Source organism: Phoenix dactylifera, chromosome 9 (assembly GCF_051530095.1).
Source record: "Phoenix dactylifera cultivar Ajwa chromosome 9, Ajwa_hap1_PhDact_Kaust_v1.1, whole genome shotgun sequence".
NCBI classification, from domain to species: domain Eukaryota; kingdom Viridiplantae; phylum Streptophyta; class Magnoliopsida; order Arecales; family Arecaceae; genus Phoenix; species Phoenix dactylifera.
In genome coordinates, this window is record NC_143198.1 from 26,049,258 (window position 1) to 26,106,602 (window position 57,345).

Here is a 57,345-nt window from a genome sequence, read left to right on the forward strand (position 1 = left end):
TCATTGTACATCAACAACTACAACACAATTACAATGCGACTTGACCTGCAACACATCGTCAACTATAGAACTTCATATATTTTTTTAGTTCCTAGTGGGGCAGCAAACATGAACTGACACTCAAAACATTGGCGAAAGAACAGAATGAGAGTACATTTTTCTCAGTATCTTGATCTTGCAAGAACAGAATGCAAGTGACAATCATTACACAATTGAGATGCAGGAAGTAATAGATAGCAATTAGTGACATTGCAAGAATGTTAAGTTCAGCCTGGAGAAATATTATTCATGTCCGTCAAATATCCCTGGCTCAAGCACTACAACAAATACCATATTAGGCTAGAAGAGCTCCAAGGGAATAACAATTGCCTGGTGTGCTTTCTACCACTCAATGAGATCTTACATAATAACCACACATCAACGCCAAATTGGTTGAGTACCAACAGAATACCTTAGTCCCATTGTATTTTCCGGTAAAATGTCCACTCAGAAGGGTTGATGGTGGATGTTCCATCAGCAGTTACAGGATTGTAAGGTGAATCCTCCCCAAACTCAGTTGGCAAGGATGTCCAGTGTAGTGAAGGCTCCCACTCAGCTTCTTTGAGGACCTTCAGTATCTCTGCGGCTACTATCTTGCTTCCTTCAGGGGAAAAGTGAATGCCATCACTGGAACGGAGTTTCCGTCAGTACCAAATCTTGAAATACTTCATCCATTTTACAAGTAATTAATCATTAATATAAGCCGGATGGAAGAATTTAGAAATGAGAGAAAACAGCCAAAGTATTTGGATTTGACGATTCTAAACAATCATTGCATACACATATGGATTATCAGATAAGCAAAGCAATATTGGTCTCTTCTGATGAAGAAATGCCAGAAATGAATATTATCAATATTTAAAAGAAAAAAAATTGTAGTGAATGAGACAGGAAAACAGATAAAAAAGCCATTTCTTGTGGACAACAAATAAATGCATAAAAAGAATAACTTAAGGGGTCTAGACTTTCAATAAATTGAGCAAAGTCTGATAACAAGGCATGAGGATGCAGACTCACGTAAAGCAGACAGTAGCCCAGTCATCCCGCTTCTGCATGGCAGTCCAAAGATCAATAACCTTCAGGTCCATATCTTTACACACTTGTATACAAGCTTCAGAATATTCTCGGCAGGTCTCATTTTTCCGCGCTAGTTCTCTTAGAATGGGACTGGATTCGAAAACAGACTTGAGTTAAAATGTTAAAACAAGAACAACAAACAACAAATATTTTGGCATTTTAGCACCTTGTTGACTGGCGAAGCATTTCCTCACTCATAGGAGGGCAACTGAGGAAAATAATGCGTGTTTTTTCAGATAGACTCTGAATATAAAGTGATATGTCATGTCAGCAAATTCTCTAAAAAGCCCGTTTCAATAATTGTAGTCTCAGAGTTACCTTGAGGTGTTTCGCAATCCTACTCATGTTTTCGATATATTCTGGAAGTGGTACATGAGGACCTAGGCCAGATGGATGAGGTCCCATTGAGTCATTGCCGCCAAAGTAAACTATTACCAATGAAGGGTGCACGGCTGCATCCTTAAAGACAAAATAAACGGATGCAAAGTAACTTTAGTCAACCTGATGTATGAAGGGTAACACTTGAAACAAGTAACATACTATAATCATAAGAAATCCATCAAACTCTTAAAATAAGCAAACTGGTGTAGGATGAGTAAGAGAGTTGTCTTGATCTAAGCAACGAAGTGAATGCAAGAAAGATTCGGAATAACTTGCAATAGCACTAAAGACCAGTGCTTTAAGACGCATGCTGACCAGGCTGACTGACCCAGCCTGTCACCTGGAACCTTTGGCAGGTGGTTGGGTTGGCTTGAAGCCTTTCTTGCCAAAATGTAACAGCTAGAGTTTTCGTCTCCCTAAGGATTAAACAATTTTTTGCCAATGCTGGGTAGAAAGGGAAAGGGTGGTATTTGGCACTCCTCTCCTTAAATCTTTAAGATAGTTTGAGTTGGTATGCATCATTTGTCCTTCTCCTCCATCCTCTTATTTGAGCTGGCTGCCGGCATCAAGGAGGTCATTGGTCACCGTGTTCTGTCCACCAGTATTTCATCATTGATAGGGGGTGATCTCTATTTTGAACGTGTATGTTACTTTCCCCATTTTGTGAAGGTTTAAATCTAAATCATGCAGACCAGAAAATTGAGATTATTACATGTTCTATTCTCTAAGTAGTTGACTGAACAGTGCACAAAGTTTATGCTCTTAATTCATAACAGGGATTTCTGGATTTCATACTCTAGCTATGCTCTTTATAACAAATGTCTCCTGTATCATAGTTTAATTTTTATTAAGCGGGACTTCATTCTAAGTCAGAAGTCATTCTTGATTTCCCATATACTCTGTCATGAAATATACTCTTTGATATATGGAAAGGCCAAGGGATCCATCAGTCTCCTGGGAGATATACTCCACTCATACATGGGAAGGCTATCGGCCCAGTGGTGGGATATGAATTAAGTTCTTCTTGTTATGAAACTAGTGGTAAATATTCGAGTAAAGAATTTTCAACTTTATTTTATTGGTTTTTAGACTGTGATCATATTTTCCATTAAATACTAGTTGCCATACTACAAGATCCATTTAGTGCATAGACGGTTTGTCAAATGAATTAGATCGTCCAATTCATATTTCAAACTTCTTACTCCATGTTTTTTTAAAAAACATGATTCTAAGAGAATTTAAGAGGAAATCCATGAAACAATAATATAAGAATCACTTCTATAATATGTATCTTAATGTGGAAAGTCATCATTTTACTGTACAAATAGTATTTTTTATACAATTTCTTTTTTTCATAATTTTTTTCAATTTTTATACTATTTTGGATATTTATTTTATTTTTATTTATGATATAATGTGCAATCATATTGTCTATTGTCTAACAGCAGTTGAAAAGTTGACCATGACCTGGCCATATGTCAACAAAAGTAAAAATCAACAAAAGCATGACTGCATAACCATATGTCAACAAGAAGTAAATAGGACTCAATCTACACTAGATCTCAGTACATGCAAATGGACGTGGTTTCTTGAAGGGGCACTGGATGGCTGTCCATCAATCAAGAATTTTCACAATAAATTTAGTAGATATACTCCCTTTTGTTTATATGTCTTCGAAGGAGTTAGCATGGCCTAGGACTCTTGAATGGAAGGATGGGCGTGGAGCACTCGGATGAGAGAATTCAAACAATTGAAGAAATATTCTAATATAAGAGTGCATGATGCCACAAAACCTTTTCTTTCTCTATACAACACGCAGGATTTATCTTTTAATATAATGCATAGGACAGGTGGCCAAAAGGAAGTACACATCTCAAAGGTTTGCCTTATAAACTGAAAATATGGTTAGAATGCTTTCCTATATAGAGAGGCAGCAGTCTTTAGCACTGGTTAAATTGCAGTTGAGCTTCGAGTTATCAAGACCAGAATGTGGCCTCGGCATTTTTTTATTTGTATGCATATGAGTTATCCAATCATGTTACTGTACTTTTTTATATTACCATACTTTTTTCTATTGCACCACTAGAGATAGCTGATGGTTGACCAAAGTGCACAACTCTGAACTGAACCAATTCTCTGACAGAAGGACTCGTGCATTTATAACAAATTTTCCACACAAATAACTCGCCAACTGGACATGCATATAGGCATTCCAAATTCACCTAGAATTCTTTCAACCAATTGCACAATAACCTAAAAGAGCAATCCTTTCAGGCAAATTAGATAAATCGCCTAGCAAAGTTATTCAACAATTTGATGTTTGAAAAGGCAAAGTTTATACCTTGGGAAAGATTTTGTCAATCACTTGGAGAGCACGTCTAGAGTTCCAACCAGCATATCCTCGCAGCAAAATATCAGCCTATTCCAAATCATAGAGAAATATAGAAGTAGCCAACTGATTATAGAAGTTGTACTGAAATTCAAATGCCAAATAAATATGTTAAACTAAATACTGTATCGACTATAGGTTTCCAGTGCTAGATACGTGGACTTATGGTTGTGCTAGGAAAACTTTTGAGACATTATTGACTTTCTAGTGTTGCTGTTCAGTCTAACTATATGAAGCATCTTTTAGTTTTGCTTCAACAATGTGGTTTAAATGACATGTTCCCTTAGTCTTCCAAGGTTCCAAGATTCTAACAGCAACCCCTCTGTTGGACAAGTGAAATATTCTTATATTGCTTGAGGAAGAAATAGTCCATGCCTTTGGATATTTTCACCCTTTAGAGTCTCAACCAAGCATTCAGCTAATTGGAGTATTGGACTAAACACCACAAGTCAGGAAACTTGTGATGCAGCAGAGAGTGGTGACATTCTCCTAGGAATCTCAAATGCAAGTGAGAGGTTGAAGCTAAAAGACCACAAGCGCTCCATTTCAAGAAGAAACATGAGGCAAGGATAGAAAAGTTAAACAAACTGTCACAATATGAACATAAGATTTGACCATCAGTTGATTTGTTACTATTTATATAAAAACTGTTCTTTTTATATCAATATATTTATTTGTATACAGAGGTTATATAAAAACCAATGGAAAAACAAAATCTGTTAAGAAAACCTTGAAAGGAAAGAGGTTTGTTGCATTTGGTTATCTTATTAAACTGAAATGGAGTTGGATGAGGAGTTTATATACCTCAATTATGCTGGTTGATTTTATTCACATCTCAAAAGAGGAGAAGACATCTCAAGAATCCTAAATTCAAGAGGACACCATCTGCAAGTGCCTAGATGATAAGTGTTGCTAAGCTAGAGAATTACTAATGTAGTTTGAATCTTTCTTTTATAATTCAAACTGACAGAATCAAGTCAAGCTTGAGTTTTTCTTTCTTTTTGATGCTTGAACTTAAACTACGCAAAGTCTGATTGTCAACCACTGACTCTCTTCTAGATACTAGCATAACGAATTCATCTTTTCGTATTCTTTTGTTCCTTTATCAATAAATGCACTGGAGGTTTTTGTTAGAGCATTTATATATTGTTGCCCCTTGATTCATTTATTTTGGTGGCACTGCTAAATTATTGTTGCAGAATTTTTTTTGAGGACAAGGGAATGGAGTTGTGAAGGTTGGTGGTGAGAGAAGGCAATTGGTGGATACAATAGCATCTGAATCAAATATTGGGTTGAACCTTGCAATTTAAATGCATCAGATGAAGCCTTTAATTTTTTTTGTCAAGTTTTGATCAAGACTTTTTTACATTTTTGTTAGTCTCCTAAATTAATTGAAGCTACTAAGCCCATGGAAGCTTTCAGCAAACGCTCTCTGAAAAGCCAAAGATAAATATGCATCTAGTTCTTGCTTGTGTAGAGAAGAAGGGTCCTAAGAATCAGAAAAAAATGTCACAGAAAGGAGTAGAGTTTTGTCTACTTCTCCTTAAAAGATGACAGACAGTTGCACTGTTTATGTTGGTCTGCAGTGGGAAGAGGTTGATTGGTGATGGTGTTTGATGGATTAGTGTTATATGTGATGAATGGAGAGGGATGAAGAGATAGGTTATGGAGGCAAGTTTCAGATTGGCTGCTCCTACCATGATTGTGTAGTTGTCAGAGATTGTGAAGTGACCATGAGTGTCTGATAAAGAGAACCAGACAGTGAAGAAACAAAACTTTGTTGACAAGATTACTGCAAAAGAAATGACTCATACTGTATTAGCTAGATTACGATCTTTTTAACACTCTTAATAGGACTTCTTAGAATCCAGGTTGACAACCTCTTGTGGTTTTGTAAATGGTAGAGTTAACAACACATGCTAAACCCACGCTCATCTAAGAGGCAACCCTTGGTATCTAACACTACATTTTTCAATCGACGTGATATATTGGCAGGGGCTCTTAATAACCCAAAGGAACATGCCCATTCTGTCAGAGCATTTTCTTAAGAAATTCCTTTGAGTTGATTTACATCATCATAGAAAATATAGTCTGAACTTTAAGCTTTTGACCATCTTCTCTCAATGTTCTAATAGCTAAATGCATTTTTTTGGTTAAAAGCACTCTCAGCAGAACTATCTTCCGGTCACCAGTTATAATTAAGGCACTATCTAAGACCTCATTTTATAGCCAAGTTTGTTATGATATCTGGTACAAATATGCGCCAAGCATATGCTAATGCTGTGCTTGATGAAGTAAGATAGTTAGCTATACCATGGTGACAAGGTCTAATTATACATCAACCTCACATATTTGCTGATACTGATATTATATATATTACATGTTAATGCATCTGGAGTGCAGCAATGAATAGATCCTTAGAACTCTTAACATTTCGTCCAGTATCCCTATTTCCAAGACTGCAGCTAGCTTTAACTCGATTTAGCCTCGTCTGGCAAATCTCCTCTGCTAATCAATTCTACTGCTTGTAACTACAATCACTTGTAATTCCAATGTAAAGTGTACTCTCGATTACTCTTAATAAAGTCTGGATGGGTCACCCTTTCGTTCTCCAACTTATAGAAATTTCAAGTATCTTCTCGTCGTTTCAACAAGAACATCCTTCTCTTTTCCAAATTATAGAAATTTCAAATATCTCGCTCAGAAATTCTTTCTGAGTTACATCTTCTTCAACGATCTTTTGATTCATGGCATGTAGCTTAAAGTAAATGCTTTAGCGTTAGCATATAATTAAGTCAGGTAACATGTCATATCTTGAGCCACCATTACAGAGCCATATGTCCGCTGGTAAGGCTTGTAATTAAGGTTCTTTAATATAATGAGTATTTTCTTCTTATTCAGTAGAGTGGAACTGGAGATTTAGGCATTTTGTTCCAAAGATCATCTCGAGTTGACATCACGACCTCAGATTTTATGGCAAAGAAATAGAAGAAAAATAAACCCCATGACATCATATCAGGAGAATGTTTCTGTTCTTAAAAAACTACTATCCTTTTTCCATGGTCTGATTTGTTGCAGGTTTCATGCCATTAAGATGCCTTTTTGAACATAAATCATCACCATATCTCTTCCGATGTAGAAATTTGTCGGAGCCGACACGTAAACTAACGAATTTTGATCCAGCATCAGTTTATCCCGGATGCGGATCCATAATTCGAATTAGAATTATATGAAGTGGATGACAAATAAGGGGAAGAAGAGGGGTTTGGAGGTTGCGAATCAGGTACCTTGCGGGCGTAGATGTCGGCGAGGATACCTCCCCATCCCTCGTTGCTGAAGCTGTACTGGACGATCGAGGAACCGAAGAGAACGAACGACGGCCGCTCCGGCCCCACCATCCCTCCCCTTTCTCTTCCAGATGGGGAGTCGCCACTTTTTGGGATGCACTGAAAAATTACCTTTTGATAAGCAAGATCAACTATTTTTTTATTATTTTTATTTTGAAGGATAATAAAAATAATATAAGATATTATCAAAATAATATCCAAGTTCATTGTCACTCACCCAAAAAATGGAATCTAGACAATCATCAACTCCATACAATCAATCTTTCTCCATAACTGTTACATCCTTGGTAACTATGTCTCTACACCGAAAATTGTTATCAACTTCAAAACAAAGGATATTGGTAGGCTTCCTCTCAAATTAGATTTTGACAAGGTCATTGATAAAGTTAAAATAAAACTTCCTTCTCTCACCTATAATAACGGGACTTAGATATTGCTAATGTTTACAGCTCTATGTTATCTCCGATTGAACTCATCTGGATGGGGCCCATGCTCGAAATTTGTTTTACTTATTTTGATTTAATTTATACTATGATTCAAGATAAGCTTTTAATACAATGATAGTATATATATTGTAATGGTTGCAATGAACTTAAATTCTATATAACCGTGGAGATAACGTCTCTCTTAATCTCCATAACTGACTCAACTTGCTTATGAGGTCCTCCTCATCAGTGCTACTTTTAGGCGGTGAAGAGTGCATCTGGATCTTCTTCTTATGATTGTAGTTAGGCTGATTTAATAGATCAAGTTGTCAATGGCTTCATTTTTATGTAAGTTTTATTGTCCTCTATCGTTTAATAATCTTTTCTAGTTGCAGATCTACAGTACTACTCAATAATACCACAGACCTTGGTTCTATCACAAATAAATATTGACGAAAAGGACTCTCTGTCATTGCTGATGTTCTCACCATAATCTTTTAGCTAGGACGAACTACGAGGGCTATCAAGGGCCTTGGCCCTAGTACAGTCTTAATAATACTCTAATTTTTTGCAAAGTATCGACCCAGCAACTGACAATGATCAAATTCTTTCTATACATTTTTGAACTCATCCATGGGCTCAACATCAACTCCTAAGAATCTGCATCGGTGATCCTAAGTGGTAGACAGCACTTGGACAATGGTTGTATCTTTCATACGAAAAAGAAGAATTTATTTTTCATTGCACAAGTCGACCATTGGATCATTCACTATTTGCTTTGAGATATGTAAATATGGATAATGATGGAGTTACCTAGATAAAGCTTTTCTTCAAGAATCAATCTTCGCAGAAATTCTCGTGTTAAGTGGCTAAAAGAGGGCTTTCAAATAAACCATTTTTCCATGCTTCCACTAAAGAACGAAAGAGGAAAAATACTGTTTACTGCTTAGGAGTAGGGGGTGTTAGGAAGCTGCCCACAATAGGACGGAATCAATCGCGATAGAGATTTGGTCCTTTTTTTTGCTGTAACTACTTGAGCCGGATGAGAGGAAACCTTCACGTCCGATTTTAAAGAGGGAAATCCAATCCTATAGGAACCTATCTCGATTTTGCTGGGCATCTTCTTTTTGCATAGGAACCCGAATTAGCCGTGAGGTAGCTTACGCTGAGATGGCGGGAACCGTTGGATCTCGCTAATACAGCCTCCTAGGATATTTAAGGGGTTGGGTTGGTCAATCCATTTTAGCCATTGGAGAGGTACTTAGCAGCCAAAGATGAGGATTACGAATAGCTTTTTCTTTTCCTTTTGAAATCTCCATAGCTTCAGAGCGTTGGGTGATTCTACGGTCGATTCGTGCCAAAAATTGGAGAATTCTCCTTTCACGTGGAAGGTACAACCCTAGTTTGTTCTTATTTTTTTGAGTACCTCCACTCCTTGGCTGTCTCAAAGTAAACAAGTTAGTGGATGATATGACTGGAGGGATTGGTTTTGTGATCAGGGACCATCTTGGTAGGATGATAGCAGCAGGATGACGGCGCACGCCAAAGCTTACAATAGTCGGAGCTGAGCTGCGGGCAGCCTATAAGGGTAATCCTATGCGAGGCTGGTATTTGGTGCCGAGTGGGTGTACCTCGAGGGAGACTCATCTATGGTGATCGATTGGATCCGAGGGGCAAATAGGTATGGTGATGGTCATCCCCTTATCTGGAAGACTTGTAGGATGGCTCAGATGATGGACAACTTTTAGGCAGCATATGTGTTTAGGGAGGCGAACATAGCAGCAGACTGGGTCGCCTCCTTTATCGCCCGGCACTCCGAGAATTTTTTCTAAACATTTGCTTTAAATGTTTTTCTTCTTTGTATTTCTTACTTTTACATAATTTGGAAAAAAAAAAAAGTACAGCCCTTTTCGCAAGGGGAACTCTTTTGCGAACCGTCTAGGGCCCATTACGTAAAGGTGCCTCACTTTGCTCCAAAGGATCGTGCTACTTGTCACCCTTTGCACTTGGGCTCGTTTGGTTCGCGGAAAGTATTTTCCCTCCTAGGAATATGATTCCTGGGAATCAGATTCCTAGGAAGAGGATACCTAGGAAAGTACTTTTGACATGTTTGGTTAACCATGGGAAAGTGACTAATTTCCAAAGTGCTTATGTTTGGTTGACCATCCACTTTCCTAGGAAAGTTATGTATAATTCCTATTATGCCCTTAATAAAAATTAGGTCTTTAATGCCTCTTTAATGCTTCTTTAATGCTGAAGGGTCTTTTTGGGAAAAAATAAAAAAGGAGTGATTCCCACCTCATGGAAAAGTAACTTTCTCATGTTTCTCATGGGAAAGACTTTCCCATGAAATGTGGGAATCATATTTCCATGGGAATACCACTTTCCCATCTCTCTCCTTTGAAAACTCCAACCAAACAAGAGGCATTTCATTACTTTCCCGTTGACCACACTTTTCCCCCTCGTTTTTCTGCGAACCAAACGAGCCCTAAAGGTAAGAGACTCGATAGCATTCGATGCTCCTTCTGAAAAGGATTACAAAATGTACCGGGCGACTTCCATCTCTTATATTAGAAAGCGGAGAGGATCTCCAGTCACCCCTATCAACAACTTATCTTGGAGGAGTTACAGCGGAAGGTGTCCTCCTTTGGAAATCGGTCCCCAGTGTCCCTACGCCATTGGACAGAAACTGGCCACTCCACTGCACCTTTGCAGACTTATATGAAGCCATACTACAACGGTACGAAATCAAAATTAGAATTAGAATTAGAATCAGAATCAGGATAGATTGGAACATGAATAAGAATGATTATATTTTTCAACGTATTTGGTCCGTAACGAGAAAAAGATAGGATTGAGTTTTGGATGATTTAGACATTTCTATTCTTTCGTAGATCTGGAATGGATAGGAATGAAATTTCTTTCAACTAAATAGTTGGAATTAAAGTCACCTATTTTTATTCTCATTTTAGAGCCTAACTTGGGATTTTCTACGATCCAAAGGTAAACTCATTCTACAACCAAGTACCTACAAACTACACAGGACTTCAGGTAAACTATTCGCATCAAATCCTGCTACAGTTTTCTCAATAGTAGCGGTAGATGCTATGACTTCGCAAAAGATGCTTGGCAACTTCCAACGCCTAGTCAACTAAATTAATCGTTTTTATGTGGCTAGCTATTTAAGACGGATTATTTAATATTTGATAACCTAATCAAGCGGCAATGGCCTGCATCTCCTACTTGTGTCTCACGCATGTAATATACTTATATATTCTTAAATTGTCCTTTTGAAATGGATTTGTTATCCGCCTTTCTGAAACGACTACAGAGGGAGATGTATATACAAAATATATAGCTGGATGTGTATATTATTAGATATAGAAAATATAAAAAATGCTTCTTTTTTAGAATATAACATAGGATATAATGAATTCTTATTTTTAGCTTTATCGAATCACGCCAAAAATTGTAGGATTCCATTGCTACTTGCTGACATTGAGTCTTCATGGATATCCAATATGAAGTTCCTTCACAACAGCGGTATGGATGGAGGGTGCTTGCTACTACCATATTATGGGTACTCTAGAAAGAATGTAACGAGAGTATCTTTAATAACTTAAGAAAGACCCCACACAACTTACCCATCTATTAGGGCAGCAAGCTTCCCAAGTATCCTACGCACGTTCCTTATTACTATTGTAAATTATTATTTCTGTAAATTACTTTACCTTTCACAGTTTCACTACTTAATGAAATCAGGATGGCATGCCCTTCTTACCAAATTTAATTGTAAAATTAGTATTCAAATGCTGATTAAAAGAGAAACCTGAATTCCGCAAAAGATGGAATCTAGCATTGCAATTTACCATAATTAATTACAATATCTTGAGCATGTATTTTATTATAACTCGTGTTTCTAGCAAAAACTAGTGTATCTCTCACCCTTGATTTGATCTTATGAGAAAACATTGAACCTTAAAAAATTAAGCTCATTTTCAAAAAAAGAAAAGAAAATAATTTCGTGCATGAAACTGCAATCGTTTGTTAAATTATTTCTCTTGAGTCTTCTGACGATCAAGAATAACCTATCCTGAAAACCTAACTTGACCCGACCCGACTCAAACTATTGCCACCCCTGCTTTAGGCAACTGCTAAAATGATCTGAGGTATCTTGAAACCTTGGCTTGATTTTCCATCTCACAGCTATAAATAACTTGTGGATTCCACAGCATGTTGCATACAACGGAGCTTGACCTGGCGTGAACCAGTCCAGAGCGATTCATTTTACAGCCAAACATTAGTTAGATCCTTTGATACATATTTTAAGTTCAATTAAGGAATTGCCTCTATTAAACTGGAACTTTTAGTTCGCCTCACATGATAATCGTCTCATGATGCTGACGAACACTGTGAGAGATGCAACAATTCCCATGAATTGCACTTCGTTGCTCAGAGATCCGAGGATTCCTGTGAAACTCGCTGACTCTGAAGCAATTCACGGGCTTGTAAATCTGATTTCATTCCAATTTGCATCAGCATTCACCCATGATGACATCTAAGCCTTTTTCCTTTTCACCAACCCTACTCATTTGTAGCCGTAAGTTGGGAGGCCAATCCAAGTGAGCTTCCGAAAGCACTGTCCTGCACGTTTGGTTAGAAAGTGCAGGTACTGAACTTATAAGGAGAAATCATTGCATGTATGGTGCTCCCCATCAATCAGAGAGATGCATCAACTTAGATTACATTCACCATCTAAGTGACTGGGCTACAGTAATACATCGTAATTGGTGGTGTGCACCAGCATCGCCGTGCATATAGTGCATTCAATAATTTTCAATTCACGAGAAAAATTCGCCATGCATCACTTTACATCTGTGAAACCGTGTGGTACTCACATTGGCTACTTGGATTCAAATATGAGACCATATGATATCTCACGCTAGAATAAGTTTTATCTCTATGCTGTTCCTCAAGGTCCTTTCCGACTTAAGTATCAGAGGGTTCAATCATGGCCAATTCAACATGCCTCTCTTTCTTCGGTGCACCACTATTCGACCGAAGTGTCGGCAAATTAAAAATTTCCTGACTACTAGATCGGATTTTAGCGGCAACAGTTCCGGCGAGCTTTAGCTTTGAGCCCCTTGCAGTAAACCCTGCGCCAGATAATTCCGGAGGCTACTTAAATGATGTCGCAATTCGTTTAGATTTTCATGTCCCAGCTGTAAACTACAGTCACTGAAATCTCTCTCTCTCCGTATATATGTAGATTTTCATGTCCGAGCTGTAAACTGCAGTCACTGAAATCTCTCTCTCTCTCTCTCTCTCTCTCTCTCTCTCTATATATATATATATATATATATATATATATATATATCTGTCTGCTTTGTATTTTGTATGCCTTGGGATGGCAAATCTGAACAACAGTCCAAATTTCAAAAAGACCAGATTTCAACGCATCTTTCCCTCGCTACAATGAGCCTGTTCCTGTCAAAATGACGAGTGTCCCCACAAATGCTGGGCTTAGCAAACCCAGCACTGTTCCACAAGTGACAGGAAATTCCACTAAAGGAAGGGTTTGCATTGTCCCGTTTACAATTGATTGGTATATGGTGGGGCTCAAAACGAAGGGAAACTTAATAGTCGTGGTATTGTGAAAATTGCAATTACTTAATGCATCAACAGATAGAAATGCCGGTTAGCCGATTCCTAGATGGTTTGATCTAAAATAATCCTGACAGGTTAATATAATTTAGCAGAATGGAGGAAAAACTGCTCTCGTTCGCTAAACTGGTAACAAGTACATGAGGGATTTGCAATAGTGCGAAGCTTTTATTAAAATAAGGAGGGTAGCATGTTGCATAAATATCCATACCACACACCTACGTCAGGTGTCAGCTACCATGAAGGCTAATTAATTACTTAGCACTGGGTAGGGCGCACTACCCAAGTCCTCGTGCAGAAGTAGGCCAGGGTCTTCAGATATAATTCCCAAGGCTAAATTACTTAAAAAAAGTTCCATGCTATGCCCCAACATAAAGGTAAATCTACTTCTACATTTCGTCCTCTTTGAATGATGAAGAAACTCTGTTTACCGAGCTTGGATGAGAACCAAGATATATAAATATTAGTATATTGGTTCTACGTATTTGGCAACTGCCTTTATATCATACAAACTGTCTATATTATTAATCAAACAAGATAGCCAGGTTGAAGAGAACCTAGTTGCATCTCTCTCTCTCTCTGGCTCTCTTTCTTATGGAGAAGTTTAAAAGCTATACAAGACTTAAAACAATATCCTTATATGGTGGCCAACAAACTAGGACGTTGTCCAAGGCAGAAGGCACAAACGCTGGGGCATGCGTCCTCAAAAATGAAAAAAAATGATGCACGAGTTGTTCTTATAACACCAGTTTAAGTCTCTGTACAGGTTATACATTATTGAGCTACCCTTGGCCTAGTTGCCTGATGTTTGCCACCAAGGTGGTAGCCTAGTGGTACTGGGCAGCAATTCTAACCACAAGGTCTCAAGTTCGAATCGCTGCGGCGACGATTAAATTGTGGACCGGAGCTCACTACTTTGGCCACTGCTTGGACTTGTGGTGTAGGACCGCTCTTGAACCGCTAGTAGCCGGGGTGGTGCCGGGTGTGACGTACTCACACGTGGGACTCGAGCCAGAGCTCAGAGGAGTAGCTGAGCCGGGCCCACGGGTGGGGAGGGTATGAGTAAAACCGGTCGGGGTGCCCAACACACGGCCATTTCTGCCCGCATCGAACATTCTCCTGGCGGGGCGGAGGCCCAGTGGGGGCTGCTACGCGGGGGTGGGCTTGTCCCTTCCCCCCCTACCCCTTTTCCTTAGCAAAAAAAAAAAAAAAAAAAAAATTTTTTTTTTTTTTTTTTTTTTGCTAGACCGAGTGATCTATACAATATGTGTATAAATGCATCCAAAATAATTAGAAAACAAAATATCACGGAGCTTTCGAGGCAGCTCCCCATCCCCTGCTCATAGGATACTACTAGCATAGTTAGCCACATACGTGGCACCCAATCCGCAGTCCCGTTGGCTTCTCTAAATACATGTTTCGTCTGGACCATCCCTTCATCCCTCATCATCATCTAGATATTACGAATCAAGGGATGATCAGCAGCACCAACCTTCGGACCCTCTGGATCCAGCTGATGACCGTAGCCGAGTTATCCTCCAAAATGACTAAAATAAGAGCACACATGGAACGTATTGGAGATCTACCCAGACAGCTTCCAGTTCTGCTCTAAAAATTATGCGGTTAAATAACCGATATCCTTTCACCGCCACGATTCTAAAGTTCGAATTTTTAATGACGAAACTCACTTTCATCCCTACGGCCATTATCCAGCACCGACCCATCATAGTTGGCCTGGCTGCCTATTGTTCGTAAGCCAAACATGTCCTCTTTTTGGCCTGGACCATACTAAAATAAAGCAGATGCACCAAAACCCATCTTTTCCATGCCTCGTCCTGTATAAATATAATAATATACACATCACTTCCAAGTTCCATCCATATACCATCGAATTAAATATTCAGTACCTCCGCCTCCTGTGTCATCTCACTCACTGCAGGGACCTTGACCACTGGAAATGACAATTCATCTCCATGTCGCGGCTTGTTTATGTCTAGGCTTTTATCTGTCCACCTCTATTTTAAATCTGGAACGTTGGACGAAGGAGGACGGGTAATCTAATATACAGCAAAAATTAAGACTAAAGTTGACAACAAAATGGTCCGCGTCCGATTTTTTTTTAAAAAAATCGGAGCCTGATTAAAGTCGTTTAATCTGAAAAAAATATCATTTAGGAAAAGTTATCCATCCAAATAACACAAAGAAATTACGACTGAGGCATCCATTTAGGAATACGTATCCATCAAACTACATGCAGGAGGATTCATTACGTGGGATCCTCCTATTCTTAAAAGAAAGCTATACATGCATACGCAGCCAACTATAATATACATACATACTCCGAACGTACGCAATGCTGTCACCAAACCTCGAAGCCAACCGCAAATTTTAAGCGTTACCAGTAGTACGCCGCTATACTGCTACAAAACATCCTCTCCACTAAATCTAACAAAACAAGCTCCAAATCAAAACAAGTTTATTATTACCAGCAGAATGGAAATACGATGCTTACCGGAACAAACCTAAATCCTTTTCCATGGCCAGGGAATGATAGGATCGGAATCCTTGGAATCAAACTCGGAGCAAGTAGATACTGAGCTCAGGGCCACCATTGCTATCAGGGTTCATCATGTAGAAAGCCTCGGAGTCTTTAGATCCCACCACCCGCTCGAACCTCGCCCTCATGTACATCATCTCCCCGTTGGGGCCGCCGTCCCCCGGCAGCACCCCGGCGCCCATCGACACCGGCTCGACCGCCCGCAGCACCCTCCAGTCCGCCGGCCCGCACTGGCGCCGCACCGCATACCCGCACTTCTTTCCGTTGCAGTAAGCACGCCACAGAGGCTCCTCCACCAGCTTCTCCCCCGCCCTCCGGCCGCCGCCGGACCCCCTCCGCTCGCACTCGAGGGCAATTCTCACCAGCCCCGATGCCATCTCCCTCACCAGCGCGCTCGTCGGCGTTGCGAGCTCGATGAGCAGCGCCGGGCACGACCGGGGGTCCACCTGGAATGCGAAGTGGACATGCCCCCTGCGGTGCCCGAAGAGGGTGCCCGTGACGCGAGGGCCGAGCCCTGCCGGCCGACGCCTCCCGGCAATCGCCGCTGTCAGCACCGACCGGAGCCTCGAGACGGCCACGGCAGCGGAGAAAGCTCCCCTCTTCCTTGCAGCCGGCGGAGCGGCCGCCGCCACGGCCTTAACATCACAAACACCTGACGAGGAGTTGGAGAAAGCTAGAAACTCTTCCTCTCCTTCCCCATCCGCGTGCTTCTTCTCCTCACAAGCGCTTCCCTTTCCAATAATCCATTGGAACTGCCTCTTAGAGAAGGAGAAGGATGCCTCGTGGGCGCTTCTTGCCATGATGGTCCTCATCTGGAGTCTGGAGGGAGAGTAAAAGAAACAAAAGGAAGATTTTGTTTTAAAAAAACAAACAAACAGAAGAAACGTCGCGGAGAGCTAGCGCTGCGTGATCAAAGAGTAAAGACAATGGGGAGAATTAGATTTAGAGATAGATTCCCTTGTTGTGTCTCCTTTTGCGCTTGGGGCTCATTTATTCCAAGCTTCTAGTCCCTTTTTGTCAGCCGCTGGGGCGGTCCTTCAGGCACCGGGGGATGGCTGGAGGACACCAACAGCGAGAGGGCGGTGACCAGACCCACCAAACTCCCTACAACCAGTAAAAGAAAATAAAAACAAGCACACGCAGCACTGATTGCCCGACACAGAGAGAGAGAGTGGTGATCGAACGTGAGATGAGATCGTTGGTGTGCGAACCTTGGGATGGGGAGAAAGTAAAAGGGCCACCTTTGACTGGTGGGGTGCATGGGCAACAGTTAAGTTGCAGGTATGGGCACAACAATCGTACCAACCTATGGGAGACAAACACCGCAGCTACTGGTCTTCCTTCCGAACTGCTATCTGATTTGATAGGGGTCGGCTGATGGTCCCGGGGTTCCAATGGAGTTTTTCTTAAGCCCAACACACGCCTATAATATGTCAGTCGTATCCACGCATTGAATCCTACCTCACCTACGAAGCTCTAAATTCTTCAGGGGCTTCTGGTTCAAGGTTTGGTTTTGAATTTGGGAACGCTTCTGAGGTTTAACTATCTCTGTGCATGCTAAATGTCATGCAAGACATGATTAGTTTCTCGTAGTGGACTGTAACGTAAGGAGATTTAGGTGACCTAACTAGATTCTCCAGTTGACAATGACCTCGGCCTAAAACAAATGAGCAGTAAGGCGATCTGCAACAACTGGAAAAGAAAAATATAGGATCGATCGTTTCATGACGAACACAGGTACAGCTAAATGTTGTTCTGTTAATTGATCAACGAAAACTTGCGCTAAGATTGAAATTAGCAGACATGAGTGAAAGCAGATAAAATTCCAACTGGTGGCATGTAGAGAAATCAGCAGGGTACGCAAAGGGGTTCTACATGCATCCTGGTACCTGCGAGGCTATTTTATGTGTTTTTTTACATCCTCGACCGTATACTTTCTGTGATTTTACCTGGACTCCTGTGTTACATGGGACAGGAATCCTTTGCGTCTAATGCTTGCTATATATCAGTCTGTGATATCAGGGTGCTACATGGAGAGCCAGGCTAAAAAAGTATGAAAGGGGCTCTGTGAGGGAAACCATTTGAAATTTCAAGAGACAAGGATTCCTCCTTTTAATGAAGTCTGGCCTCACCAAACTTGGATTTTTTTGTGGAATCTGCTTGTAATTAGCTAGGAAGCCATCTGTATTGCTGAAGCCGTGAACCACCGGCAATCTTGGCAGCACCACCTCAGGGATTTTGATGGTTGTTTTAATTTAGGATTGGAATGGTTCAAGCAGGCAAAGGTACATTGGTTCATGAAAACTCGTTTGTCCTCTTCGCTGGTCGTTCCAGCACACCATGTTCATTTATTTTGGCCTACTAGTTGGCATATCCAGCCTCATCTTAAGCTTAGCCCTGCACATGACATCAAAGATTTAAAAATAAATAAATACACATTGAGATTATGTAAGAAATAAGAGTTCTATTTTGATTTGTGTTAAAATATTTGTAGAAGAAGAAAAACACGAGAAAAAGAGAAAGAGAAAAATAATTTTATTTTTTTGTTCCATCATATTTGGTATATCTCAGGAGTTATATATTATATCAAATAAAATAATATAAGCCGATATAGGATTATGTTAATAAAAAAAATAATTATGAGCTGATACATGTTGTTACGTGATACCTAAATTATGCTAACATCCTTCTTCAAATGAAAGATGGTACTATAGGTGTCAATTGTTTGAAAACCAGATCAAGAATGTACTCAGAAACTAATGTACTGGATCAGAAGCTTATAAAGTAGCAGCTCATAAGCTAACGTTATAGAGTAGGAGCTAATGTAGCAGCTCAGAGGCTGACGTGGTCGTAGATTAAAAGCTGACATGGTATTACAGAGCCCGATGTAGCAGAACACGAGCTGTTATAGCAGCTCAAAAGTTGATATAGCAGATTAGGAGTCGACATAATAACTCAGAAGCTGATATGAAAAACTCATGTGTCAAGGTGATGTGATAATGCAGAATTTGATATGGTAGAACAGAAGCTGACATAGCAGCTTATAAACTGATACGACATATCAGAAAGCTAATGCAGCAAACTGATATATTTGGTAATACTGACGTAGCTAACCGATGAGGTAGACTAATGTATCTATTGATATGACTGACTAACAAAGCAAACCAGCGTGTTTATCAATGTGTCCGACTAATGCGACAGACTGACGTGCACGTGTTTTGCCGATTTGGTTGATTGACTTGTTTGATGATGTAGTAGCAAGAAGACACATAGAAGATGATAGTTGTAGTGAGAACAAAGCTTAAAAAGAAGACAACTGAAGGTCGACGATCCTCGTAGACGGAGTTATCATGAAAGAGGAGCAATTGGCTGATTGACTTGTCTGATAATATGGCAGCAAGAAGGCATATAGAAGATAACAGTTGCAGTAAGGATAAAGCTTTGAGAGAAGGCAACTAAAGGTCGACTACCCTTGTAGATGGAGGCACCATAAAAGAGGAACAAGAGGACCTTGAGCTAGATAGTGAAGGAGCTAGAGGTAACAAATAAAATCGAAGATAGAGAGAAAGAAACTAAGCGACGGTGAGGAGAGAAAATGAAAAATCTGAAGCAGGAAAGAAAAACAGTAGAGAGGAGCTACGAATCCATTAGAAAACAAAGAATCTTCGAGTATTAATCCACCGATCTACTAAGGAATATTAAATTTTTGAATGTTGATTCACAAGAAAATAAAGGATCAGTGGAAAAACAAAGGATCTGTAGATCTATCGAAAAATAGAAAATCTTCGTGTGTTAATTCACCTAGGAATAGAGATCGATAGATTGATAATAAGGGTCATCAAAGCTTCTAGACATGGCAAGTACGGCTACAACAAAGGCATAAGACATGGTGGCAACAGATCAGGTGATCGGTGGCTTTGATACAATGTTAAAATATTTGCAGAAGAAGAGAAAACGAGAAAGGAAAAAATTATTTTATTTCTTTATTCCATCACATTCGGTACATCTCGGAGGTTATATTTACTCACGTACAGATTCATATAGAAAAATAATATAGACTTATATAAGATCATGCTAATAAAAAAAAAATACTGACCGATAAAGATCGTGCTAATAAAAAAACTATCATCGACTTATACAGGTTATTGTGTGATTTTTAAAATTATGCTAGCAATTTGAGTTAGACTCTTCATTTCTAATGTTGAGAGACCCTGTCATACATCGTAAACAATACATAAGTCGAAGTCTCAGAGATTGAAATCAAAAGACATGGCCTTTTAGTGATCTTGCAGTGCTGCTGTACTTAAAGGTTTTTTTTTAAAAAAATATGCCAAAAGAAGATAAAGCAGTGTTTCCAGCTCTCTATGATCAAGAAACAGTGCATAAAGCAGTTCGATGCAGCAAGGTTCAGAAGTTGTTCAACCAGGCGTGAACAATGACCGGAGCATGATGCAAGAAACATACATATAAAAGTTAAACAGTAGAGAAAATAAGAATTTGGAAGCAAATGACAGGTTGCTGAAACTGGACTGCAGCCAAAAGCAGGAGAGATCATAACTTGTCTGAGCCCTCCAAACATATCCTCAGCATGTTGTCCTTAAAGTTCTTATCAAAACAGAGAAATTTGATAATGCGAGAGACATAGTAAGACAGTGGTACTAAATGGACGAGATACTGACTGTACATATCTCAGCCGTAGTCAGAACAAATTGCTGAGAAAATTATACATATTCATCAGCTTACAGGTGAAGATATATTTTTGGTCGTGTTCGGTTCGCCACTGAAATCGAAATCAAAATCAAAATAACATTGGAATGAAAATTCAAATGGTCTTATCCTCCGCTATATTCAGTTCATTATCAAAATTGGAGCCGGAATTAAATTTAAATACTAAAAAATAATAAGAATTGAATTAATATAGCGGAGGATACGACCGCTTGGTTGCAAAACTTTCTCTGGCAGTTTTGTTTTGCTGTGGTTTAGGCAACCATTGATATGGATAACATTTCAAGCCAATTCTAGACTATTATCGCGAGGTTTACTGACATTTTACAATACAATTGCTGCTATATTTAAATAAAATACTGTTAAATAATATTAATACTATACAGTGCAGCCAGCAACCGTGACTCGTTGAACTTTGGTGCTGCTGCCATTGAGTACTAGCTTGACCTAGATGTCGAGTGAGAGAGATACCGGAGGGCTCGGCGATGAGCTGTTTGGATCGTACAAAGCTGCAGTTTGAAATGGATGGTTATGTTCGGGATCTTGGTGCGCAACCGAGATCTGATCTTAAACAGCAAAGATGAAAATTTTTTTTTACTGAAACGTATTTTTCGATGCCTAAGTTAAGACGATACTTAGAGAACTAAAGAGGTTCTCAGTGAATGACGGGTGCAATGATTTTAACTACGAGTATAAATATCTATTTTATAGAGGAGTTGAAATAAGTATTACCTTTAACATTCTATTACCGATAATGTTGACGGCTAGCATAGGTTGTGCTAGCTTTTGAATTGCATGCATTATATACTTATATTTCATCATGAATAACCAAAATAAAATTAACCTGCAAATCTCAAATGCAAGGTCAATTATTATTTATATACTCAATCTATGCACCAATACAAAAACACATCATAAATTGATCAATATCCAAAAGTCATGACAACTTGGAATGCAGTTGAATTCAGCACCAAGTTACACAGGTAAAAAGAAAGAAAGATGTTGAACCCAAGTCTGACATGGAACAATCCACGTAACAATTCATATACAGTACGAGACGCTGCTCAATTGCCCTGAGAAAACAAAAATTACATCACAGCTGGCCTCACAAGTCACATCCAATGCTAATAAAGAGAGAGGAAATCATCACAATTAAACTTACATATTCAGCCACCTGCAGAACAAAAATAAAGTAACGAGTGAACAATGATATAATAATTTTTTTAACCGATATATTATTAGTTATCAATCTCTTTACCACGCTGAGGGCCATGAATTGATGATGAGGAGCGTCCATGCTCATGTAGCAAAGCATCAGGAGCATTAGGGGGAGGCATCTGATACCTGTTAATCCAAAAACCAACAAATTGCATATTTAAGATGAGTATGCATCAATATAGTCCATCATTTCATGCTACTAATTAAATTTATGAAATACCAAAAATCAATCCAAGGACTTTATATTGCCTCTCTATTGCGACCTGCTACTTGTTCTTGATAATGTTTGTTTGGTAAAGAATCTCTGATTTGTTCCAGGTAGGTGCTCAGACAAAAATATTAACTGTCGTTCTTACTATTAAAGTTTTTGATTATCAGACTACATTAATTGTTAGATTTTCTTGAAATAATTTATATCTCTATGAACTCTTGATTGCAACCCAAAAAACAGGCTGATCACTTGGGACAACATACTGCAAATTATCAGTAATACTTTAATGACTAAATCTTGGTGACCACATTGCTGAAAGAACGCAGAAAATGTTAACACATCTGTTCAGAACAATGTCAAGATGGCTTCACTAGAATGAATCTATAAGTAATAAGTAAATAAGAAGAGTTGGAAAAGGGAAAACTACCATGAACCACATGCGTTAGATTCGTTTTTGCTTTCCCAAAACGGTCCTATTTCAACATGAAATCAATGTATGACCAGGGGTGGAGCTTTAGGCGGACCCCACCTGAGCCATGGCCCCACCCCACCTATGGTTTATCAGTTTTCCCGTAATTCCTGATGTTGCTGCAGTCCATCTGTTTTCTCGATTTTAGCATTCCTCTTCGCTCAGTTCCTCACCCTCTCCAAAGTTGCCCTCCACTTTTGGGGCTCTTCGCTTCCCAAAGAAACCGTGAATAAAGCCCTCTTTTTCATCTCTATCCAGGTTTACTCAGTCAAAGAACTCAAGAAACTTTTGGCACCTGAACCCATCCTCGGGATACGTCGGAATTTAAAAAAGATGAAAAGCACTTTTTAGCACTTCTTTTCTTTTCTTTTTCCTTTTTTTGGGGTAGAAAGCGGCATTTCATATATATTTGTTTTTATTCAGGTTAAAATTATGCAGGGGGGAGGGATCACATAGTTTTTAGATACTGTGCTGTTAAATTTTTGGATGTCATCTTAATGTACGAGTCCATTTGAAGGGTAAAAACATCATGATACTTTCATGGACGAAAACTTGATAGTGCAATCATTTGCTCTAATTCCGGAAGGTGCTCGAGGGAGAGAGTGTTTCTCTCTATGATAAGGCATATCTGCTGCCAAATAGTGATGTAGATTGGATTGCCTCATTTATAGTGGAGCACTTTGAAGTATTTTGGATAGTACAAATTTTTTTTAAAAAAAAAGCACTATCTATTTGTTTCTTTGGAGTTTTTTTATTGAAAGATATTTAGTAAATTTGAAAAATACTAGAGGTTTAAATTAGAGTGGACAGCAAAAGCACGGTGAATTGGATTATTTTGAAACTGGTAAGATATGATCTTCTCAGTGAGGATTGTAAGTTGGTATTTTAATATCCTGCCAATAAAAAAATGTACATTGGTATTTTAGAATTGACTCATTTATTTTGATCATGCTTCACGTTTTTTTTGTTTCTTCCTGACTTCAACATCTGCTTCTATTTATTAGAGAGTGTAACTCAATATTAAAACTAGAAAGTATACTAAGATTTATTAAAACAACCTCTCATATTTTTTTTTTAATGTACTTTATCCAATGAATAAAACAAGTATGTGAGATAAAGGGAAAAGGAAGGCTGCATAAGTGACTATAACTGGCAATCTAAGAAGTGGATAAAAGAGGAAGGTGGAAAAGAAACCAACAAAGAGATGCTAATATTCTTTTTCTTATTCTTCTCCAGAATGCACACGCAAGAAGAGAATTAGACCAGGTATTTTGAGGCCACTGAAACTTTGCCAATTCGTGTAGATACTACAATTAGGTATGGTCCATTCTTTAATCTATACCAAGGCATGCAGCCTCCCTCCCTTTTTTCTTGAATAATGGTAGCTAGGCAAAGCATCGATAAAGAAAATATTAGCCATCCTGACCTCAGATTATTCCGATCTTTCCGACCTCAGCCTTGATCAGAGTGAATGACTTAAGCATCAGAGTCCCCACCAAATTTTTTTCGGCAAGCACACTTTCTTACAAGTTGTACTCACCTTCCAAAGCTGCGGAGTTGATTCATCGGCGTCCTAACACTGCTCCTCAATTCTTGGTTGATTCGCCGTCACCTTTGTTCCGGCCGACCTTAGCATTTCCGGATCAAACATGGAACCTTCCCTAGCTTAAAAGCTGAGTGATCTGTGCCATTGGCGGACCAAAGTCTCGTTGCTCAAATACAAGAGCCACTTCTCCTCTCTCTCTCTCTCTCTCTCTCTCTCTGTGCGCGCTTCGCTGTGTGCGTGTGTGAAGACATGGCATGTGTCTAATTGAATTGGGGGGTGGGCTTTGGTTTTCTTCATTGGGTTTCTGGGTCCGGCCCCGTAATTGAAAATATTAAAAACGTCAACTGAGAGAGGTTGGACAGGCAATGCCGAGGCTGACCTTCACCAAGTCAATGGTCGAAGATTTGGTTTAACCTAATGCAGTTTCGTTGAGTTGTCCGGTGACCCAACAAGCAGACTCTACCACCAAAATGTATACTCGAAGATGTGATGTTTAAATTAACTAAGAAAATAAAATATATCTAAATACATGCATTGCATGTCATGAACCAAATAATTACATAGAAAATTTACGATTATCCAGAGCCACAAATAATATATTTGATTAATTAAGTTAATTTACATCAAATCAGGGATCTAATCTTGATTTATTCTTTTCTAGTTTAAATGAGTTCTGATCTGAACACCCTTGAAAAATTATTTAAAAACCATGGAGAGAAATAATAAAATGAAATTACATTGGTTACATATGCATAATTTTGGTGGTTTTGCATGGAAACAAGCAAAAAAAGTATTTTCAAAGTGTCAAATATAGTAATCCAAATGTCTGTAAAAATTTGAGTCAAAAAAACTTATATAAAAAATTATCTATACATATATACATATACATACACACAAAGAGCTCTTTTTTGAAAGAAATATACATAAAATTCATTAGAATTTAATCTTGTTAACATTTCCATCTCTTCTAAAAACTTGTAAAATCTTAAGGCCTACTACAATATACACCATAGAGCTGAAACCTGCAAGATTCGTGGATCGAGCCACCCATTCAAGCATGGCTAGCTTATCGACCAAACACCTTCCAACCCAATTCCTGTGGAAAGAAAAAGAAAACCTTCATGGTTCTTTTTTTCCTTCCTACAGCACAAGGGCTTGGATTTGAGTAAGCCTTTTTGAAGATGCTAGCTAGATGAGCCAATAGGCCAAATTTTTGCAATAATTTCAGTCCAATTTTGTGGGAATATCCAAATAAACCCTTAGTTTGACATGGAGAGAAAAATAATTGACAAAAGTCAGCACAAATAACTCACATCTCAGTGAGACTATTTGCGGGCTCACACCCAAACCTACAAAGTTAGCCTTGGTTTCAATCCATTCCAGCTTTCAGCATTGGAGTTTGCGACATTGCACAATTTCCCTTGATGAATGAAAAAAGATAAGCTCAATAGACAGAGGGCTGAGGTAAATCCAGACATTGACGATTTCTGTAACAGGTGGAGCATAGGATGATAGGATAAGAGAAGTTTCACTAACAGGGTGTTGATAAGAACTATTCATGACTACAAAACCAGAGAATGGAGATCTGGGAAGCTATTAAATTCTTGCTGGACCATGAAAAAGCTAAAACAGATTTTGGTAGTTTAAAGATCTCAAGATACCTCCGTTGTCAGCATGTTTAAGAACATGACATTTATAAATTCATGCAAAATGACAGATGGCGAAAAATTCCAAGCTCAAGGACATGACATGAATCATTTAGGACTGTATAACAAGGCAACCTGTCAACGACTCCAGAATACAAGAAATTTCTGATCCATATCATGTCTCTGAAGTCTATAGCTAGTCTCAATTTTTTCACATTGTGATCATTGATCTTTAGCAAAAAACAGATAGTAACCAGACTGAACAGAATGAAAAATTCCAGAGTTTGTACATGTGTGACTTGATATTTAGAGGACAGCACCAGTCCCAGTGGAAAATCATGGACCTAATTGAAATTTCTCTGGTCGGTCACTCCATTTTCCTGCTATTTACTTCCGCTTAAGAGACAGTCTTGATCTTGAATGTCTGCCACCCTCATCATCACTCTCTTCACTATCTGCAACAATAATTGTCTCCACGATCTTTGGGCCTTCCTTCATCTGCTGGTGATTTACATTCAAAGCCTTCTCAGCATTGTGACAAGTATGAATTGTTGTAGCATGTGGGGACACTGAAGCATTAGATGAGCCCACAAGAGAATTTTGAGAGCTTGATATTGATAGTCGTCGAGGAGGTGCCACATTCCCCTTATCATTTTGGTTCTCTTTAACTGATGTTCTTGATTTTAGTGAGAACTTTTCACCAGTCAACCGAAGTCTCTTCTGGCCCCCCTCATTCTCATTGGCTACATCTTCTGTAAAGACCTCTGTCCTCTCAACTTCCATCTTTGGCTGCAAAAGAAAACTTTAAAGAGTCAATCTTGCAAAAATAAAGCCAGAACTTACTCTCCTGTTTTCCACAACAATATTCAATAATTTTAGATGATGTCTGTCAAGGATGACTGGAAGACATTGGCCCCTAATAAGGACTTTCGAAGTCCCAGATTGATGTAGTCTCTTGAAAAGCCTACATAGGGATATCCAATTTAGCTGGAGCTTTTCAGACTCCAAATTATAATTTGCTTGGAACACGAGAGCAGAAATCAATATGAAAGCCAATTATGGTTTCTTACTACCATGGACATGCCACAAGTATTGATCCTTCCACTAGTTCCTTGATTTGCATACTTCTCAGCCCAGAATCGGGCTTTTTGGTCAAAAGCTTGTCTGTTGTATTTGTACTCCCTGCTCTGCACACCAACAAGAAGGCAAATTGTAGAGTGTCACTATATTGGTTTTGTTGCATTCCTCTCTAGCATGTAAATATACTTACAGTTTCAGCCATGAGGCCATCATCTGGGTTGGGCTCACTCAATAACAAGCCAATACTTGTTAAAACTGTTGAAATGTTCAGGGATGGTTGCCATGCTCCCTAGAATGACATATGCATGGACATGTTTCATATATGGTGGATGTCATGCATGGACGAGTAACATGACAGAAGTCAATACGCCAAATCATTAAAATAAAGAGATATTTGCAACTTCAAAACATGTAAGTGATATAGAGTATTCCGCAATGTACCTTTGGTGGCAAATTGAGGATATCAAGGCAGATCCGGCCTCCATTATCTATATTGGGATGGTAAATGGGTGTAACAAAAGTCACATTTGGTGGTTGGAAAGGATATCTGCATTTTGAAATGTTAAAAATGGTGGCTAATTCGTATGCTTAAATTAAAACAAAAACAAAATAGAGGGAGGATAGGTAAAGGAAAACTTCATAAAAAAAATAAAATCCATTATTTAATAAAGACAAATTAGACTAAAAACCTTTCAGGAATTTGTATCTTGAGAGTAAAAACCCCTTTAGAGTAGACAGTTCCTTCAGGTCCTTCAATCCCTGTAAGCATCAATTGATAAAGTCAGCTATGTGGCAATGGATGCATTTGCAAACACGTTTTGAGAAAGAAATTCATTCAAAAATGTTTCAAGGGAACTGGGGAAAACCATGGATTTGGAGGAGAAAGATAGAAGAAACTTACGGGCCTCGAAGCTTGACAAAGAGGAAGATGAAAGGTTCTCATTAGCTGAAATTTGAGGAAGGGAGACCCCAGGAGGTGGGTCAGTTGTTAAGAGCTTGAGCTCCTTCTGCATTCTGAGATTCAGCCTTGCAGCTTGAGCCATTCGTCCAGAATCAGGTACAGCACTACTGCATCTCCAATTATTAATCCATTGCCCAAAAGCGCACAACGAAGTTTTTAAAAAATATGAAATATCTTCTCTGCATAATATGGAATAAGTTGCAGAATTCCAATCCTTAGACTGTAATGCATTTTCTACAAAAAGGTATATCCTTGCAGAAAACTTTCGTCAGATATATTACGAGCCAAACATAAAGTTACAGGTGTTTTATGGACACTAGCAGTGATCATCACAGAGGAATCCTGCATTATTTGACAAATGTGGGACAAAGTACAAGCTATGTGAAATTTTCAGTTGTGTAAAGAGGGGAATATAACATTTTCAATGAGTCCTGCATTGACTTAAAGGACATAAAACTGCAATTTAGAGATTGGTGGCAATTTAAGATGACGACATGAACACTAACTCTGGCTTGCAATGCAATTAGTGAAAACAACATTTTCATTAACAATCTGATGCAACAAATTTTGGTGGTATACTGCAATTATTTTCCTTTTTGGAAGTCACTGAAACTTACATTCTTCAAGTTATAGAAGCATCATTGCACAGTTCAAGTGGATGGGAAATTATCCATTAATCTTAGTCTGCACCTAAAGGGAATGTTTCATAACTACTTTAAATAGAATATACCGAAAATTTAATCCCCACAAACTCGGACATGATCATTTTTTTTTATTGAAGAGGATGTGATCCAAACAGTCCATCGTTTTTGGAACAACTTACTTGCCATTGGCTATCTTTTTCTCTGTTTTTTTTATTCGAATAAATACCATTTGGTATCTTAACTGGAACCTTTTGGTACTGGAATCTTTCAATATGTATTTTTGACCAAATTATGCCTTGAAATTTCCTCTAAAATGTAATATTCTTTTGTCCAGAACACTTAAATTTTTCTGTGTATGAAACTAACGCAAAGTGGGAATTTGTCAAATACTAGTTAAAGCCATGCTTAAGCCTGTTCTCAACCAAATAAAATTAGCTTCATCCAAAAACATTGCTTCGAAAGAAGGAATAAAAGCGAAAATAAAGGGTAGTTCAATCGGTGACACTACTTTCAATCTACAATTTCATATATTTATACTTCCAAAAAAACACAATTTCAGATATTTATGTTATTGATACGTGGTTTTGCCTTGATGAATTATCCATTCCATTCAACTTCAGCATATTTATCTTCATTATTTCGCGAAATCAATGTAGTAGCCATTTAGACTGCACTGATGGCTATCAAATCCGAAGATAATACCGATTTGGGTGAATGATGCGCTATTAATCCCACATCATTTTTTCTATATCTTCTTTTTTTTCACTATTTTTTGTCAAATTCTTTTCATTCTTTACAAATCCGGAGTTTTCGATAATATAGAAGAAAAAAAATCCGAGGGAATGCAGACACAGAACTCAGAACCAAAACCCTTTTCAGATCATTGTATGATCGGAAAACCCTAGAAATAAAATTCACGGAGCAGCTCAGCACCGGATCAAGATTTCGAAACCAAAATCTTGCTAGGAAAATAGGAAAGGAAAAGATTTTTTAAGGGGGAAAAGGAAAAGAGAAGCTCATCAAGAACAGATCACCGAGAAGGAAATCGGTTGCCTTCGCAAATAGCAAATAAAGAGAGAAGGCCTACCTCTTCTGTCGCTTTTTCGAGGAGCCCCTCAGGAGCTGGAGAAGTTTATGGGAAGAACTCACTCCCTCTTTTCCTCTTATCTCGACCCCATGCTCGTTCGCTCGCCCGCCTGCGCTAGGTTTCGGATTTTGGGGTTCGGAAGCGGGAAAGCCGCGGACTCGAGATGGGCCGGGCCGATGTGGATACACAAATGAGCCCACTCCCAATTGCCGTTTTGTGATCCCTCGCTTGCTCGCTCTCCTCTTGACAATATATATATATATATAAACCGTTATTAACCATTATAATGACCATAGGTCCATAACGACACTTGTATATCTCAAAAAGCAAGTTTTCAAATTTTAATGTTAAAATAATTGATGAACCAAAAATAATGGGAAATAATGTTACGGTGGTACGATGCATTTTTTAATCTCAAAGGGAAAAAAAATAATCCACAATATGGTTTATCGACATTCCATAACTGTTTCAAGGTCAATTGAAAAACTAAAATATTAACAGGTACATGGTTATGAAAAGTGTATCAGCAAACAATCTTGTAGTTTGGTCACTTGGAAAGTACTTTCTCCTATCATCTTACTGATTAGAATTTGAGTCCTAAATTTTGGAACATGATGACTAGTGATTGTTAGGATCGAATTACTCATGCAACTCTTACTTAGAATCGAACAAGAATATCACTAAATCTAAAATACAAAAGCATGCCAAGAAAGCAGAGATACAAAAATTTACAAAGAATGCTCTCGACAGCTGAAACATAGAAGAGACAACCGAAGTTTCTATCATTCTCTTTGTTGGGCCAAGCTTTTGGGGCGGTCGAACAAAGTGCCAAGAGCAACCATTAAGCATGGTTTTATTAAGCATTATCAAATTGATGCCCTCGCATAATATGGCTTTTGGAATCTGCATCCATGAGTAACTTTTTTTGTATTCCTCTCTGGCTTCCCGAGTGGATTCAATGCGAAAGCATCCTTCAATGTCTCTGTGTCATGAAATCGTGTCCAAACCATATACAACATCAAATCAAGATACGCTTCTAGTGCTGAAATGCATCTAATTCCATGGAAAAGCATCCAATGGCAAGTCGACATTCCATTCCATCATGCTCCAATTTGAAAGCCAGCTTTGTTCTTGGATTTTGCATCTAATTCCATGGTTTGTAGTACCAAGCCTCTGCTATAAATACCATCCCCCTGGCAACTTCGAAGTACCCAAGCCAAGCACCACCTACTTCTAAGCTTCTTAGCCTTCGCTCGTGTCCGAGGAAATGGCTTCCTTGAAGGCTGCAAAGCCTTCTGGGCCCATGACGCAGCTCAAGGTAGGGGACAGCGCACCCAAGGCTCCGGCCTCCAAGCAGGCCCCCAAAAAGGCCGAGCAGAAGCCCCGCGAGCCCAAGAAGAAGGTAAACACGGCCTTGTTGCATGCTTCCCTTCTTCCAAATTAAATTACGGTTTGAAACGGTCTCATAGGACTGTTCAAACCGATTCAGAGAAGGCAACCTCATGAAGTATTGAAATTTTTTCTCCTCCTTCTCAGCAAAGTTTTTAAAGGAATCAATTTGACGTAATATTTATAGCTGATATTAGAATTAAATAGAGGCTTATGGGTGGATGTAGGGATTCGCTTCTATATTGGAGTTCTGATCTTTTTTGGTTTTATGTTCAAGCAGGCTAAGAGTAGCAAACCAGCAGCTAAAAATTAGGGGAAGCAGCTATGTAGTTGGGACATCCCACATGGACTCTAGTTATATCGAAGACTTTTCTTTCTTCCTTTTAGATGCTTTCTTTCTCTCTTTTTTTTTGGTTTTCTTACTACTATGGTGATGCTTATGTCCTGAACTGTTTCAGTTTGGATGTATGTTGGATGTTTGGCTTGGCCTAGTGAAATGAAGGCAGTGATGAGTACCACTGTTAGATAAATAGTAGTAATTGTATAACCATGCTATGATCAAATAAACAGGTAACTTATTATGTGTGTTGGCTGGGCTGGTTCTTGGTTGCTTTGAAGGGGAAGCAGAAATTCTTGTCCCTAGCCATTGGCAACTTTGATTAGGATGAAATAACTATATTGTCATTGTGTCAAAAAAAAAAGAATAACTATATTATTGGTTGCGATCATATCACTACTAGTGTATTGGATCCCATCAGAAATAACTATATCGCCATGAACCCTCCCCAGCTGCCAGCAAGTGAGAGCAAGTACTCAGAAACAGCACACTACACCTGTCTCTCATGGTCTCTAATCAAGAATCCAATCCTTGCCCAAGTTCTCTGGCATGTGTGTGTGTATGTATGTACGTACGTACGTATGTACGTACGTATGTATACATATGTGTGTGTCTATATATGTATGTTGGTATGTATGTATGTATGCATGTATATGTATATATATGTGTATATATATATGTATTTATATATATATATATATATATGTGTATATGTGTGTATACGCGCGCGTATACACACATATATACATACATGTACATGTATGTGTGTGTATATGTATGTATGTATGTGTTGCGCGCAAGAGCGCGCACATGTGTGCGTGTGTGTATCTTTGTATAAGCAACCAAGCGTTTGGTGGTAATTTTACTATGTTACATAAAACAGATGGAGGAACAAAAATATTTGAACTTCTGAGCTGAGACACTCCCGGAGAATATAGGGTTATAAGCTACTATGGTAGTTGTGAAAGCATAACTTTTTCAGAACAGGGAATAAGCTCAGAAAACATTGAGAGAAACAGAAGCAGAAACACCCAAGCAAAGGTCGAAATGAACACACAAGCATACACTGCAATTTGTCATCCAGAAATTAAAATGAAAATATTTAAGTAAACTGGATTGCAATCCACCTACATTAGCAACAAATGATTTTTATAAGAGATTTTTTCTACATTAGAAATTGTAGAAGAAAATATCTGCAATAGTCAAATCAAACATCCTCAGGTTTCGGCACTACAATTGTTCATGCTGGCCCAAAATTTTGGGCAAATAATTGGTACTTAACACCAACTGATGATCTTTTACTTTCAGGCTTACGCGAAGTTTCACCCACAGCACTTAAAGCGTCACTAACAGTGCTGAGAGATGATTGCGTTTCAGTTCAGGTTCTTACACAGTTGCTTGCAAATTCCCAGTATGGATGTGCTGAAACTGCTCAAGAGGCAACCTCTTTGGCATAATAACCTACAGAAACAAATACAAAGAATCCATAGTTAGTGTCCAATGTCATCATGGTCTTTCTAAAATTACAAAAGGCTCCCTCAGTTTTGTCACATCAAGAAGAGTGATAAGTAACTAGTTTTGAGGCCAGTTACTTTTTGAATTTTCAGCTAAAAATAATAAAAAGTAAAATGAATGCCCATATTGCCATGCTTATATTAAGTTTAGAAACTGTTCTGCAAACGCCTTTCTTACATAACCAGATAGCATCCAAGCAGGAAACAAAATTTTTTTTACTCTTCAGCATTATCTCTACCTGTAGAAGTATATCCTGAATCAGTGCAATACGTATAGATGGAATGATGTTCAGAAAAGCTGTACATTAGCTACATTTACCTGCAGAAAACTAATATGCATTGGTCATGAACAGACCTTGTCTGCTCATCAAAAAATCTCAACCATTCATTGAGGAACATGACATGAAGAACAGGAGTAGTACTCAGTTGTTCAATGAGTGTGATATGCATAAAGGTGATATATGTGCATTCTGTCTCCAATGAGGCTCTAGAACTTCTTCTCAGAATCACTCAATTAGATATTTTTTCAATGCTCGCACTCTGATGCACTTTGTAACAGATAGAAAGATTAGATATCCAGTTTCCACTTTTCCCATATAATAGCAAAGAACAATATCTTCAGATTATCTTATGAGCAAACCACATAGCAAATGCCCATATCTGGAGGTAGTTTAAGGGTTTATGCTGTCTCAGTATGCATGAACTAATCCACGATGAAATGTAGTATAAACCTCTTTATAGGTAATGCAAAGTAAAACAAATGAACAGCTGTTCCAATAATAATTATAAAAAAGAGCAGACCGATGTGGAGCCACTAAAATTGGACGTTATGAAGATGCAGGACCTCTTCCCACTTGCAAAAGCACGCCACAATCCACATGGTATACTATGAAAATCCTCGCCAATAAATTACGATGATGAATTGACAATAGATTGTCTTCTCGATTAAAGATTTTTTTTTGGTAACCTTCTCGATTAAACTTTATACCTGAAAGTTTTCTTCTTTTTTTTTCCTTCTTCTTCTTTTTATTATTATTTTTCCCCTCCAGTGAAACCCAAAAAACATGAAACAAAAGAAGAAACTAACTTAACTATCCAACAACTTGACGATTTGAGTTAAGGGAAAAAAAAGGATTTCAATGTTTATATAGGTCCACAATATATTAAAATTTACCACTAAATATGTGACTTAATAAAAAGTTTACCATGCATGCATGGATGCACAATTGTTCCTCACTATAGTTATGGCAGCATAAATGATATATTGATGCAGATATAGTGGCTAGAGAACAATCTCACCCGGAGATAAATCTTGGATGCCCAAAAGAGACTTATTTGGCGATTCGACTACAATTTCCACTCGAGAACCAGTCACCATGTTCGAGATGCTGCAGCATATATCTTCAAGCGGCTTATTTCGACCATCTCTAAGAGGATCCTATAAATGCCTGTTGATATGCCTCGAATCCAACCATCACTGACCAATGAAAGTTCACCATGCGGCCTCATCAAAGGCACCATATAGCCACTTAAATTCTTTTCAACGGGCGATGGTTATAGCTTGGCCCAGGATCACTTGTAGATAAGCCGACGTGCGTAATACATGGGTAATTATCGAGTAATTAAGGTGCATGTTCACCTCACTCAGTAATTGGTGCTGACCCTCGCCCTATACAAGCAGCGTTCAGGAGAGCTCCAGGTATACTTTTTCTCTACGCTTTTTTCACTTACTCGCGACCACTCTCTCTCAAATTTTCATTGTTTTCCAAAATTCCTACCCGACTTAGACATTGGAAGGTTCTTCGCCGGAGAAATTTCAGCAAGTGGACTTTTTATTTATTTTCAGGTCGGACGACCAGTGCCATACAAGCATCTTCATCTAACTAGAGCTTCAATTGACCACTCTCGCCATCCAACCTCTTTAGCTTGTAGCTTATTCGACCTTTCTAAGCTCGTAGCTTGTTCGACCTTTCTAAGCTTGGAGCTTAGAAAAACCATGCCGACCCAATGATTTGGACAGTTTCAGGATCAAACTGGAGACGAATTGTATAAATTGATCAAAAATATGAAAAACGTTTTGAATCATTATGCATACACCAAAAACAACTACTAAACTCCATAATCAACCGATTCCTCCGTTCGGCAACAAATCCCGTGGTTATACACCTTTGGTCCCAGAGCATACTGGCCGAACATGAGCAGTAGAAACATGCGGTATCCAAATAATAGATGCTATTCCCATCATATAACCGCCGTTAGAATTACATGAAGGCTAAATAACAGTCATCATCTGAGTTTATGTTATATAACACAATGGCGGGCTCTGAAGTCACCACAGCAGCCGTTAGTTCAAACCTTGATACCCACAAAAAGATCTAGTCCAAGCGTTCCATAGCTTGAGAAACACAGATTATAAACCGGCTCTGTCAACCCGGAATCTATTTCCAGAGGATGAAATTAAAGAATGACATTTTTTCTGGTAGATAATGGTCTTTGAGCCAAATAGTTTTTGGGATAGTTATGACAATATATATATAATGGGTCATTCACAGAAACTCGGTTAGGTCCATAATACTGCTGTTGTTTGGTCTGCAACCTTTGAAGTTTCCATCTTCGACTGCTGTACTTGATGCTTTGAGATCTGTAAGTGTGCAAAATATATCCGAGGGCCTCAATAGATAAAGGTAACTGTGTTGTGGCAATCTGATGAAATGTTCCACTGGCATGAGTGCTTCCTTGAATCCGATCGAACACATAAATGTGGGGGGAGTAGTCAATGCAGTGATAATACTAGATACTTTGGCCAGGCAGCTTTAAACCAAGTCAACCGAACAATTATACAGGAAGATTATTTAATAATTTATTAAATAAAAATCGATTTTACAATGAGGGAGTTTTGTTTATGTTGTGTTCTAACAGACATCTCAGTGGTTTCTCAAAGAAGATGAGATATAAGCTCAAGACAGATAGAGGCAGAAGAAGAAACACAAGCCATGGAACCAGAAATCGTGCTTGGGCTTGTGGTCTGAAACGTTTGAGCTCCACTTGCAAATCATCGTGGTTCTGAAAAAGCAGTACAAGCTGCAAAAGAAAACAAATACAGCATGCAAACACATTTTAAGTACACAAAAATATAGTGCCATTGAGATAACCACATCCGGTGTACCTGTTGGTAGATTTCTGGGGACGTGTTTTCCTGACCTAGAATCTCAAACAACGACGAATACAAATGATAATCACGAGCCTGCCAGAACCAATGCAAGTCAGAAGAAAAGAAATTAGATGGTTTGAGATCCATCATTCAATTAAGTTAAGAATGATATCACAACCACAAACACTTCCACTATTCTATGAAAGGTATGTCCAGTTTTATTTTCTGGTAAAAATTACTGCAACCAAAAAAGGAGGAAAGCAAAAAATAAATGAAGACAAAAGGATAAGCACAAAACCAAATTTTTGTATAGCTGATATCAAGCAGTTGATCTGACCATTTAATTTGAGAGTGTGAGTGTTGGGGAGTCCCTTTCACAGTCTTCTAATTGAGGAAAGAAAGAGAAAAAGATCAGACATGATTGCCATTAAAATGTAAGAGATGCAGTGCCCCCAAAATCTTCTCACCATACAAATCCCCTCTGAATCTCTGAGAGGCTGATTTTATGTCCTTGGTCAATAATAAACGGCTAAGTGGTCCTTTAGGGTCCTCTAGGTTAGAGGAAAGGCCTAAGCAGACACTTATTGCACGCAATGGCATCTGATACATGCATCACACATGTTAAATTTATGTTTTCCCCCAAAATGTAGCATAGTATACTTATGAGTACCCATTTTCATTTTATCTTCCACAAGCTCAATAACGATTTAAGGTCAATTCATGCTAATACCAACATAGCCAGATATCTGATATCATCCTTTAAATCGACCATACAGGTAAAATACATAATGATTTGAGCCTTTAGCATGCAGATTTGTCAGTTTTCTTAGGCTCAGTGACTTATTTCAGAGTGGAGCTTTATGGAAAAAAAAATGGAGTAGCAGAGAAGATGAACCTGTATTTAAAAGATCAGGCTCATATTGATCATATGATTGACAATAAGGATACTAAAATTTCACTGTTGGTTTCAAAGCAGTAAGAAAAATGCACAGGTTCCAGCAAAAAACTAGCGAGGATGAAGAAGAAATTAAATCATGGGTTTTGTTGCAGTAAAGATACCATTTAACATGATCAAGTTCATGAAAAGGTAAAATGCATCCCTTGTGCAGGTCAAACATGGAAATAATAACCATGCAGCCCCAATTGTGAAGAGGTTGGGCTAAACATTGAACACAAGAAAACAAATTGTGAAATTTGTCTATCTGATAATGGTGGTGGATATTTTCATACGAGTGAAGCAAGACACTGATGAAAATAATAAATCTTTAGTACTCGGTACTTCATCAAGATACAGTCATAAGCAACATGTGATGTCATATTTAACTGAAGCCAAATCTCTAACAAACTGGAACTTGCATCCGTTTAGTCAAACCTTATAATGCATTGTAAAAGTAAAAAAATTGTATCAAAATTCAATTATACTTCGACTTCTCAATCTAGATTTAGCAAAATTTAAAAAGGTAATGTGTTCTATCTCATATCATTTTCACGATGAACTATGGTTATGCATTGATCAGTGAATAATGGGGTTCAAATAACAAAATCAGCATAACCTGGAACTTATGTTATCTTGAAAGAATACACCATCCAACATGGCTTAGGGTGATTACCCTAGGAAGTGCTAATGGTTGTTGGTTCAAGTACTGTGACCAACAAATAACACAAATGCAGTGATGCAGGCCAGCCTAACTGGCAACACTTTCATCATTCTACTTTAACCAGGCAAAAATGCATTGCAGAAAAATAGCTACCAATTTTTTTAATACAAAAATTAGAAAAAGTGCAACTATATACTCTTCATATAATCACCCCCTGAGCTATTGTTAATTTTTTTTATTCTTAATCCTTCATTAGTTTAAATTCCTTTACACTCAGCAGCATAGATTACTCAGGAGGAGATTTTATTCCAAATGTTTCTCACCTTTACTTTTCTTACAAATTTGAGGGATTCCTCGAATGTGACAGGTTTCCATCTAGAAATGAAGGGATTGTAGTCCAAGATAAGACTTGAATGTTGTTCAAATAACACCTTTGCCTTTGACAGAAGCTTGGTGATAGTCATGCTGCGCATGTAATGACATAGAGGTAAGGAAAAGATTTTGGAACACTTGAGAGTAAAATTTAGAAATTAATGACAAATATACAACTAAAATCCTAGTTTAGAGTCCCATGGCTTCATAAGCATCAAACATTTGATGAATCTATGCCCTTTCGCCAAGGTCAGAGGAACTGGTACCGAAAACTGTACCGATTCTCCAGCGGCACAAGTCGGTACGGGCCATGCCAGGCCCGTACGATAGAGAAAACGCAAGAGCCGGAGAAGAAGAAGAGAAAAATAGAGAGAGAGAGAGGGGAAGAGAGGGAGAACAAGCGGCGGTGGATGCCAATAGAGGGCTGCAGGGGGTGGCGGAGGCCGAGGCGGGTGGTGGAGGCCGAGGCTGAGCCGCGGCTAAAAAAATTGGAATTTTTTAAGTGAGTCGGCAAATCGTTTGCCGACTTCACTTAAAAATTCCAAATTTTTTAATTTGGAATTTTTTAAGTGAAGTCGGCAATTGATTTGCCGACTTCACTTAAAACATCCCAAATTTTTTAGTCGCAGCCTCCGCTGCTGTCCGCCGCCTTCACCCTCCCTCCCCTACTCGCTCTCTCTCTCTTCTCCTTCTCCGGCTCCGGCAGCAAGCTGTTTTCAATGGCTAAACCGTACCGATGAGCCACCGATATGGCTCGCCTGAAAACATGCCCTTCGTATACTAGAACATCAATCATTATCCATTGATATCTCCTAAAACCAGAATTAGCAATAAATTTCCGATCCAATTTTGATAATTAAACATAAAGAAAGAACTAGAGCATCCGGTTATTCCAATCAAATCAGATCAAAACGGTATATTTCTATTGCGAAAGGAAACATTATATGAAGCCATAACATCAAGAGTAGTGAATCTCTTTCTGTTATATATAATGTGTTAGCCTAGCATATAAAGGTAAAATTGATGCTGAACCTTAGCTGTGAAATGTTTATAAGTATACTGTTTGGTCCTAGTACTCACATTGTTGTAGTAGTCAAAAATACGAGTACATTTATCAAACCACATAAAGTAAAAAAGATAATAACAAAAGTCCCTTTTCCATTGGTTAATGAATCAAAGCCATCACAAACTAATCCTTCCTCTCGTATCGGTTACATGCATCACATGGGTTATAAAATGCACATAAATAATGGCAAAAATAAAATTCTAAATATTTCACTGTTTGATGGGTCATAACTATCCATCTAATTTTCCTTCCATCCACCCAGTTACAAGCACTAGATGTTATTGGATCACAATGTCGACCATAAACATAATCCCAGATATTTCATTGTTTCATAGCCATCCATCACAAGCTTCTTGAAGTTGAACTGATCATATGTATCCCACAGACCTAATGATAATTTAGTGAAAAGAGGCAAATCTACAGTTGGTTGAAGGGATATCAATTTCAACACAGTTTCTCTCGTTGGGGTGCGATATATAGTAGAAATATTAATAATGAGACAGCAATTATCAAAGAGTCTCTTACTAAGAACATTTGAACCAAAAAAAAATATACAACTTTTCAAATGAGAAGGTCCATAGCCATACTAAGAACTCACTAGAGACCACATATTACGATCTGGAGTCTCAGTGTAATCCCTAAAGCAGCAGAAAAATGACAGATTCCGTGTACTAGGAAGCGAAGACTCTATTGGCTGAGTGCCACTTCGGTTGGAAAATATTCAATTAAGTTTTGCATTGTCCCAATGAGGAGACATGGTAAAACACTAAAAGACCATTCAAAAGTTGAAAGTTGACTGTTTTGTGGCAACTAAGATTGCTCCAGAAAAACAAATGTAAATCTTGCAGTCTTAAGATGTGGGAACTGCTCAGTTTTGCTTGCAGGATGAGTCAAGAGGATTCTTTAAATCTAATGCATCTTATTTGTGGGGAGGGGAAAAAAAAGGACAACAAGTTGGTATGTGTTTAGAAGTTTAAGTTCCCCATAGTTGTAGCTTTCTAAAAGAGATTGTCAAGGTTTGTAAATTTTGATACAATTTTGGGTTAAATATATCTTTCAGATGCTTGAGAGGTTTCAGTCTTGTCACCGAAATTCGTAACGCTAATTGGTAAGATAATTCTGTGTCCTTGTTGCAAGAGGGAGAAAAACTCCCTGATCTTGGACAAATATACAGAAGAAAGCATCTTTACCGATCAATTCTTCATTTTTCCCTTTCATCTCTTATTTCTCTCTTTTCTTGAGTAACTATTTTATTGTTATCTGATCTCATAACATTCAATCCGTACATTTATAATTACATCCCTTTATCATGAATTTTCATGGGATAACTATAGTACATTTAGCAGAAATTACATGGTTTGCGAAAAAAAATTATTCCAAGGCTTTCCTAAGTCAGATTTACTGGTACCTACTTCTCATAATTTGCAAGGGGGAAGGAACAAAGGGGCAACTTAAGAATAAGATATAAAAAATGAATTTCTGTAAAGAATTTCGTGTTTGTAACAGATCGCTCGTTTTCCCTTCTTATCTCTCACTTCACAAAAACAATGATCAAAAACTTTCTCGGATAATCTTCTCGCCATGTCTCCATCCCCAGTGTAAAGAACTTCTTCCAATTTCATTCCAAGATTTAACAAAAATCAACCTTCTTCAACAGATTAACGATAGCAAGTTAAAAGAAATAAATGCCTACCTATATTCTCACATTTCTTCCTTCCCCCAAGCAAGAAAAACCATGCCCCCCCCCCCCCCCCCCCCCACCACCACCACCACCACCACCAAAAAAAAGAAAAAAAACTTAAGTTGTAATGTCGTACAGAGAAAAGAAATCCTGAAACCTTTTTCATACGAACAAATAAAATCCAGCAATGTAAATCTTCAGAAGAAGGAATCAAATTTTACGAAGGGTATTGTGCCTTAAAAAACAATAATTTCGTTTGAAATCCTGAAAAATCTGCCACAGAACCCACAAAGATCGCATCTTTCTTTCAATCCATCAATTATTATAGCAGAATTAAGGGGAAGAAAAAAGAAGAAAGAGGAGATGGGAAAAGAATATGCTTACGGATTAGGGGATGCAGCCAGAAGATACCCAGGTAGGGGTGGGGGAGAGAGAGTTCTACGACCAGGGGTTTTATAGCTTTGCATCATAGCTGGCATCTAATCATTCTGTGGTAAGGTTACCGCGAAGCCAGACTAAGGGCATGGTTCAGTAAAACGGTTTCCGATTGGACCGGCTTGGTTCCGAATTTGTTACGCAAGGTTCAGTGCTATGCACTCGTGCAGCCCTAATTAAAGCTCCTCCTCAACCTCAAAACCCTGTCCTTTTTTATTAAAAAAAGAAAAAAAGGTTTTAAGTAATGTTCTATACAACAGATGATAGATACAACAACCTACAGAAATTATTAAAAAAAATTAGTAGGAATAGCAATTAGGTCGGATCAGATTAGATACAAGTCAGACCAGATATGAGTTGGATCAAAAATTCATCAAACTGAATTTGACCTATTTATTAAACAAATTAAAATTTTACATTTGAATATAATCTATTTATTAAATATATAATTCAATTCGACTCATCTAACTCATTTATTAAATATGTCAAGTCAGATTAAATGAGTTAAACTAGTTAAATAAATTTTTAATGAGTTAAATGGACTCAAACAAATTAAATAGATTAAGTGAGTGAAGATAAACGGGTCGGACAGAAGTTAAGCGGATTTTAAATTGATTAAACAATTGTTAAACCGATTCAATGAGTTAGATCCAATTATTAAATAATTTAAAATAAATTAAATAGATCAAAAATCTAATCTGAATCCAATCTACTTAATAAATACATCTCAACAGGTTAGTTCGTTTATAGCCCAAGCTCGTCAGTCCCAAATCTTTTTAAAATGGATCATTCTCGGATAAGATCGAGGGATTGTATCGTAAGTTAGTTACCATCCTCGGAGTTGACATGTTCTTCTCTTTCTCCGGCTCCGTGGCCTTCATTTCTTTTGCATGCGTGACAAACACTGCTCTCGTACGAATCCCGGCCAATTCATACTTATATTGCAAATTGCTACTTTTTATTTATTTGTCTTGAATTGACCATCGTGATGAGGATTTTCCACGCATGATTGCTGTCTTTCCTGCTTTCTCTGACGTGGTCCATGGTTTGTAATCAAGTGAAGATTGACATCTTTTCAGATTCACATCTTTTCGGATTCGTTTGAAAACTTAATGGGTGTGTTTAGGATTATCTCTACCTCTTTCTATGAAATAGTTCATAAGTTTGATCAGGCTTCATTTTTATCTTTTCTTACCCAAAAGGTTCTGCTAATTAAAAAAAAAAAAAAATCTCGGCCAGCAAACAATGAAACGCCTTAAAATTGTCGGCATTGTATGACAACCGTTTAACAGATACTCTTCCTGTTAAACTTTGGATCTCTCTCTCCCATACACTCACGGACACATTCATGCGGAATAAATATTCATGGGGGGGATAAAACTTTCCCTCTGGTTAAGACAAATGTCATGTCCCATCATTCCAGGTGGAGATTCTCGTCTTCATTTTCCCTCAAAGATGAAACAAATTAATAGTCATCGTCATAATAGATAAAAAAAGAGAGAGAGAAGACAAAAAGTGCTTTAACCAAACCAGAGCACAGTTTTTTTATTTTTTATTTTTAATGGATTATTGCTTAGATGTACTAAATAATTGTTTTTTTTGGGGGGGGGGGGGGGTCCGAGATGGATCGTTCAGCCCATAATAAAAAAGCCACCTAATTTCAGCTCAATAGATACCAATGCCGACCAGACGTGTTCTCGATCGGGCTCAGAATCAGCTCGACCTCGGACTTCGCCAAAAGTTCCTCCAACTTCGGATATTCGCCAACACGCCCCGGCCAAATTCGGGGCGCCCTCCTCATCGCCGATGCGCCCCAGCCAAATCCGAAGTGCCTTCCTTATTCGCCGACGCGCCTCGGCCAAGTTCGGGGCGCCCTTTTTATTTGCCAACGCGCCCCCAATCGAGCTCGGGGTGCCCTTTCCAATTACATGCCCCGACCCCTGAGCTTGGAGTACCTCGTCGGGCATACTTCGACACCTGTCAAGTCGACCTCGCCAAATGCATGATGCGACCTCTCAGCGAGTTCGGCCTTGCCGACGTTAGCACCCATTTGCGTGCCCACGCTCTCCTACGTGGCCGTACATCGCGACGCCACTATACCACGCTTTGCTAGCTGGCCCTCAGTAGTCCAAGGACAACGCTATGCTACTCCGGTCATACCTTGCTATGACTGTCAACGCCTCACCGTTCCTAGGAACGGACTCCACCGCGGCCACAAGCAAGTTTTGACTGCGCACCACTCCCCCTCATGATGGGAATGGGCCATGCCTTCACTACTTGAGTACCGCTATCGGAATTATAAAAACCCTCGACAGGTAATATTGAAGGAACTTTTGGCTGGACCTACTAAAATCCATTCTAACTTGATCGTCGGAGGGCCCTCACCGAAAACACCGGTGAGGCTTCGTGCAGAGACCCCCGATCCGTCGCAAGAGGTGGCTCCCATCGTCGTCCTCCGCACTGCGGCAGCTCCTTCGACTCCTCCAGCTTGGTCATCCTTGGGCCAGATTTGAACCACAACAATAATCATGATGAGAATGATGTCGACGGTGATGAGATGATTACGAACGGCTAGCCAGATAATGCATTTAAATCAAATGATTTTTCTCGTCATACAAGAAGCGAGACACCCTCCCAACTACAGAATAAATTGCTCGTAATTTGAAATTTTGCTGGAAAATTGCAAGACCGCTAATTCATAAATAGTCATTGCATTTATTTAAAATATATATCGCGACATACAGTTTGTGTTGCAGGTTGAACCAACGAAGAGTAGTTGCCTGCAAGCCTGGTGCTGTCTTTACTCCTCATGAGGTCCATCATTGGGCCCATTTTCCTCACCGTTTACCACTTATTGTCAAAACTCCGTTTTCCCTATTCCTTGGAAAACATGCTCCATTCTCCAACACGTCTACCCCAGTATGCAATGTTGGTATTTTCGCTCCTCATCAGCTCTTCCATGATCGGGGTCGCATCCACCTCCCAAATGAACCCTTCAATCTCAGGGAACAATGGGTGGTCATCAATGGCATGGCAGTCGGAAGCCAGCATCCTAAATGCAGGGGACTGCAACAACTCATGGACGTGTCCATCCGGCCTGGCCGGAACAGCGCCCAGCCAACCCCGTCTCGCAATTCAAAACCTAAATTTCAGTTTCAGATTTTATCATATTATGAACATTAGAAAACACTAGCGCTTTTACACAGGATTTTATATCACATTATGACCTTCAGAGATAATTAGTGCTTCTTTTTTTTATCAAGGATTTTATCATATTATTAACATCAGAGACCATTAGTGCTTTACTATCAAGAGCACCAAACCCCTCAGTAAAACCAATTTGTCGCCGTTACCATCATATCATAACAAGTACCTTAAAACATGTCATGCGGCAGGTGAAGAAGTTGATACCTTGCCGGCTAAATATTTCATCTCAGTTAAATATTTGATGATATAGTTCTTTGATCCAAAATTTTCACCTGCACTAACGTACCAAGGGGTTGCTTTCCACTTTGCCTGCTGCTGTCACCAGATCCAAGCCAGTAGCGGCCCTACTCCCATGTCATCTGCCATGAGCAGACTAGTTGTCACGGGTGACCCGATTGGAGGCTAGGAAGGAAGAAATCTAAAATTATGATGAGAAAGAGGAAGAAAAAGAAATGCAGATACAAGTCCCATGCACCACTGGGTAGCAGCGGAGACCTGCACTCATCACCATCGGCACCGAAGAAGCAACGGCAAAGCCCAAGTTAAGGCAAAGTCAGAGGTAGTGCAGGCTCCACCCGGTCTTAGTTTCACCAATCATTTTCTTTTCCTCCTCGCTTAAAAGTAGGGCTTTGAGATGTATTACTTTGGTCCATGTGTTGGAATGCACTAGATCAACCAAGGGTAGCAGCTCCCTGCAACCCCGACCCTCCAAGACAATCTAAGCTCCCAAACGACCAGATGTTCTGGCCTCTCAATTTATCAGGCTTGCTCGTTATAAAAGAGAACATAATTCGATAATATTCTAATATGTAAATTAAGTTCCACTTCCTCAAAGAACACTGCAAAAATAGTAACCAGTTCAGTAGCGTGTCAAAAATTTTGACATACTACGATCGAGCATTAAAATTGAATTGCCACTAAACTACAGGTCTGCCTTCTGTCACATTTGCATTGCATCGATATACCTGAACAAAGGGGGAAAAAAAAAGAGGTTCAGAATCCAAGCATTTTGTGCTATTACATGATCGAAAACCATTAGGCACTGAAGCCTGATGGGCATAGGAAAAGTAGTAGTTTTATATGAAAGCAGAAAAGGAAATTAAGGTGCAAGAAATCTTGGAAACTGTTGATCAGAAACATATATATGAATAGGACAATAATTCGATGCATTGTATTTTATCAAAAGTTGTGCAATACAACCGTAACAATGCAGCAGCGTAATCCTAGCTTCTTCTCTCCTAACCTGCCTCATATGTTAAAAATCATAATAATGAATCAACTAATCTTGAATCAATGAAACTAGTTTTTATATCAGCCACAATGAGTTTATCATGAAATATTTGAGAACCTTTGTAAATATTATAAGGCAGCACTACAAGCAAGAACTGATATCCAATCTGTTCATATATATGTATGTGTGTGTATGTATGTCCGTATGACATTGTATGGATCAAAAACATTCATACAAATGACCATAATTTGATGCCTTGTATTTTGACAAATACATCTCATGGTTCCCCTATCCATCTTTAACCCTACTCTGCATCCAAGTCAATATCCACCTCAACAGTTCAACAATAAACAATCATCTATTGAAAGAAAGGAGATTCTTTGTAGGCAACCCTGAGTTATAATTTAAAGAAAACTCAAGTGTATATTTCCAATATTTTAAAATTTTTGGTCCGATTTTAGTTTCCCAGATAGAGGCCTCGTTTCAGCACCCACCCACACCCCCCCAACCCTCAAAAAAAACAAAAACAAAAAAAAAACCATCCTCAGGGGTCAACATTTTTAGTGGTTTCACTCTGAATATCAGAGTTTTGGTCAAAAGTTTCAAAAAAATAAGGAATTAAAATAGAGATTTAGATCATTAGAGCCTTAGATAAATGTATAATTGGATTACACTGATGAATTTTAAAAAGAAGAAAACATCCTAGATGTGATAACAAAAAGCTAAAAAGAAGTTTCCCTTGGGATGGAACTAACCAAAATCTAAATTTTCAGTCCATTTCTGATTGGTCTTAGCTGAAATCAATCCAATCCAGCAGAAACAGATTGGTTTCAACTGGAACCTTAAACCTTGCTTGATCCTAAGTTTCTTACAAGACTGCAAACTTATCTATGTTGTCTTTAAAATGTGCTCTATAGACTTGCATTAATATGACAGATAAACAAATGACTAATCCTGGTAGTTTGTCTCATTTCCACAAAATATAACCAATTCTACCTAGCAGCTTAAGGACTTTGAAGCATGGATGTAGGATACAGATATGCTGAATTTTTGTGGCTAGGATGGATGGAAGGATACATGAATATTTAGATTGATACATATGATGCATACATTACATCCATTTACTCCATTCATTCAACCACACGCACGCAAATATATGTGAGTAAAAAGGCATCTGTAAAGCATTATGGAATATCAAAATGACATATCAGAAAATAAAGCCCCTTCTTCCTCCCCTCCCTGAAGTTACCTAGGCATATCCGAGAAGTACCCGCAGCCTTTTCTTAGGTTTTGAAAAATAGGATACATGTTCTAAAAATATCCAGCAAATATCAATATCAAATATGTATCTGACATAGACAGCTTGTAATTTGAAGTATTTACACCCACTAGCTTAAGAAGAAAATGTTAAGGCTTTCAGCTCTTAAAAACCTGAAAAGAAGCTCATGTTTTGACATGAGGCAACACTGTCAAGACCAACAAACTGCAGGGAGGGCTAGATTGGATCATAGAGTGAATGCTAATGGCGAAACTACAGGGACTGTCAAAACTATATAGAAGATGCTAAGAGTGATCATAAATGAAAAATGGAGAATGAATCCTCAGATATTTTTGACTTCAAAAATTACAATTACACCTATATCTCAAAGTTCCCTAAGCAGCAAATATATGCCCAAGTGCTTCAACAGATAAATGTGTTAAATTTTAGGACGGTAAAGCATTCACCTTCCAAAATAATTCCAACAATTTGACCATAAGCATAAATACAGTAGCAGCTCAAAGAAAATAAAATACAAGTTGATCATTCTACTAAAGTTTTCCAACTTCATACTAAAACCAGTTAGTTGAATAGGAAGGATGTGCGTGCAAATCTCATTCTTCTGACCTAGGAACACAGCAAAATGGCTAATCTTGAAAGTAAACTGATTGGGCCCAAACCTGGTTCACCATCTACACTAACAAATCAAGAATTTTGACGAACGACCATTACAAGCAAAATGAGAATCTTCTCTAGCATTTCAGCAAATAGCCTAAAAGTAGGGTGCGCTCATCACATCAAATATACCCAAAGAACGATGTGGTATATGCAAGCAAGTCCTTTGCAGACATCTTACTATATTCAACAAAAGCAAACAAATGAATCCAAAATGTACAAATTCAAGAAATACTAATGAGCAGGATATGCTTGTCAGCTAACAAGTGATATTTAGCTCCCCAAGCCAAGCATTTCATTATTTTACTTCCTTTTGTATCTATGCAACCACAGCTGGCATAGGCATCCCCATGTAAGTGTGGTGTTTAGACCCCAGAAATGCCAATGAAACAGGTTATAGGCGTGAGATGTTGGGTCAAGCCTAGACACCCAGATTGGAGACATGCAGTTAGGAGCTCAAAAGTGCAGGACAGATAACTGAATGAAAATGAGAAAGATGGGCATAAAAACCAACAACCTTGGAACAAGTGCTAACGCAGGCAAGCAAGACAATCATGGTCTTCAACGAGACCAGTATCACAACCAAGCATGAGGTCAAACAGGCAGTGATCAGTGTACCACAACGTGCCATCCTAGAGAGATAAAGGCAAATAAGAAGGTGAGAACGCATGAAATGATGAAATGGAAACAACAGACCCTGTAGAACTCCAAATGGTGACAGAAAAGAGGTTCATTGTTGTAGCACAAAGGATAGGGAAGAAACATAGAAAAGAACAGGTTCTTCAGGTGGTAGAAAAAACAATGTTCTTCCATGCGCTCACCATCATAAAACATCTGTTTTACGTTTCGTTGGTAGAATTATACATCTCAAGAAAAAAAAAATGCTCCTCTGTTTGCAACCTTAAAAAGAAACACTCAATGCATCAAAAACTTATCAGAAAGAACTTTCAATTGAAGCTCTAGATCTATACAGCAAAACAAAAACATATCCACCTAACAAAATTCATAATAATCAATCAAAAATAAATACCTAGATGTCTCTATTCACATCATAGAGGAAGCAAATGATCCACAAACCCTCTCAAAACATCATAAAACATACATCTTAGAATGAACAAACCAAAGAAGCCGCAAAAGACAGGCAATTAGAGCCTCACCTCAAATGTTGCTCGGGTACATGAAAACCCTAACTTTCCCGCCCATGGATTTGGGTGGGAGGTTGGACTTGAACTTGGCGCGGACGACGCCGCTGTTGCCGTGAGGTCGGGTGACCTTGCCCCAGATGCACCGGTAGCGGGTCCCGTCCGACTTGGTCTTGGCCTTGTAGATGTACGCCATGCGCTTGCCGCAGTACCAGGCCACCTCCTCCTTGGTGTTCACCCCCTCGATCTGGATCAACGACGTGTTCTCATACTGATTCGACTTCGACCTGAGCAAAATCTCATCCCACTAAATCCAATCCGATCGGTGAAAAAACAAACACAATCGAACAAAATTCGTCAAAAATGAACCTTTTGTAGCCAAGAATCGTCCCGCGAACGTAAAGCCTGCGAGAAAGAAGAAGAGGAAGCGATGAGAAAGAGGAATTTTAGGGTTCGGGTAAGGGTTAGAGTTAGGATTAGGGTTCGGATGAGAGAAGAGACGCACCTAACGCGCTCGCCCTGCCGCCCCTTCACCATTTTCACGCGAGGGTTTTTCAGAGCGAGACTCGAAGATGGTTTGAGACGACGACAAGGTAAACCCTAGCGGGTTGAGAGCGCGGGTATTTATAGGACTAAGGGGGTGTGTCACAAGAGTGGTTCTTTGATCGGACGGTCCGGGTCGCATTAACAAAAACCTTGGACAATTATGTTTGCCTATTGTGCCATGTTGTCTCCATCCAGGGCTAATTCATGTCAAGCCCAGCACAGTAATAGAAGCCATGTACTAATGATTAGCTGAGTCTATTAACAGATGATAATCCTAAACAAAAAAAAAATGCTAATACAATATTGCCAGTATTTGTAGCACCTAAAAATTAACTAAGATTGCACAAACTAGAACCAAAATATGTGTTCTGGTTAGAGCTGGGCTTTGAGTCTAAACTATATACATTTTTAGTAGGTCTTCGAGCCTATCTGAGATTTGATATTTTTTATGCCCAAGCCTGCGCATGATAAACTCTTGTTCTGACTGATGATAAGATGGAGACTTCCATTAACATTGGCTACTCTTTTAGAATTTACAATTTCTTGCAGGGCTGTTAGCTTAGCTCGGCTGGTACCTTGCTCTCCAAGTGAGATGTCCCAAGTTCAACTTTGAGTGGTGGTGAATAACAACTTATATTCTTAAAAATTGGATTGGTTATAATTCAATTGCATTTTTTATGTTTTGTTTATCTCCTTTTATATGATTTTGATTTTTGACTCTATTTTTTGCAGTTTTGCCACTAGTCTTCTAAGACAAGGGTTGAAGCAGACGATTATAACTTTGGAAACAGCAGCCCTCAAAGCTTTGGAGAAAGAGGGAAACTTAATGATACTGCTAGAGTAACTTATGATACGACGATAATAACGTTACTTGTAGTTAGCGAATAGAGGCAAACATTGCTAGAGTCTGCTGATGAGATATATAGACAAGGAATGCGAAGGACAACAATAAAGCTTCTAAAACTTGTAAATATCCTTCTCTATTGTCTAGACAAATTGATTGACCTCAAAAGTTTCATCTTTTTGCATGCTTAACTAAATCCTTGGTTCTTGTTCTTGAAGTAGAAGTTCAAAGTGATTTTCTCAACTTGATTGCTAAAGTTCTTTGCTGATTTCCCCTCTCACATGCTTTCATCAGTTGCTTTGCTCTAAGGCTAATGTGGTTCAGTGAGGGACAGAGTGATATCGCATAACACCGGAACTGCAATTAAAATTTCATTGGCAAGTCCTATACTACTTGGTTCTTATGTCCAGTGTTGCTGGAAATTGGACCCGGGGGCGATCGTCCATCGAGGAGTGGGAGCTGTCGGCGGACGCGAGGGAGTGGTCCTCCGTCGGCGGGCGGCGTCCTCCGTCGGGGTGCCTGCAGAAAAGCCGGTGGCCGGGTCTTCCGGCGCCGGCCCTCCGATGCTTAAGTCAGAGGGGGCAGAACAGTGTTCAGAGGAAAATGAGAGCAGCAATGTTTTTTTTCTCCGTCCCCCCCCTTGAGAAGCATGGTTCCCTTTTATAGGGGGGGCGGTTTACCTGCGATGTGACTGGGCAAGGCCGTCGTACAGCTCGGCACGTTGCTTGATCTGGTGTACGAATAAGTAAATAATTGCACTGATGTCGGAGGTGAGGCCGTCGTACGACCTGAGCCGTCACGCGATCGGGTGAATCATTGCATTGATGTCGGCGGTGAGGCTGGGGTCAGACTTATCATGGCTGACAGGACTCTGCCGAGCTGATTTGCCGTGGAGAACTGAGGATCCGTAAATGATAGGGGCCATGCGCATTAATTGTTGAGTAAGCTGGAGGTGCGCATTAATTGTTGCGTAGGCTGGAGATTCACATTAATTGTTGAGTGAACTGGGGGTTTGCAGGGATCATGCGTAATAAATGCTGGGGTAGTGGCAGGATATGGCCCTTGGCCGGTCCTCGGAGAGGTACGGCCGTAGTAGGTGGTCGACAAAGACAGGCCTTTGAGGTCGGAAATCCTCCAGGTCGGATGTTCCGAGGTCGGACGTTCTGGGGTCGGGCGCCGACCTCCGTCGTCCGAGGTCGTCGGCTACGCGGCCTTCCGGTGGCGGGGTTACTGTATTACTGGGGGAAAACCGTATTCCCCCAACACTACCCCCGACTTCCGAGTTCGAGCTGCGAGCTCGGACGTGGGAAGTAGAAGTTGTTATCGTGGTTATCGAGGCCGAAGGGGATCACGCCCGCACCCTTGCGCGGCTTAAAGCTTCTGTAACGAAGTCCGCGCCCTTTGAACCTTCGAGGTCGCTTCATATGGTGAATTTATGATGAGGTCTGCGCCCTTAGGCATTTCGAAGTAGTTATGGCAAGGACTGCACCTTTTGGCCCTTCGAGGTCGCTTTGTACGGCGAGCTCATAATGAGGCTCCTTGGGTCCGATGAGGTGGCGCCTCGACCTCATAGTCGAAGCCGCCTCCTTAAATAGGTACGCCGTTTCGCGCTTCAAAATGAGCACGTGGCATGATCTGAGGTCGGACGTTTCCGATCTCGTATTGGCGGAATAACGATCTGGGGAGGCTGGGGTTATCTCGGCGCTCCACATGTCCCTGAGGCTTATTAAATGAAGGGAGCGGAGGTGACGTCCGCTCGTCTTTCAAGGTGATCCGGTTTAGCGGGCCCATGATGAGGCCGTGAGATCCGATGGGACGGGGCCTCGGTTGCGTACCCGGGATATTGATCTGAAATGAATGCGGTGCTTCGGGTTCCGAGGTCGACACCTGGCGCAATCTGGACGGGGGATGGAAACTGAGCCCGCCGATCTGGGCCGTTAGGGGGGTCTATATAAACCCCTCAAGTCTGCCCTAACAGTCCTATTTGGTTGTCTTTCGCTTTTGCCGTCTCTACCTCCATTCTTCCTCCCAACGAAACCTTGCCGACGGTCCCCAGAGCGATTTCCGGCGACTCTTTCCGTAGGTTCCTACCCCGTGTTATTTAGGGTTCCCCTTCTTCTCCTACCTACTCCCTTCATCTTTTAGTTTACTTCATTTTTCTGTAAAAATGGGTCTCGGTCCGGAGGAAGTAGGGTCAAGTTTATCGGGGGAGGAGCTGGAGTTAATCCGCTCCCGGTTCTTCTTCCAGCCCGGGTTTCGTCTCGAAACTGCAGGGCCGGAAGACAGGGTGACGCGGCCGCCCCCAAGTCGGATCGTGATTTACCGCAAGACGCTTTGGGCCGGCCTGCGGTTCCCTGTTCACGAGTTCGTGAACAACTTGCTGGTGGAGTATCAACTCGTCCCAGCACAGCTTGCTCCGAACTCGTGGAGAACCATCATCGGGTTCTTGTCCTTGTGCCTCGCGCACGGAATTCCGATCTCGGTGAGCATTTTCCGCCGGTGTTTTTTATTAAAGAAAAACCCGGCGGACGCAGAGTGGCTATACTTCGCCTTTCGGGGCGGTATGTCACTCTTCCAGGGCGCCCCTTCCTCTATTCATGAGTGGAAGGGGAAATTTTTCTTTCTTGCATCCGAGGTGCCGTGGGGGTTCAACCCGAGGTGGGGGCACCCTCGGTTGAAGACTCTCAATAGGCTCTCCGAGCCCTCGGGGAGGGAGCTGAGGGTCTTGGACTCCCTACGGGCCCTCGGGAAGGGATTCAACCTAACCGAGCTCCTACGGGAGGACGCCTTGGTGAGCGTGGGCTTGAGCTCGGCGCGCCTCGAGGGTAAGAATAGTTGCCTCGTCTTGTTTTTATTTATTTCTTCTTTTCGCTAACACTGGCCTGACACTAAAGAAAAAATTTTTTGGTTTCAGACATCCTCCACATGCCGACCAGCAACACATCCCTCTTCTCTCGGCTGAAGAGGCGAGAGGCCGAGGCCGGGGGGGCTATTCCCCAGCCTCGGAAGAAGTCGAGGTCGGCCGGTGCTTCTACATCGGCCGGGACGGGAGGCCCGGAGGCGGGGGCCTCCACAGTTTGCCAGGGGCGTATGCGGGACGCCGGCGACACGGGCCCAACGGCCCCTCTCTGTCCCGCTCCCGTCGCCCAACAGGGGAGGCCGACTCCCATTCATTTACGGCGCCCGGGACCGGCGCTGGCCAGAGGCTCTGAGGTTCCCAGCTCGGGGGAGCCGAGCTCTTCGAGGGCCCGGCGAGAGGAGTCGGGCGAGCCGGGATCCCCAATCCTCGAGGGGAGCTCGGCTATCCATGATGCCGACGTTGCACGAGCCGTGTTTCGGCGTGCAATGCTTCCAGCGGACCGGGCCGAGTTTGCCAACATCCCGCTGGAAGAAGTCGTCGACGGTACTTACCGCAATACCGCTCGGGTAAGCTACTTTCCTGATTTTCTTTAAGTTATCGGCGAGCGTATTGTAGGTCTTTCAGCTCATAAGTGTTTTCCTCTTTTTTTCTTGCAGCACATTCATGAGGTTGACACCCTGGTGTTCATCGCCCAAGGGTGTCAAGAAGAGACTCGGCGAGTTAGCCGGCAGTTGGAGCCGGCTAAGAAAAGAATCGCCGAGCTAGAGGCGGCACTATCCGAGGCCGAGGCGCGGAGGGAGGCCACTGAGGCCGGGCGCCTGGCTATGGCCGAGTTGCTCGAAGAGGAGAGGGCCGCCCATTCGCTGGCGAAGTCGGCCCTGCGTGCCTCGGAGGCACGCCTGGGGGAGGCCCAGTCTGAGGTCGTGGGTCTGAAGTACGAGGTCGGGGTCTTCCGCCTCAAGATCGAGCAGCTCGAGGCCCGGGAGAAGAGGGCGCTCGAGCGGGCCGAGAACGCCGTGGAACTCTTCAAGGAGTCGGAAGAGTTCCGCGATATGTTAGAGGAGGAAACTGTGGACGGGTTCCTCCGGGGCTTCGACAACTTCCGGAAGCAGATGTTCCGGTATTGCCCCCACATCGACCTTTCTACAATCCGTCCGAGGATGAGGTTCGGGTATGGCTCCGACGACGACGACGATATCCCCGCTGCCCTTGTATCCGAGGAAGACCTTGCTGAGGTCGAGGCCGAGGCAGCTGAACCGGCGATGGCGGAGGCCCTACCTCGCAAAACCAGCGAGGTCGTTCCCGCGGCGCCAGCCGAGGCCCCCGCCGCAGACCCTGAGCCCGCGCCTACTGAAGACCCGCAGGTCATCCCCGTAGACGACGAGGGTGATGCCGATGGAGCCGCCGCCCCTTAGGACTTTGGTTTTTTCTCCCTTTATTGTAAACGAGGTCGGCCTTCAACCTTGTAGAAGGTCGGCCTCTAGCTTTATACTTAGCCTTTTGGCCTTTTGCTAATGAAAGCTTTTTCTTTCACTTCTGCGTTTATTCTTCTTCCCTTTGTCTTTTTCGCTTGCAAACGAGGTCGGTACTTCTGCCGACTCTCGACTTTGTATCCGAGCCTTCGGATAGTTTTAATAAAGACATGTTCTTTGGCTATGTTTTACCTTTCTTCCAGCTTGTATAAGTGTCCGAGCTCTGATTACGCTAACTAGGGGGGCTCCGAGCTTAGACTTTAGGAAATTTCACCAAGTCTTGTAGCTCGGATTCGAAGGTCGCAGAGGTTGCCAAGTTTGGCTTTTAGGTTCTCGAGGCACCGGGTTCGGGCCTCGGGCCCCCAAGTGGGGCGGTGCTAGACCTACATAGGTCGCTACCGAGGTGCTCGGCCAAGCTCTTGGCTCTTGGGGCGTAGGTCCGTAAGAAAGTTGTCCCCTAAAGGGGAGCGTAGGCCAATAGTCACATCGTCGCCAGGGTTTTCATAGTCATTGCCCTCGGACTCTGCCGAGATTCTGGCAAGCGGGGTCGGGGCCTGTAGGGAACACCTCGGCCTTTGAGGTCATCTTCACAGGTCGACATTGGGGTCCGGGCATGGGGGCTGAATTCGGCCCTTGCCCATAAGGGTTTACATGAATTGTGGTGGGGGTTGTCGGTAGACGGAGCATGCACAAGGTCAGCAGGAGATTAATCTTAGACCGACTTGTAGAAGCAACCCGACCTTGGCCAGATTAAGGTCCCGATTTTAATCGGGGTTTCACTGTCATTACGTAGATAAATATAACAAGGCGAGCATCAAGTAGGATGTACCTTTTGTGTTTCCAAAGTTGCGTCCCTCGTATCGGAGTAGGTGGCCTTATCTCCTCACCAACTTCCGGAGTCATTCTTTGACTTTCGGGGAGCTCGGGCGTCTCATGAACCCGATGGCGCCCGCCGAGGTTGAGGGGGTTCGGGGATGCTCCATCAATCTGCGACTCTTCCCGAGGTCGAGGGAGTTTGGGACTCTACGGTCGAACCTCGGGGCATCCGACCTTAGTCGGGAGGTCGTGCGCCAGGTCGATGGGTCTGGGAACGCGCTATCGACCTGCGACGCTTCCCGAGGTCGAGGGAGTTTGGGACTCTACGGTCGACCCTCGGGGCATCCCGACCTTAGTCGAGGGATCGTGCGCCAGGTCGATGGGTCTGGGAACGCGCTATCGACCTGCGACGCTTCCCGAGGTCGAGGGAGTTTGGAACTCTACGGTCGACCCTCGGGGCATCCCGACCTTAGTCGAGGGATCGTGCGCCAGGTCGATGGGTCTGGGAACGCGCTATCGACCTGCGACGCTTCCCGAGGTCGAGGGAGTTTGGGACTCTACGGTCGACCCTCGGGGCATCCCGACCTTAGTCGAGGGATTGTGCGCCAGGTCGATGCTCCACTGTCCTGCAACACTTTCCGAGGTCGAGAGAGTTTGGAACTCTACGGTCGAGCCTCGAGGCATCCCGACCTTAGCCGAGGAATCTGAGGATCACAAACGACCCGACGTTAGAAGAGATAATTATAATTATTGGAATGGTCGGATCATATGTAAAAAGGAGACTGAGTTCGTGTTTTTGATTGTCTCAAACCCCTAGGGGTTTCATTGGTAGTACATTCGTAGATTTTCGGAATTCCAGCTTCGCGGAATGGGAGTCCCTTCGAGGGATTTCAACTTGTATGCTCCGGGTCGCTGTACTCGGGCGATTTGGTACGGCCCTTCCTAATTTGGGGCGAGCTTTCCCTGCTCAGTTGGCTGAGAAGCCTCGGCCCTCCTGAGGACGAGGTCCCCTACTTTGAAGAGCTTGGGCTCGACCCTAGAGTTGTAGTATTGGGCCGTTTTCTGTTGGTATCTTGCCATACGGACCCGGGCGACCTCTCGTGTCTCTTCGACGAGATCCAGGTTTTTTCTGAGCCGAGAAGAGTTGGAGTCAGGATCATAATGCTCCACTCTTGGGGAGGGGAGGCCGATTTCCAGTGGGATGACAGCCTCCGTGCCGTACGCCAGGTTAAAGGGGGTCTCGCCGGTGGGCAATCGGAACGTAGTTCGATAAGCCCAGAGGACGTTGTACAGGTCCTCGACCCACTGTCCTTTGGACCGATCAAGCCTGGCCTTGAGTCCCTGCAAAATAGTATGATTTGTTACCTCAGTTTCCCCGTTTGTCTGGGGATGGGCGACCGAGGTGAAGCGGTGGTCGATGCCGAGCTCAGAGCAAAATTCTCTGAAGTGGACGTTGTCGAACTGCCGGCCATTGTCGGATATAAGGATACGGGGGAGTCCAAATCTACAGATAATGGACTTACACACGAAGTCCCGCATCTTATGCTCGGTGATCCGAGCCACAGGCTCAGCTTCGACCCATTTGGTGAAGTAGTCGATGGAGACGACCAGAAATTTCCTTTGTCCAGTGGCCAGAGGGAAGGGTCCCAGAATGTCGATTCCCCACTGGGCAAACGGCCAGGGGGCGGTGATTGAGGTTAGCAGGGCCGAAGGTCGGCGTTGGATGTTGGCGTTCCGTTGGCACCGGTCGCACCTCCGAACGAAGCCCGTCGCATCCTTCTGGAGTGTGGGCCAGTAATATCCTTGTCGCAGGATCTTATGGGCTAACGCCCGACCTCCCAGGTGACTTCCGCAAATTTCTTCATGGACCTCTCGGAGGGCATAGTCCGCCTCAGAGGGGCGGAGACATCTGAGGAGGGGAGAAGTGAATGATCGACGATAAAGCCTGTTTTCGTACAGGACATACCGTGGAGCTTGACGCCTGATCCGGCGAGCCTCAGTCTCATCTTGAGGGAGGGTTCCGTCCTGGAGATAGCGGACGAACCCGTCGATCCAGCTCGGCTCGAAGTCGATGCACATGGTGGGTTCGGGTTCCTCCGTGCTGGGTGTCTGAAGATATTCGAGCGTCGTCTCCTTAGAAAGCTCGCTCATGCGGGAGGTCGCTAGTTTGGATAACTGGTCCGCCCTGAGATTCTCCGCTCTAGGAATGTGCTGGATGCTGAAAGAGCCTAGGGCGGACGTAAGTTCCCGCACTTTTTGAAGATACTTTTGCATTGATGGCTCTT

The 57,345-nt window shown here is 40.9% G+C and overlaps 4 protein-coding genes and 1 pseudogene across 10 annotated transcripts; all 5 read right to left on the reverse strand.

The window, feature by feature from the left end:
* Positions 1-218: 218 nt before the first annotated feature.
* Positions 219-7,332, reverse strand: LOC103715137 (GDSL esterase/lipase WDL1-like). Its single transcript, XM_008802672.5, has 6 exons — positions 7,174-7,332; positions 3,839-3,916; positions 1,435-1,575; positions 1,283-1,359; positions 1,057-1,206; positions 219-666 (listed from the first exon to the last, which is right to left on the reverse strand). Exons 1-6 carry the CDS (start codon positions 7,282-7,284, stop codon positions 453-455), a joined length of 771 nt encoding a protein of 256 aa, XP_008800894.2. The 5' UTR covers positions 7,285-7,332; the 3' UTR covers positions 219-452.
* Positions 7,333-15,057: 7,725 nt separating this feature from the next.
* On the reverse strand, positions 15,058-17,384 carry LOC103715135 (protein MIZU-KUSSEI 1 pseudogene; annotated as a pseudogene). 2 transcript variants are annotated; one of them, XR_015968897.1, is made up of 2 exons: positions 15,845-17,384; positions 15,058-15,767 (listed from the first exon to the last, which is right to left on the reverse strand). The product of XR_015968897.1 is annotated as a protein MIZU-KUSSEI 1 pseudogene, transcript variant X2 (transcript). The 2 variants fall into 2 exon arrangements; XR_015968896.1 differs by having other exon boundaries at positions 15,835-17,380.
* An 8,409-nt stretch (positions 17,385-25,793) lies between these two features.
* Positions 25,794-30,279, reverse strand: LOC103715136 (uncharacterized). 5 transcript variants are annotated; one of them, XM_088704587.1, is made up of 7 exons: positions 29,467-30,279; positions 27,676-27,839; positions 27,464-27,533; positions 27,216-27,321; positions 26,965-27,063; positions 26,765-26,881; positions 25,794-26,483 (listed from the first exon to the last, which is right to left on the reverse strand). In XM_088704587.1, exons 2-7 carry the CDS (start codon positions 27,815-27,817, stop codon positions 26,082-26,084), a joined length of 936 nt encoding a protein of 311 aa, XP_088560713.1. In that variant the 5' UTR covers positions 27,818-27,839; positions 29,467-30,279; the 3' UTR covers positions 25,794-26,081. The 5 variants fall into 5 exon arrangements, with proteins under 5 accessions (XP_088560713.1, XP_008800892.2, XP_088560712.1 ...); XM_008802670.5 differs by having other exon boundaries at positions 26,768-26,881; positions 27,676-27,842; XM_088704586.1 differs by having other exon boundaries at positions 27,676-27,842.
* A 5,262-nt stretch (positions 30,280-35,541) lies between these two features.
* LOC103715134 (paired amphipathic helix protein Sin3-like 3) lies at positions 35,542-41,065 on the reverse strand. The gene is made up of 4 exons (XM_039131707.2): positions 40,959-41,065; positions 37,779-37,920; positions 35,873-35,950; positions 35,542-35,787 (listed from the first exon to the last, which is right to left on the reverse strand). Exons 1-4 carry the CDS (start codon positions 41,051-41,053, stop codon positions 35,587-35,589), a joined length of 516 nt encoding a protein of 171 aa, XP_038987635.2. The 5' UTR covers positions 41,054-41,065; the 3' UTR covers positions 35,542-35,586.
* A 3,923-nt stretch (positions 41,066-44,988) lies between these two features.
* On the reverse strand, positions 44,989-49,180 carry LOC103715133 (large ribosomal subunit protein eL33w-like). The gene is made up of 4 exons (XM_008802666.5): positions 49,028-49,180; positions 48,892-48,927; positions 48,538-48,809; positions 44,989-45,181 (listed from the first exon to the last, which is right to left on the reverse strand). The coding sequence occupies exons 1-3, from the start codon at positions 49,057-49,059 to the stop codon at positions 48,539-48,541; spliced, it is 339 nt and encodes a 112-aa protein (XP_008800888.1). The 5' UTR covers positions 49,060-49,180; the 3' UTR covers positions 44,989-45,181; position 48,538.
* Positions 49,181-57,345: the final 8,165 nt, after the last annotated feature.

Excerpts from the sequence above, each read along its gene's own strand:
- LOC103715137 (XM_008802672.5), bottom strand. The coding sequence starts at position 7,284 with ATGGTGGGGCCGGAGCGGCCGTCGTTCGTTCTCTTCGGTTCCTCGATC. Across the intron at positions 1,360-1,434 it reads GGATTGCGAAACACCTCAAG|AGTCTATCTGAAAAAACACG; the intron begins GTAACTCTGAGA and ends CTTTATATTCAG. Across the intron at positions 1,207-1,282 it reads ATGCTTCGCCAGTCAACAAG|TCCCATTCTAAGAGAACTAG; the intron begins GTGCTAAAATGC and ends TTTCGAATCCAG.
- LOC103715136 (XM_088704587.1), bottom strand. The coding sequence starts at position 27,817 with ATGGCTCAAGCTGCAAGGCTGAATCTCAGAATGCAGAAGGAGCTCAAG. Across the intron at positions 27,064-27,215 it reads TCCTCAATTTGCCACCAAAG|GGAGCATGGCAACCATCCCT; the intron begins GTACATTGCGGA and ends ATGTCATTCTAG. Across the intron at positions 26,484-26,764 it reads CTTGTGGCATGTCCATGGTA|CCAAAGATGGAAGTTGAGAG; the intron begins GTAAGAAACCAT and ends TTTCTTTTGCAG.
- LOC103715134 (XM_039131707.2), bottom strand. The coding sequence starts at position 41,053 with ATGCCAGCTATGATGCAAAGCTATAAAACCCCTGGTCGTAGAACTCTC. Across the intron at positions 37,921-40,958 it reads CTGGCTGCATCCCCTAATCC|CATGACTATCACCAAGCTTC; the intron begins GTAAGCATATTC and ends TTACATGCGCAG. Across the intron at positions 35,951-37,778 it reads AATTTGTAAGAAAAGTAAAG|GCTCGTGATTATCATTTGTA; the intron begins GTGAGAAACATT and ends TGGTTCTGGCAG.
- LOC103715133 (XM_008802666.5), bottom strand. The coding sequence starts at position 49,059 with ATGGTGAAGGGGCGGCAGGGCGAGCGCGTTAG. Across the intron at positions 48,928-49,027 it reads CGGCAGGGCGAGCGCGTTAG|GCTTTACGTTCGCGGGACGA; the intron begins GTGCGTCTCTTC and ends TCTTTCTCGCAG. Across the intron at positions 48,810-48,891 it reads ACGATTCTTGGCTACAAAAG|GTCGAAGTCGAATCAGTATG; the intron begins GTTCATTTTTGA and ends GATTTTGCTCAG.